This window comes from Ambystoma mexicanum, unplaced genomic scaffold (genome assembly GCF_040938575.1).
Source record: "Ambystoma mexicanum isolate Mex_15411 unplaced genomic scaffold, UKY_AmexF1_1 Mex_scaf5, whole genome shotgun sequence".
Taxonomy (NCBI): domain Eukaryota; kingdom Metazoa; phylum Chordata; class Amphibia; order Caudata; family Ambystomatidae; genus Ambystoma; species Ambystoma mexicanum.
In genome coordinates, this window is record NW_027182466.1 from 4,991,794 (window position 1) to 5,063,882 (window position 72,089).

A 72,089-nucleotide genomic window follows, 5' to 3' on the forward strand; every position below is an offset into this window, starting at 1 on the left:
GGTTTGGTATTAGAGGCCTTGAGATATCACATCTCATGCTATAGGAAGGGTCTCAGGATTGGAATGGGAAGGAGTTGGATATCACATCTCAAGCTATAGGAAGGGTCTCAGGTTTGGTATAAGCATTGAGATATCACATCTCATGCTATAGGAAGGGTCTCCTGATTGGAATGGGAAGAAGTTGGATATCACATCTCATGCTATAGGAAGGGTCTCAGGTTTGGTATAAGCATTGAGATATCACATCTCATGCTATAGGAAGGGTCTCAGGATTGGAATGGGAAGGACTTGGATATCACATATCATGCTATAGGCAGGGTCTCAGGTTTGGAAAGGGAAGGAGATGGATATCACATTTCATGTTAGAGGTAGGATCTCAGGTTTGGTATTAGAGGCATTGAGAAATCACATCTCATGCTATCAGAAGGGTCTCAGGATTGGAATGGGAAGGAGTTGGATATCACATCTCATGCTAAAGGGAGGGTCTCAGGTTTGGAAGGGGAAGGATTTGGAAATCACATCTCATATTATAGGAAGGATCTCAGGTTTGGTATTAGAAGCATTGAGATATCACATCTCATGCTATCGGAAGGATCTCAGGTTTGGTATAAGAGGCATTGAGATATCACATCTCATGCTATCATAAGGGTCTCAGGATTGGAATGGGAAGGAGTTGGATATCACATCTCATGTTAGAGGAAGGATCTCAGGTTTGGTATTGGAAGCATTGAGACATCACATCTCATGCTATAGGAATGGTCTCAGGATTGGAATGGGTAGGAGTTGGATATTACATTCTTGCTATAGGAAGGGTCTCATGTTTGGAATGGGAAGGAGTTGGATATCACATATGCTATAGGAAGTGTCTCAGGTTTGGAACGGGAAGGAGTTGGATATCACATCTCATGTTATAGGAAGGGTCTCAGGTTTGGTATAAGCATTGAGGTATCACATCTCTGCTATCAGGAGTGGCTCAGGATTGGAATGGGAAGGAGTTGGATATCCCATCTCATGTTAAAGGACGGGTCTCTGGTTTGGTATTAGAATCATTGAGATATCACATCGCATGCTGTAGGGAGGGTCTAAGGATTGGAATGGGATGGACTTGGATATCACATCTCATGCTATAGGTAGGCTCTCAGGTTTGGAAGGGGAAGGATTTGGAAATCACATCTCATATTATAGGAAGGATCTCAGGTTTGGTATTAGAAGCATTGAGATATCACATCTCATGCTATCGGAAGGATCTCAGGTTTGGTATAAGAGGCATTGAGATATCACATCTCATGCTATCATAAGGGTCTCAGGATTGGAATGGGAAGGAGTTGGATATCACATCTCATGTTATAGGAAGGATCTCAGGTTTGGTATTAGAAGCATTGAGACATCACATCTCATGCTATAGGAAGGGTCTCAGGATTGGAATGGGAAGGAGTTGGATATCACATCTCATGCTATAGGAAGGGTCTCAGATTTGGTATAAGCACTGAGATATCACATCTCATGCTATAGGAAGGGTCTCAGGATTGGAATGGGAAGGAGTTGTATATGACATCTCAGGCCATAGGAAGGGTCTCAGATTTGGTATAAGCATTGAGATATCACATCTCATGATATCGGAAGGGTCTCAGGATTGGAATGGGAAGGAGTTGGATATCACATTTCATGATAAAGGAAGGGTCTAAGGTTTGGAAGGGGAAGGATTTGGATATCACATCTCATGTTATAGGACGGGTCTCAGGTTTGGTATTAGAAGCATTGAGATATCAAGTCTCATGGTATAAGAAGGGTCTCAGGATTGGAATGGGAAGGAGTTTGATATCACATTTTATGCCATAGTATGGGTCTCAGGTTTGGTAGAAGCATTGGGATATCACATCTCATGCTATCGGAAGGGTATCAGTATTGGATTTGGAAGGAGTTGGATATCCCATCTCATGCTATAGGAAGGGTCTCAGGTTGGAATGGGAAGGAGTTGGATATCACATTTCATGTTATAGGAAGGGTCTCAGGATTGGAATGGGAAGGACTTGGATATCATATCTCATGCTATAGGAAGGCTCTCAGGTTTGGAAGGGGAAGGAGTTGGATATCGCATTTCATGTTAGAGGAAGGATCTCAGGTTTGGTATTAGAGGCCTTGAGATATCACATCTCATGCTATAGGAAGGGTCTCAGGATTGGAATGGGAAGGAGTTGGATATCACATCTCAAGCTATAGGAAGGGTCTCAGGTTTGGTATAAGCATTGAGATATCACATCTCATGCTATAGGAAGGGTCTCCTGATTGGAATGGGAAGAAGTTGGATATCACATCTCATGCTATAGGAAGGGTCTCAGGTTTGGTATAAGCATTGAGATATCACATCTCATGCTATAGGAAGGGTCTCAGGATTGGAATGGGAAGGACTTGGATATCACATATCATGCTATAGGCAGGGTCTCAGGTTTGGAAAGGGAAGGAGATGGATATCACATTTCATGTTAGAGGTAGGATCTCAGGTTTGGTATTAGAGGCATTGAGAAATCACATCTCATGCTATCAGAAGGGTCTCAGGATTGGAATGGGAAGGAGTTGGATATCACATCTCATGCTAAAGGGAGGGTCTCAGGTTTGGAAGGGGAAGGATTTGGAAATCACATCTCATATTATAGGAAGGATCTCAGGTTTGGTATTAGAAGCATTGAGATATCACATCTCATGCTATCGGAAGGATCTCAGGTTTGGTATAAGAGGCATTGAGATATCACATCTCATGCTATCATAAGGGTCTCAGGATTGGAATGGGAAGGAGTTGGATATCACATCTCATGTTAGAGGAAGGATCTCAGGTTTGGTATTGGAAGCATTGAGACATCACATCTCATGCTATAGGAATGGTCTCAGGATTGGAATGGGTAGGAGTTGGATATTACATTCTTGCTATAGGAAGGGTCTCATGTTTGGAATGGGAAGGAGTTGGATATCACATATGCTATAGGAAGTGTCTCAGGTTTGGAACGGGAAGGAGTTGGATATCACATCTCATGTTATAGGAAGGGTCTCAGGTTTGGTATAAGCATTGAGGTATCACATCTCTGCTATCAGGAGTGGCTCAGGATTGGAATGGGAAGGAGTTGGATATCCCATCTCATGTTAAAGGACGGGTCTCTGGTTTGGTATTAGAATCATTGAGATATCACATCGCATGCTGTAGGGAGGGTCTAAGGATTGGAATGGGATGGACTTGGATATCACATCTCATGCTATAGGTAGGCTCTCAGGTTTGGTATAAGCATTGAGATATCACATCTCATGCTATAGGAAGGGTCTCAGGATTGGAATGGGAAGGATTTGGATATCACATCTCATGCTATAGGAAGGTTCTCAGGTTTGGTATAAGCATGGAGATATCACTTCTCATGCTATAGGAAGGGTCTCAGGATTGGAATGGGAAGGTGTTGGATATCACATCTCATGCTATAGGAAGGGTCTCAGATTTGGTATAAGCATTGAGATATCACATCTCATGCTCTAGGAAGGGTCTCAGGATTTCAATGGGAAGGAGTTGTATATGACATCTCAGGCCTTAGGAAGGGTCTCAGGTTTGGTATAAGCATTGAGATATCACATCTCTGCTATCGGAAGGGTCTCAGGATTGGAATGGGAAGGAGTTGGATATCCCATCTCATGTTATAGGAAGGGTCTCAGGTTTGGTATTAGAAGCATTGAGATATCACATCTCATGCTATAGGAAGGGTCTCAGGATTGGAATGGGAAGGACTTGGATGTCACATCTCATGCTATAGGGAGGGTCTCAAGTTTGATATTAGAAGCATTGAGATAACAAATCTCATGATATCGGAAGGGTCTCAGGATTGGAATGGGAAGGAGTTGGATATCACATCTCATTATAAAGGAAGGGTCTAAGGTTTGGAAGGGGATGGATTTGGATATCACATCTCATGTTATAGGACGGGTCTCAGGTTTGGTATTAGAAGCATTGAGATATCAAGTGTCATGGTATAAGAAGGGTCTCAGAATTGGAATGGGAAGGAGTTGGATATCACATCTCAAGCTATAGGAAGCGTCTCAGGATTGGAATGGGAAGGAGTTTGATATCACATCTCATGCCATAGTATGGGTCTCAGGTTTGGTAGAAGCATTGGGATATCACATCTCATGCTATCGGAAGGGTATCAGTATTGGATTTGGAAGGAGTTGGATATCCCATCTCATGCTATAGGAAGGGTCTCAGGTTAGAATGGGAAGGAGTTGGATATCACATTTCATGTTATAGGAAGGGTCTCAGGATTGGAATGGGAAGGACTTGGATATCATATCTCATGCTATAGGAAGGCTCTCAGGTTTGGAAGGGGAAGGAGTTGGATATCACATTTCATGTTAGAGGAAGGATCTCAGGTTTGGTATTAGAGGCCTTGAGATATCACATCTCATGCTATAGGAAGGGTCTCAGGATTGGAATGGGAAGGAGTTGGATATCACATCTCAAGCTATAGGAAGGGTCTCAGGTTTGGTATAAGCATTGAGATATCACATCTCATGCTATAGGAAGGGTCTCAGGATTGGAATGGGAAGAAGTTGGATATCACATCTCATGCTATAGGAAGGGTCTCAGGTTTGGTATAAGCATTGAGATATCACATCTCATGCTATAGGAAGGGTCTCAGGGTTGGAATGGGAAGGAGTTGTATATGACATCTCATGCCATAGGAAGGGTCTCAGGTTTGGTATAAGCATTGAGATATCACATCACATGCTATAGGAAGGGTCTCAGGATTGGAATGGGAAGGACTTGGATATCACATCTCATGCTATAGGCAGGGTCTCAGGTTTGGAAAGGGAAGGAGATGGATATCACATTTCATGTTAGAGGTAGGATCTCAGGTTTGGTATTAGAGGCATTGAGATATCACATCTCATGCTATCAGAAGGGTCTCAGGATTGGAATGGGAAGGAGTTGGATATCAAATCTCATGCAAAATGGATGGTCTAAGGTTTGGAAGGGGAGGGATTTGGACATCATATCTCATGTTATTGGAAGGATCTCAGGTTTGGTATTAGAAGCATTGAGATATCACATCTCATGCTATCGGAAGGGTCTTAGGTTTGGTATAAGCATTGAGATATCACATCTCTGCTATCGGAAGGGTCTCAGGATTGGAATGGGAAGGATTTGGATATCACAATTCATGTTATAGGGAGGGTCTCAGTTTTCATATTAGAAGCATTGAGATATCACATATGCTATTGGAAGGGTCTCAGTATTGGAATGGGAAGGAGTTGGATATCACATCTCATGTTATAGGGAGGGTCTCAGTTTTGATATTAGAAGCATTGAGATATCACATATGCTATTGGAAGGGTCTCAGTATTGGAATTGGAAGGAGTTGGATATCACATATGCTAAAGGAAAGGTCTCAGGTTTGGAATGGGAAGGAGTTGGATATCACGTCTCATGTTATAGGAAGGGTCTCAGGTTTGGAATGGGAAGGAGTTGAATATCACATCTCATGCTAAAGGAAGGGTCATCAGGTTCGGTATAAGCATTGAGATATCACATCTCTGCTATCGGAAGGGTCTCAGGATAGGAATGGGAAGGACGTAGATTTCACATCTCATACTATAGGGAGGGTCTCAGTTTTGATATTAGAAGCATTGAGCTATCACATCTCATGCTATCGGAAGGGTCTCAGGATTGGAATGGGATGGAGTTGGATATCACATCTCAAGCTATCTCAGGATTGTAATGGGAAGGAGTTTGATATCACATATCAAGCTATAGGAAGGTTCTCAGGTTTGGAAGGGGAAGGATTTGGATCTCACATCTCAAGCTATCTCAGGATTGGAATGGGAAGGAGTTTGATATTTCATCTCAAGCTATAGGAAGGGTCTCAGGTTTGGAAAGGGAAGGATTTGGATTTCACATCTCATGTTATAGGATGGTTCTCATGTTTGGTTTTAGAAGCATTGAGATATCACATCTCATGCTATGGGAAGGGTCTCAGGTTTGGAATGGGAAGGAGCTGGTTATCACATCTCATGCTAAAGGAAAGGTCTCAGGTCTGGAAGGGGAAGGATTTGGATCTCACATCTCATGTTTTAGGACGGGTCTCAGGTTTGGTATTAGAAGCATTGAACTATCACATCTCATGGTATAGGAAGGGTCCCAGGATTGGAATGGGAAGGAGTTGGATATCACATTGAATGGGAAGGAGTTTGATATCACATCTCAAGCTATAGGAAGGGCCTCATGTTTGGAATGGGAATGATTTGGATTTCACATCTCATGTTATAGGATGGTTCTCATGTTTGGTTTTAGAAGCATTGAAATATCACATCTCATGCTATCTGAAGGGTCTCAGGTTTGGAATGGGAAGGAGTTTGATATCACATCTCATGTTAGAGGTAGGATCTCAGGTTTGGTATTAGAGGCATTGAGATATGACATCTCACGCCATCAGAAGGGTCTCAGGATTGGAATGGGAAGGAGTTGGATATCACATCTCATGCTAAAGGGAGGGTCTAAGGTTTGGAAGGGGAAGGATTTGGACATCACATCTCATGTTATTGGAAGGATCTGAGGTTTGGTATTAGAAGCATTGAGATATCACATCTCATGCTATCGGAAGGGTCTCAGGTTTGGTATAAGCATTGAGATATCACATCTCTGCTATCGGAAGGGTCTCAGGATTGGAATGGGAAGGATTTGGATATCACATCTCATGTTATAGGAAGGGTCTCAGGTTTGGTATTAGAATCATTGAGATATCACATCTCATGCTATATTAAGGGTCTCAGGAATGGAATGGGAAGGACTTGGATATCACATCTCATGATAAAGGAAGGGTCTAAAGTTTGGAAGGGGAAGGATTTGGATATCACATCTCATGTTATTGGACCGGTCTCAGGTTTGGTATTAGAAGCATTGAGATATCAAGTCTCATGGTATAGGACGGGAGTTTGATATCACATCTCATGCCATGGTATGGGTCTCAGGTTTTGTAGAAGCATTGGGATATCACATCTCATGCTATTGGAAGGGTATCAGGATTGGATTTGGAAGGAGTTGGATATCCCATCTCATGCTATAGGAAGGGTCTCAGGTTGGAGTAGAAGGAGTTGGATATCACATCTCATGTTATAGGAAGGGTCTCAGGATTGGAATGGGAAGGACTTGGATATCACATCTCATGTTATAGGAAGGATCTCAGGTTTTGTATTAGAAGCATTGAGATATCACATCTCATGCTATAGGAAGGGTCTCAGGATTGGAATGTGAAGCATTTGGATATCACATCTCATGCTAAAGGAAGGGTCTCAGGTTTGGTATAAGCATTGAGATATCACATCTCTGCTATCGGAAGGGTCTAAGGATTGGATTGGGAAGGAATTGGATATCCCTTCTCATGCTATAGGAAGGGTCTCAGGTTGGAATGGGTAGGAGTTGGATATCACATCTCATGTTATAGGAAGGGTCTCAAGATTGAAATGGGAAGGATTTGGATATCACATCTCTTGCTATAGGAAGGGTCTCAGGTTTTCTATTAGAAACATTGAGATATGACATCTCATGCTATAGGAAGGGTTTCAGTATTGGAATGGGAAGGATTTGGATATCACATCTCATGCTAAAGGAAGGGTCTCAGGTTTGGAAGGGGAAGGATTTGGATATCATATCTCATGTTATAGGACATATCTCATGTTATAGGACGGGTCCCAGGTTTGGTATTAGAAGCATTGAGATATCACATCTCATGGTATAGGAAGGGTCTCAGGATTGGAATGGGAAGGAGTTGGATCTCCCTTCTCATGCTACAGGAAGGGTCTCAGGTTGGAATGGGAAGGAGTTGGATATCACATCTCGTTATAGGAAGGGTCTCAGGATTGGAATGGGAAGGAATTGGATATCACATCTCTTGCTATAGGAAGGGTCTCAGGTTTGGAAGGGGAAGGATTTGGATATCATATCTCATGTTATAGGACCGGTCCCAGGTCTGGTATTAGAAGCATTGAGATATCACATCTCATGCTATAGGAGGAGTCTCAGGATTGGAATGGGAAGGAGTTGGATATCACGTCTCATGATATAGGAAGGGTCTCAGGATTGGAATGGGCAGGAGTTGAATATCACCTCTCATGCTAAAGGAAGGGTATCAGGTTTGATAGAAGCATTGAGATATCACATCTCATGCTATAGGAAGGAACTCAGGATTGGAATGGGAAGGAGTTGGATATCACATCTAATGCCATAGGAAGGGTCATCAGGTTTGGTATAAGCATTGAGATATCACATCTCTGCTATCGGAAGGGCCTCAGGATAGGAATGGTAAGGACTTAGAATTCACATCTCATACTATAGGGAGGGTCTCAGTTTTGATATTAGAAGCATTGAGCTATCACATCTCATGCTATCGGAAGGGTCTCAGGATTGGAATGGGATGGAGTTGGATATCACATCTCAAGCTATCTCAGGATTGGAATGGGAAGGAGTTTGATATTTCATCTCAAGCTATAGGAAGGGTCTCAGGTTTGGAAAGGGAAGGATTTGGATTTCACATCTCATGTTATAGGATGGTTCTCATGTTTGGTTTTAGAAGCATTGAGATATCACATCTCATGCTATCGGAAGGGTCTCAGGTTTGGAAAGGGAAGGTTTTGGATTTCACATGTTATAGGATGGTTCTCAGGTTTGGTTTTAGAAGCATTAAATTATAACATCTCATGCTATAGGAAGGGTCTCAGGTTTGGAATGGGAAGGAGTTGGATATCACATCTCTGCTATCTGAAGGGTCTCAGGATTGGAATGGGAAGGAGTTGGATATCCCATCTCGTTATAGGAAGGGTCTCAGGTTTGGTATTAGAAGCAATGAGATATCACATCTCATGCTATAGGAAGGGTCTAAGGTTTGGAAGGGGACGGATTTGGGTATCACATCTCATGTTATAGGACCGGTCTCAGGTTTGGTATTTGAAGCATTGAGATATCAAGTCTCATGGTATAGGACGGGTCTCAGAATTGGAATGAGAAGGAGTTGGATATCACATCTCAAGCTATAGGAAGGGTCTCATGATTGGAATGGGAAGGAGTTGGATATCACATCTCATGTTATAGGAAGGGTCTCAGGATTGGAATGGGAAGGACTTGGATATCACATCTCATTCTATAGGAAGGCTCTCAGGGTTGGAAGGGGAAGGAGTTGGATATCACATTTCATGCCATCAGAAGGGTCTCATTCCAATCCTGAGACCCTTCCTATAGCATGAGATGTGATATCTCAATGCTTCTAATACCAAACCTAAGGTCCTTCCTATAACATGAGATGTGATATCCAAATCCTTCCCATTCCAAACCTGAGACCCTCCCTTTAGCATGAGATGTGATATCCAACTCCTTCCCATTCCAATCCTGATACCCTTCTGATAGCATGAGATGTGATATCTCAATGCCTCTAATACCAAACCTGAGATCCTACCTCTAACATGAAATGTGATATCCAACTCCTTCCTTTTCCAAACCTGAGACCCTTCCTACAGCATGAGATGTGATATCCAAGTCCTTCCCATTCCAATCCTGAGACCCTTCCTATAACATGAGATGTGATATCCAACTCCTTCTATTCCAACCTGAGACCCTTCCTATAGCATGAGATGGGATATCCAACTCCTTCCAAATCCAATCCTGATACCCTTCCGATAGCATGAGATGTGATATCCCAATGCTTCTACAAAACCTGAGACCCATACCATGGCATGAGATGTGATATCAAACTCCCGTCCTATACCATGAGACTTGATATCTCAATGCTTCTAATACCAAACCTGAGACCGGTCCAATAACATGAGATGTGATATCCAAATCCTTCCCCTTCCAAACCTTAGACCCTTCCTTTAGCATGAGATGTGATATCCAAATGCTTCACATTCCAATCCTGAGACCCTTCCTATAGCATGAGATGTGATATCTCAATGCTTCTAATACAAAACCTGAGATCCTTCCTATAACATGAGATGTGATATCCAAGTCCTTCCCATTCCAATCCTGAGACCCTTCCTATAACATGAGATGTGATATCCAACTCCTTCTACTCCAACCTGAGACCCTTCCTATAACATGAATTGTGATATCCAAATCCTTCCCATTCCAATCCTGAGACCCTTCCGATAGCAGAGATGTGATATCTCAATGCTTATACCAAACCTAAGACCCTTCCGATAGCATGAGATGTGATATCTCAATGCTTCTAATACCAAACCTGAGACCGGTCCAATAACATGAGATGTGATATCCAAATCCTTCCCCTTCCAAACCTTAGACCATCCCTTTAGCATGAGATTTGATATCCAACTCCTTTCCATTCCAATCCTGAGACCCTTCTGATGGCATGAGATGTGATATCTCAATGCCTCTAAAACCAAACCTGAGATCCTACCTCTAACATGAAATGTGATATCCAACTCCTTCCCCTTCCAACCCTGAGAGCCTTCCTATAGAATGAGATGTGATATCCAAGTCCTTCCCATTCCAATCCTGAGACCCTTCCTATAACATGAGATGTGATATCAAACTCCTTCCCATTCCAATCATGAGACCCTTCCTATCGCTTGAGATGTGATATCCAACTCCTTCTCATTCCAATTCTGAGACCCGTCCTATACCATGAGACTTGATATCTCAATGCTTCAAATACCAAACCTGAGACCGGTCCTATAACATGAGATGTGATACCCAAATCCGTCCCCTTCCAAACCTTAGACCCTTCCTATAGCATGAGATGTGATATCTCATTGCTTCTAATACCAAACCTGAGACCCTTCCTATAACGAGATGGGATATCCAACTCCTTCCCATTCCAATCCTGAGACCCTTCAGATAGCAGAGATGTGATATCCAACTCCTTCCCATTCCAAACCTGAGACCCTTCCTATAGCATGAGATGTTATAATTTAATGCTTCTAAAACCAAACCTGAGAACCATCCTATAACATGTGAAATCCAAATCCTTCCCTTTCCAAACCTGAGACCCTTCCGATAGCATGAGATGTGATATCTCAATGCTTCTAAAACCAAACATGAGAACCATCCTATAACATGAGATGTGAAATCCAAATCCTTCCCTTTCCAAACCTGAGACCCTTCCTATAGCTTGAGATGAAATATCAAACTCCTTCCCATTCCAATCCTGAGATAGCTTGAGATGTGATATCCAACTCCATCCCATTCCAATCCTGAGACCCTTCCGATAGCATGAGATGTGATAGCTCAATGCTTCTAATATCAAAACTGAGACCCTCCCTATAGTATGAGATGTGAATTCTAAGTCCTTACCATTCCTATCCTGAGACCCTTCCGATAGCAGAGATGTGATATCTCAATGCTTATACCAAACCTGATGACCCTTCCTATGGCATTAGATGTGATATCCAACTCCTTCCCATTCCAATCCTGAGTTCCTTCCTATAGCATGAGATGTGATATCTCAATGCTTCTATCAAACCTGATACCCTTCCTTTAGCATGAGAGGTGATATTCAACTCCTGCCCATTCCAATCCTGAGACCCTTCCTATATCATGAGACGTGATATCCAACTCCTTCCCATTCCAATCCTGAGACTCCTCCTATAGCATGAGATGTGATATCTCAATGCTTCTAATACCAGACCTGGGACCGGTCCTATAACATGAGATATGATATCCAAATCCTTCCCCTTCCAAACCTGAGACCCTTCCTATAGCAAGAGATGTGATATCCAATTCCTTCCCATTCCAATCCTGAGACCCTTCCTATAACGAGATGTGATATCCAACTCCTTCCCATTCCAACCTGAGACCCTTCCTGTAGCATGAGAAGGGAGATCCAACTCCTTCCCATTCCAATCCTGAGACCCTTCCTATACCATGAGATGTGATATCTCAATGCTTCTAATACCAAACCTGGGACCCGTCCTATAACATGAGATATGTCCTATAACATGAGATATGATATCCAAATCCTTCCCCTTCCAAACCTGAGACCCTTCCTTTAGCATGAGATGTGATATCCAAATCCTTCCCATTCCAATACTGAAACCCTTCCTATAGCATGAGATGTCATATCTCAATGTTTCTAATAGAAAACCTGAGACCCTTCCTATAGCAAGAGATGTGATATCCAAATCCTTCCCATTTCAATCTTGAGACCCTTCCTATAACATGAGATGTGATATCCAACTCCTACCCATTCCAACCTGAGACCCTTCCTATAGCATGAGAAGGGATATCCAATTCCTTCCCAATCCAATCCTTAGACCCTTCCGATAGCAGAGATGTGATATCTCAATGCTTATACCAAACCTGAGACCCTTCCTTTAGCATGAGATGTGATATCCAAATGCTTCACATTCCAATCCTGAGACCCTTCCTATAGCATGAGATGTGATATCTCAATGCTTCTAATACAAAACCTGAGATCCTTCCTATAACATGAGATGTGATATCCAAGTCCTTCCCATTCCAATCCTGAGACCCTTCCTATAACATGAGATGTGATATCCAACTCCTTCTACTCCAACCTGAGACCATTCCTATAGCATGAGATGGGATATCCAACTCCTTCCAAATCCAATCCTGATACCCTTCCAATAGCATGAGATGTGATATCCCAATGCTTCTACAAAACCTGAGACCCATACCATGGCATGAGATGTGATATCAAACTCCCGTCCTATACCATGAGACTTGATATCTCAATGCTTCTAATACCAAACCTGAGACCGGTCCAATAACATGAGATGTGATATCCAAATCCTTCCCCTTCCAAACTTTAGACCCTTCCTTTATCATGAGATGTGATATCCAAGTCCTTCCCATTCCATTCCTGAGACCCTTAATATAGCATGAGATGTGATATCTCAATGATTCTAATACCAAACCTGAGACCCTTCCTATAACATGAGATGTGATATCCAAATCCTTCCCATTCCAATCCTGAGACCCTTCCGATAGCAGAGATGTGATATCTCAATGCTTATACCAAACCTGAGACCCTTCCGATAGCATGAGATGTGATATCTCAATGCTTCTAATACCAAACCTCAGATCCTTCCAATAACATGAGATGTGATGTCCAAATCCTTCCCCTTCCAAACCTTAGACCCTCCCTTTAGCATGAGATGTGATATCCAACTCCTTCCCATTCCAATCCTGAGACCCTTCTGATGGCATGAGATGTCATATCTCAATGCCTCTAATACCAAACCTGAGATCCTACCTCTAACATGAGATGTGATATCAAACTCCTTCCCATTCCAAACCTGAGACCCTTCAGATAGCATGAGATGTGATATTTCAATGCTTCTAAAACCAAACATGAGAACCATCCTATAACATGAGATGTGAAATCCAAATCATTCCCATTCCAAACATGAGGCCCTTCCTATAGCTTGAGATGTGATATCAAACTCCTTCCCATTCAATGTGATATCCAACTCCTTCCCATTCCAATCCTGGGACCCTTCCTATACCATGAGATGTGATAGTTCAATGCTTCTAATACCAAACCTGAGACCCGTCCTAAAACATGAGATGTGAGATCCAAATCCTTCCCCTTCCAGACCTGAGACCTTTCCTTTAGCATGAGATGTGATAACCAACTCCTTCCCATTCCAAACCTGAGACCCTTCCCATAGCATGAGATGTGATATCTCAATGCTTCTAAAACCAAACATGAGAACCATCCTATAACATGAGATGTGAAATCCAAATCCTTCCCTTTCCAAACCTGAGACCCTTCCTATAGCTTGAGATGAAATATCAAACTCCTTCCCATTCCAATCCTGAGATAGCTTGAGATGTGAGATCCAAATCCTTCCCCTTCCAAACCTGAGACCCTTCCTATAGCTTGATATGTGATATCAAACTCCTTCCCATTACAATCCTGAGATAGCTTGAGATGTGATATCCAACTCCATCCCATTCCAATCCTGAGACCCTTCCGATAGCATGAGATGTGATAGCTCAATGCTTCTAATATCAAAACTGAGACCCTCCCTATAGTATGAGATGTGAAATCTACGTCCTTCCCATTCCTATCCTGAGACCCTTCCGATAGCAGAGATGTGATATCTCAATGCTTATACCGAACCTGATGACCCTTCCTTTAGCATGAGATGTGATATTCAACTCCTTCCCATTCCAAACCTGAGACCCTTCCTATAACATGAGACGTGATATCCAACTCCTTCCCATTCCAAACCTGAGACCTTTCCTTTAGCATATGTGATATCCAACTCCTTCCAATTCCAATACTGAGACCCTTCCAATAGCATATGTGATATCTCAATGCTTCTAATATCAAAACTGAGACCCTCCCTATAACATGAGATGTGATATCCAACTCCTTCCCATTCCAATACTGAGACCCTTCCAATAGCATATGTGATATCTCAATGCTTCTAATATGAAAACTGAGACCCTCCCTATAACATGAATTGTGATATCCAAATCCTTCCCATTCCAATCCTGAGACCCTTCCGATAGCAGAGATGTGATATCTCAATGCTTATACCAAACCTAAGACCCTTCCGATAGCATGAGATGTGATATCTCAATGCTTCTAATACCAAACCTGAGATCCTTCCAATAACATGAGATATGATGTCCAAATCCCTCCCCTTCCAAACCTTAGACCATCCCTTTAGCATGAGATTTGATATCCAACTCCTTCCCATTCCAATCCTGAGACCCTTCCTATAACGAGATGTGATATCCAACTCCTTCCCATTCCAACCTGAGACCCTTCCTGTAGCATGAGAAGGGAGATCCAACTCCTTCCCATTCCAATCCTGAGACCCTTCCTATACCATGAGATGTGATATCTCAATGCTTCTAATACCAAACCTGGGACCCGTCCTATAACATGAGATATGTCCTATAACATGAGATATGATATCCAAATCCTTCCCCTTCCAAACCTGAGACCCTTCCTTTAGCATGAGATGTGATATCCAAATCCTTCCCATTCCAATACTGAAACCCTTCCTATAGCATGAGATGTCATATCTCAATGTTTCTAATAGAAAACCTGAGACCCTTCCTATAGCAAGAGATGTGATATCCAAATCCTTCCCATTTCAATCTTGAGACCCTTCCTATAACATGAGATGTGATATCCAACTCCTACCCATTCCAACCTGAGACCCTTCCTATAGCATGAGAAGGGATATCCAATTCCTTCCCAATCCAATCCTTAGACCCTTCCGATAGCAGAGATGTGATATCTCAATGCTTATACCAAACCTGAGACCCTTCCTTTAGCATGAGATGTGATATCCAAATGCTTCACATTCCAATCCTGAGACCCTTCCTATAGCATGAGATGTGATATCTCAATGCTTCTAATACAAAACCTGAGATCCTTCCTATAACATGAGATGTGATATCCAAGTCCTTCCCATTCCAATCCTGAGACCCTTCCTATAACATGAGATGTGATATCCAACTCCTTCTACTCCAACCTGAGACCATTCCTATAGCATGAGATGGGATATCCAACTCCTTCCAAATCCAATCCTGATACCCTTCCAATAGCATGAGATGTGATATCCCAATGCTTCTACAAAACCTGAGACCCATACCATGGCATGAGATGTGATATCAAACTCCCGTCCTATACCATGAGACTTGATATCTCAATGCTTCTAATACCAAACCTGAGACCGGTCCAATAACATGAGATGTGATATCCAAATCCTTCCCCTTCCAAACTTTAGACCCTTCCTTTATCATGAGATGTGATATCCAAGTCCTTCCCATTCCATTCCTGAGACCCTTAATATAGCATGAGATGTGATATCTCAATGATTCTAATACCAAACCTGAGACCCTTCCTATAACATGAGATGTGATATCCAAATCCTTCCCATTCCAATCCTGAGACCCTTCCGATAGCAGAGATGTGATATCTCAATGCTTATACCAAACCTGAGACCCTTCCGATAGCATGAGATGTGATATCTCAATGCTTCTAATACCAAACCTCAGATCCTTCCAATAACATGAGATGTGATGTCCAAATCCTTCCCCTTCCAAACCTTAGACCCTCCCTTTAGCATGAGATGTGATATCCAACTCCTTCCCATTCCAATCCTGAGACCCTTCTGATGGCATGAGATGTCATATCTCAATGCCTCTAATACCAAACCTGAGATCCTACCTCTAACATGAGATGTGATATCAAACTCCTTCCCATTCCAAACCTGAGACCCTTCAGATAGCATGAGATGTGATATTTCAATGCTTCTAAAACCAAACATGAGAACCATCCTATAACATGAGATGTGAAATCCAAATCATTCCCATTCCAAACATGAGGCCCTTCCTATAGCTTGAGATGTGATATCAAACTCCTTCCCATTCAATGTGATATCCAACTCCTTCCCATTCCAATCCTGGGACCCTTCCTATACCATGAGATGTGATAGTTCAATGCTTCTAATACCAAACCTGAGACCCGTCCTAAAACATGAGATGTGAGATCCAAATCCTTCCCCTTCCAGACCTGAGACCTTTCCTTTAGCATGAGATGTGATAACCAACTCCTTCCCATTCCAAACCTGAGACCCTTCCCATAGCATGAGATGTGATATCTCAATGCTTCTAAAACCAAACATGAGAACCATCCTATAACATGAGATGTGAAATCCAAATCCTTCCCTTTCCAAACCTGAGACCCTTCCTATAGCTTGAGATGAAATATCAAACTCCTTCCCATTCCAATCCTGAGATAGCTTGAGATGTGAGATCCAAATCCTTCCCCTTCCAAACCTGAGACCCTTCCTATAGCTTGATATGTGATATCAAACTCCTTCCCATTACAATCCTGAGATAGCTTGAGATGTGATATCCAACTCCATCCCATTCCAATCCTGAGACCCTTCCGATAGCATGAGATGTGATAGCTCAATGCTTCTAATATCAAAACTGAGACCCTCCCTATAGTATGAGATGTGAAATCTACGTCCTTCCCATTCCTATCCTGAGACCCTTCCGATAGCAGAGATGTGATATCTCAATGCTTATACCGAACCTGATGACCCTTCCTTTAGCATGAGATGTGATATTCAACTCCTTCCCATTCCAAACCTGAGACCCTTCCTATAACATGAGACGTGATATCCAACTCCTTCCCATTCCAAACCTGAGACCTTTCCTTTAGCATATGTGATATCCAACTCCTTCCAATTCCAATACTGAGACCCTTCCAATAGCATATGTGATATCTCAATGCTTCTAATATCAAAACTGAGACCCTCCCTATAACATGAGATGTGATATCCAACTCCTTCCCATTCCAATACTGAGACCCTTCCAATAGCATATGTGATATCTCAATGCTTCTAATATGAAAACTGAGACCCTCCCTATAACATGAATTGTGATATCCAAATCCTTCCCATTCCAATCCTGAGACCCTTCCGATAGCAGAGATGTGATATCTCAATGCTTATACCAAACCTAAGACCCTTCCGATAGCATGAGATGTGATATCTCAATGCTTCTAATACCAAACCTGAGATCCTTCCAATAACATGAGATATGATGTCCAAATCCCTCCCCTTCCAAACCTTAGACCATCCCTTTAGCATGAGATTTGATATCCAACTCCTTCCCATTCCAATCCTGAGACCCTTCTGATAGCATGAGATGTGATATCTCAATGCCTCTAATACCAAACCTGAGATCCTACCTCTAACATGAAATGTGATATCCATCTCCTTCCCTTTCCAAACCTGAGACCCTGCCTATAGCATGAGATGTGATATCCAAGTCCTTCCCATTCCAATCCTGAGACCCTTCCTATAGCATGTGATGTGATATCTCAATGCTTATACCAAACCTGAGACCCTTCCTATGGCATGAGATGTCATATACAACTCCTTCCCATTCCAACCCTGAGACCCTTCCTATAGCATGAGATGTGATATCTCAATGCTTATACCAAACCTGAGACCCTTCCTATAGCATGAGATGTGATATCCAACTTCTTCCCATTCCAATCCTGAGACCCTTCCTATAGCATGAGATGTGATATCTCAATGCTTATACCAAACCTGAGACCCTTCCTATAGCTTGAGATGTGATATCCAACTCCTTCCCATTCCAATCCTGAGACCCTTCCTATAGCATGAGATGTGATATCTCAAGGCCTCTAATACCAAACCTGAGATCCTTCCTCTAACATGAAATGTGATATCCAACTCCTTCCCCTTCCAAACCTGAGAGCCTTCCTATAGCATGAGATATGATATCCAAGTCCTTCCCATTCCAATCCTGAGACCCTTCCTATAACATGAAATGTGATATCCAACTCCTTCCCATTCTAACCTGAGACCCTTCCTATAGCATGAGATGGGATATCCAACTCCTTCCAAATCCAATACTGATACCCTTCCGATAGCATGAGATGTGATATCCCAATGCTTCTACCAAACCTGAGACCCATACTATGGCATGAGATGTGATATCAAACTCCTTCCCATTCCAATCCTGAGACGCTTCCTATAGCTTGAGATGTGATATCCAACTCCTTCCCATTCCAATTCTGAGACCCTTCTTATACCATGACACTTGATATCTCAATGCTTCTAATACCAAACCTGAGACCCGTCCTATAACATGAGATGTGATATCCAAATCCATCCCCTTCCAAACCTTAGACCCTTCCTTTATAATGAGATGTGATATCCAACTCCTTCCCATTCCAATCCTGAGACCCTTCCGATATCATGAGATTTGTTATCTCAATGCTTCTAATATCAAACTTGAGACCCTCCCTATAGCATGAGATGTGACATCCAAGTCCTTCCCATTCCAATCCTGAGACCCTTCCTATAGCATGAGATGTGATATCTCAATGCTTCTAATACCAAACCTGAGACCCTTCCTATAACATGAGATGGGATATCCAACTCCTTCCCATTCCAATCCTGAGACCCTTCCGATAGCAGAGATGTGATATCTCAATGCTTATACCAAACCTGAGACCCTTCCTAAGGCCTGAGATGTCATATACAACTCCTTCCCATTGAAATCCTGAGACCCTTCCTAGAGCATGAGATGTGATATCTCAATGCTTATACCAAATCTGAGACCCTTCCTATAGCATGAGATGTGATATCCAACACCTTCCCATTCCAATCCTGAGACCCTTCCTATAGCATGAGAAGTGATATCTCCATGCTTATACCAAACCTGAGACCCTTCCTATAGCATGAGATGTGATATCCAAATCCTTCCCATTCCAATCCTGAGACCCTTCCTATAGCATGAGATGTGATATCTCAATGCTTATACCAAACCTGAGAGCCTACCTATAGCATGAGATGTGATATCCAAGTCCATCCCATTCCAATCCTTAGACCCTCCCTACAGCATGCGATGTGATATCTCAATGATTCTAATACCAAACCAGAGACCCGTCCTTTAACATGAGATGGGATATCCAACTCCTTCCCATTCCAATCCTGAGCCACTCCTGATAGCAGAGATGTGATACCTCAATGCTTATACCAAACCTGAGACCCTTCCTATAACATGAGATGTGATATCCAACTCCTTCCCGTTAAAAACCTGAGACACTTCCTATAGCATATGTGATATCCAACTCCTTCCCATTCCAAACATGAGACCCTTCCTATAGCAAGAATGTAATATCCAACTCCTACCCATTCCAATCCTGAGACCATTCCTATAGCATGAGATGTGATGTCTCAATGCTTCCAATACCAAACCTGAGATCCTTCCTCTAACATGAGATGTGATATCCAACTCCTTCCCATTCCAATCCTGAGACCCTTATGATAGCATGAGATGTGATATCTCAATGCCTCTTATACCAAACCTGAGATCCTTCCGATAGCATGAGATGTGATATCTCAATGCTTCTAATACCAAACCTGAGATCCTTCCTATAATATGAGATGTGATTTCCAAATCCTTCCCCTTCCAAACCTGAGACCCTCCCTTTAGCATGAGATGTGAAATCCAACTCCTTCCCATTCCAATCCTGAGACCCTTCTGATAGCATGAGATGTGATTTCTCAATGCCTCTAATACCAAACATGAGATCCTACCTCTAACATGAAATGTGATATCCATCTCCTTCCCTTTCCAAACCTGAGACCCTGCCTATAGCATGATATGTGATATCCAAGTCCTTCCCATTCCAATCCTGAGACCCTTCCTATAGCATGAGATGTGATATCTCAATGCTTATACCAAACCTGAGACCCTTCCTATAGCATGAGATGTGATATCTCAATGCTTATACCAAACCTGAGACCCTTCCTATAGCTTGAGATGTGATATCCAACTCCTTCCCATTCCAATCCTGAGACCCTTCCTATAGCATGAGATGTGATATCTCAAGGCCTCTAATACCAAACCTGAGATCCTTCCTCTAACATGAAATGCGATATCCAACTCCTTCCCCTTCCAAACCTGAGAGCCTTCCTATAGCATGAGATATGATATCCAAGTCCTTCCCATTCCAATCCTGAGACCCTTCCTATAACATGAAATGTGATATCCAACTCCTTCCCATTCCAACCTGAGACCCTTCCTATAGCATGAGATGGGATATCCAACTCCTTCCAAATCCAATACTGATACCCTTCCGATAGCATGAGATGTGATATCCCAATGCTTCTACCAAACCTGAGACCCATACTATGGCATAAGATGTGATATCAAACTCCTTCCCATTCCAATCCTGAGACCCTTCTTATACCATGAGACTTGATATCTCAATGCTTCTAATACCAAACCTGAGACCCGTCCTATAACATGAGATGTGATATCCAAATCCTTCCCCTTCCAAACCTTAGACCCTTCCTTTATCATGAAATGTGATATCCAACTCCTTCCCATTCCAATCCTGAGACCCTTCCGATATCATGAGATGTGATATCTCAATGCTTATACCAAATCTGAGACCCTTCCTATGGCCTGAGATGTCATATACAACTCCTTCCCATTCCAATCCTGAGACCCTTCCTATAGCATGAGATGTGATATCTCAATGCTTATACCAAACCTGAGACCCTTCCTAAGGCCTGAGATGTCATATACAACTCCTTCCCATTGAAATCCTGAGACCCTTCCTAGAGCATGAGATGTGATATCTCAATGCTTATACCAAATCTGAGACCCTTCCTATAGCATGAGATGTGATATCCAACACCTTCCCATTCCAATCCTGAGACCCTTCCTATAGCATGAGAAGTGATATCTCCATGCTTATACCAAACCTGAGACCCTTCCTATAGCATGAGATGTGATATCCAAATCCTTCCCATTCCAATCCTGAGACCCTTCCTATAGCATGAGATGTGATATCTCAATGCTTATACCAAACCTGAGAGCCTACCTATAGCATGAGATGTGATATCCAAGTCCATCCCATTCCAATCCTTAGACCCTCCCTACAGCATGCGATGTGATATCTCAATGATTCTAATACCAAACCAGAGACCCGTCCTTTAACATGAGATGGGATATCCAACTCCTTCCCATTCCAATCCTGAGCCACTCCTGATAGCAGAGATGTGATACCTCAATGCTTATACCAAACCTGAGACCCTTCCTATAACATGAGATGTGATATCCAACTCCTTCCCGTTAAAAACCTGAGACACTTCCTATAGCATATGTGATATCCAACTCCTTCCCATTCCAAACATGAGACCCTTCCTATAGCAAGAATGTAATATCCAACTCCTACCCATTCCAATCCTGAGACCATTCCTATAGCATGAGATGTGATGTCTCAATGCTTCCAATACCAAACCTGAGATCCTTCCTCTAACATGAGATGTGATATCCAACTCCTTCCCATTCCAATCCTGAGACCCTTATGATAGCATGAGATGTGATATCTCAATGCCTCTTATACCAAACCTGAGATCCTTCCGATAGCATGAGATGTGATATCTCAATGCTTCTAATACCAAACCTGAGATCCTTCCTATAATATGAGATGTGATTTCCAAATCCTTCCCCTTCCAAACCTGAGACCCTCCCTTTAGCATGAGATGTGATATCCAACTCCTTCCCATTCCAATCCTGAGACCCTTCTGATAGCATGAGATGTGATTTCTCAATGCCTCTAATACCAAACATGAGATCCTACCTCTAACATGAAATGTGATATCCATCTCCTTCCCTTTCCAAACCTGAGACCCTGCCTATAGCATGATATGTGATATCCAAGTCCTTCCCATTCCAATCCTGAGACCCTTCCTATAGCATGAGATGTGATATCTCAATGCTTATACCAAACCTGAGACCCTTCCTATAGCATGAGATGTGATATCTCAATGCTTATACCAAACCTGAGACCCTTCCTATAGCTTGAGATGTGATATCCAACTCCTTCCCATTCCAATCCTGAGACCCTTCCTATAGCATGAGATGTGATATCTCAAGGCCTCTAATACCAAACCTGAGATCCTTCCTCTAACATGAAATGCGATATCCAACTCCTTCCCCTTCCAAACCTGAGAGCCTTCCTATAGCATGAGATATGATATCCAAGTCCTTCCCATTCCAATCCTGAGACCCTTCCTATAACATGAAATGTGATATCCAACTCCTTCCCATTCCAACCTGAGACCCTTCCTATAGCATGAGATGGGATATCCAACTCCTTCCAAATCCAATACTGATACCCTTCCGATAGCATGAGATGTGATATCCCAATGCTTCTACCAAACCTGAGACCCATACTATGGCATAAGATGTGATATCAAACTCCTTCCCATTCCAATCCTGAGACCCTTCTTATACCATGAGACTTGATATCTCAATGCTTCTAATACCAAACCTGAGACCCGTCCTATAACATGAGATGTGATATCCAAATCCTTCCCCTTCCAAACCTTAGACCCTTCCTTTATCATGAAATGTGATATCCAACTCCTTCCCATTCCAATCCTGAGACCCTTCCGATATCATGAGATGTGATATCTCAATGCTTATACCAAATCTGAGACCCTTCCTATGGCCTGAGATGTCATATACAACTCCTTCCCATTCCAATCCTGAGACCCTTCCTATAGCATGAGATGTGATATCTCAATGCTTATACCAAACCTGAGACCCTTCCTAAGGCCTGAGATGTCATATACAACTCCTTCCCATTGAAATCCTGAGACCCTTCCTAGAGCATGAGATGTGATATCTCAATGCTTATACCAAATCTGAGACCCTTCCTATAGCATGAGATGTGATATCCAACACCTTCCCATTCCAATCCTGAGACCCTTCCTATAGCATGAGAAGTGATATCTCCATGCTTATACCAAACCTGAGACCCTTCCTATAGCATGAGATGTGATATCCAAATCCTTCCCATTCCAATCCTGAGACCCTTCCTATAGCATGAGATGTGATATCTCAATGCTTATACCAAACCTGAGAGCCTACCTATAGCATGAGATGTGATATCCAAGTCCATCCCATTCCAATCCTTAGACCCTCCCTACAGCATGCGATGTGATATCTCAATGATTCTAATACCAAACCAGAGACCCGTCCTTTAACATGAGATGGGATATCCAACTCCTTCCCATTCCAATCCTGAGCCACTCCTGATAGCAGAGATGTGATACCTCAATGCTTATACCAAACCTGAGACCCTTCCTATAACATGAGATGTGATATCCAACTCCTTCCCGTTCCAAACCTGAGACACTTCCTATAGCATATGTGATATCCAACTCCTTCCCATTCCAAACATGAGACCCTTCCTATAGCAAGAATGTAATATCCAACTCCTACCCATTCCAATCCTGAGACCATTCCTATAGCATGAGATGTGATGTCTCAATGCTTCCAATACCAAACCTGAGATCCTTCCTCTAACATGAGATGTGATATCCAACTCCTTCCCATTCCAATCCTGAGACCCTTATGATAGCATGAGATGTGATATCTCAATGCCTCTTATACCAAACCTGAGATCCTTCCGATAGCATGAGATGTGATATCTCAATGCTTCTAATACCAAACCTGAGATCCTTCCTATAATATGAGATGTGATTTCCAAATCCTTCCCCTTCCAAACCTGAGACCCTCCCTTTAGCATGAGATGTGATATCCAACTCCTTCCCATTCCAATCCTGAGACCCTTCCGATAGCATGAGATGTGATTTCTCAATGCCTCTAATACCAAACCTGAGATCCTACCTCTAACATGAAATGTGATATCCATCTCCTTCCCTTTCCAAACCTGAGACCCTGCCTATAGCATGATATGTGATATCCAAGTCCTTCCCATTCCAATCCTGAGACCCTTCCTATAGCATGAGATGTGATATCTCAATGCTTATACCAAACCTGAGACCCTTCCTATAGCATGAGATGTGATATCCAACTTCTTCCCATTCCAATCAGGAGACCCTTCCTATAGCATGAGATGTGATATCTCAATGCTTATACCAAACCTGAGACCCTTCCTATAGCTTGAGATGTGATATCCAACTCCTTCCCATTCCAATCCTGAGACCCTTCCTATAGCATGAGATGTGATATCTCAAGGCCTCTAATACCAAACCTGAGATCCTTCCTCTAACATGAAATGCGATATCCAACTCCTTCCCCTTCCAAACCTGAGAGCCTTCCTATAGCATGAGATATGATATCCAAGTCCTTCCCATTCCAATCCTGAGACCCTTCCTATAACATGAAATGTGATATCCAACTCCTTCCCATTCCAACCTGAGACCCTTCCTATAGCATGAGATGGGATATCCAACTCCTTCCAAATCCAATACTGATACCCTTCCGATAGCATGAGATGTGATATCCCAATGCTTCTACCAAACCTGAGACCCATACTATGGCATAAGATGTGATATCAAACTCCTTCCCATTCCAATCCTGAGACCCTTCTTATACCATGAGACTTGATATCTCAATGCTTCTAATACCAAACCTGAGACCCGTCCTATAACATGAGATGTGATATCCAAATCCTTCCCCTTCCAAACCTTAGACCCTTCCTTTATCATGAAATGTGATATCCAACTCCTTCCCATTCCAATCCTGAGACCCTTCCGATATCATGAGATGTGATATCTCAATGCTTATACCAAATCTGAGACCCTTCCTATGGCCTGAGATGTCATATACAACTCCTTCCCATTCCAATCCTGAGACCCTTCCTATAGCATGAGATGTGATATCTCAATGCTTATACCAAATCTGAGACCCTTCCTATAGCATGAGATGTGATATCCAACTCCTTCCCATTCCAATCCTGAGACCCTTCCTATAGCATGAGATGTGATGTCTCAATGCTTCTAATACCAAACCTGAGATCCTTCCTATAACATGAGATGTGATATCCAACTCCTTCCCATTCCAATCCTGAGACCCTTATGATAGCATGAGATGTGATATCTCAATGCCTCTTATACCAAACCTGAGATCCTTCCGATAGCATGAGATGTGATATCTCAATGCTTCTAATACCAAACCTGAGATCCTTCCTATAATATGAGATGTGATTTCCAAATCCTTCCCCTTCCAAACCTGAGACCCTCCCTTTAGCATGAAATGTGATATCCAACTCCTTCCCATTCCAATCCTGAGACTCTTCTGATAGCATGAGGTGTGATATCTCAATGCCTCTAATACCAAACCTGAGATCCTACCTCTAACATGAAATGTGATATCCATCTCCTTCCCTTTCCAAACCTGAGACCCTGCCTATAGCATGAGATGTGATATCCAAGTCCTTCCCATTCCAATCGTGAGACCCTTCCTATAGCATGTGATGTGATATCTCAATGCTTATACCAAACCTGAGACCCTTCCTATGGCATGAGATGTCATATACAACTCCTTCCCATTCCAACCCTGAGACCCTTCCTATAGCATGAGATGTGATATCTCAATGCTTATACCAAACCTGAGACCCTTCCTATAGCATGAGATGTGATATCCAACTTCTTCCCATTCCAATCCTGAGACCCTTCCTATAGCATGAGATGTGATATCTCAGTGCTTATACCAAACCTGAGACCCTTCCTATAGCATAAGATGTGATATCCAAATCCTTCCCATTCCAATCCTGAGACCCTTCCTATAGCATGAGATGTGATATCTCAATGCTTATACCAAACCTGAGACCCTTCCTATAGCATGAGATGTGATATCCAACTCCTTCCCATTCCAATCCTGAGACCTTTCCTATAGCATGAGATGTGACTTCTCAATGCTTCTAATACCAAACCTGAGATCCTTCCTATAACATGAGATGTGATATCCAACTCCTTCCCATTCCAATCCTGAGACCCTTATGATAGCATGAGATGTGATATCTCAATGCCTCTTATACCAAACCTGAGATCCTTCCGATAGCATGAGATGTGATATCTCAATGCTTCTAATACCAAACCTGAGATCCTTCCTATAATATGAGATGTGATTTCCAAATCCTTCCCCTTCCAAACCTGAGACCCTCCCTTTAGCATGAAATGTGATATCCAACTCCTTCCCATTCCAATCCTGAGACCCTTCTGATAGCATGAGATGTGATATCTCATTGCCTCTAATACCAAACCTGAGATCCTACCTCTAACATGAAATGTGATATCCATCTCCTTCCCTTTCCAAACCTGAGACCCTGCCTATAGCATGAGAAGTGATATCCAAGTCCTTCCCATTCCAATCCTGAGACCCTTCCTATAGCATGTGATGTGATATCTCAATGCTTATACCAAACCTGAGACCCTTCCTATGGCATGAGATGTCATATACAACTCCTTCCCATTCCAACCCTAAGACCCTTCCTATAGCATGAGATGTGATATCTCAATGCTTATACCAAACCTGAGACCCTTCCTATAGCATGAGATGTGATATCCAACTTCTTCCCATTCCAATCCTGAGACCCTTCCTATAGCATGAGATGTGATATCTCAATGCTTATACCAAACCTGAGACCCTTCCTATAGCATAAGATGTGATATCCAAATCCTTCCCATTCCAATCCTGAGACCCTTCCTATAGCATGAGATGTGATATCCAACTCCTTCCCATTCCAATCCTGAGACCCTTCCTATAGCATGAGATGTGATGTCTCAATGCTTCTAATACCAAACCTGAGACCCTTATGATAGCATGAGATGTGATATCTCAATGCCTCTTATACCAAACCTGAGATCCTTCCGATAGCATGAGATGTGATATCTCAATGCTTCTAATACCAAACCTGAGATCCTTCCTATAATATGAGATGTGATTTCCAAATCCTTCCACTTCCAAACCTGAGACCCTCCCTTTAGCATGACATGTGATATCCAACTCCTTCCCATTCCAATCCTGAGACCCTTCTGATAGCATGAGATGTGATATCTCATTGCCTCTAATACCAAACCTGAGATCCTACCTCTAACATGAAATGTGATATCCATCTCCTTCCCTTTCCAAACCTGAGACCCTTCCTATAGCATGTGATGTGATATCCAAGTCCTTCCCATTCCAATCCTGAGACCCTTCCTATAGCATGTGATGTGAAATCTCAATGCTTATACCAAACCTGAGACCCTTCCTATGGCATGAGATGTCATATACAACTCCTTCCCATTCCAACCCTGAGACCCTTCCTATAGCATGAGATGTGATATCTCAATGCTTATACCAAACCTGAGACCCTTCCTATAGCTTGAGATGTGATATCCAACTTCTTCCCATTCCAATCCTGAGACCCTTCCTATAGCATGAGATGTGATATCCCAATGCTTCTACCAAACCTGAGACCCATACTATGGCATGAGATGTGATATCAAACTCCTTCCCATTCCAATCCTGAGACGCTTCCTATAGCTTGAGATGTGATATCCAACTCCTTCCCATTCCAATTCTGAGACCCTTCTTATACCATGAGACTTGATATCTCAATGCTTCTAATACCAAACCTGAGACCCGTCCTATGACATGAGATGTGATATCCAAATCCTTCCCCTTCCAAACCTTAGACCCTTCCTTTATAATGAGATGTGATATCCAACTCCTTCCCATTCCAATCCTGAGACCCTTCCGATATCATGAGATTTGTTATCTCAATGCTTCTAATATCAAACTTGAGACCCTCCCTATAGCATGAGATGTGACATCCAAGTCCTTCCCATTCCAATCCTGAGACCCTTCCTATAGCATGAGATGTGATATCTCAATGCTTCTAATACCAAACCTGAGACCCTTCCTATAACATGAGATGGGATATCCAACTCCTTCCCATTCCAATCCTGAGACCCTTCCGATAGCAGAGATGTGATATCTCAATGCTTATACCAAACCTGAGACCCTTCCTAAGGCTTGAGATGTCATATACAACTCCTTCCCATTCCAATCCTGAGACCCTTCCTATAGCATGAGATGTGATATCTCAATGCTTATACCAAATCTGAGACCCTTCCTATAGCATGAGATGTGATATCCAAATCCTTCCCATTCCAATCCTGAGACCCTTCCTATAGCATGAGATGTGATATCTCAATGCTTATACCAAACCTGAGAGCCTACCTATAGCATGAGATGTGATATCCAAGTCCATCCCATTCCAATCCTTAGACCCTTCCTACAGCATGCGATGTGATATCTCAATGATTCTAATACCAAACCAGAGACCCGTCCTTTAACATGAGATGGGATATCCAACTCCTTCCCATTCCAATCCTGAGCCACTCCTGATAGCAGAGATGTGATATCTCAATGCTTCTAATACCAAACCTGAGATCCTTCCTATGACATGAGATGTGATATCCAAATCCTTCCCATTCCAATCCTGAGACCCTTCCTATAGCAAGAGATGTGATATCCAAATCCTTCCCATTCCAATCCTGAGACCCTTCCTATAACATGAGATGTGATATTCAACTCCTTCCCATTCCAACCTGAGACACTTCCTATAGCATGGGAAGGGATATCCAACTCCTTCCCAATCCAATCCTGAGAACCTTCCGATAGCAGAGATGTGATATCTCAATGCTTATACCAAACCTGAGACCCTTCCTATGGCATGAGATGTGATATCCAACTCCTTGCCATTCAAATCCTGAGACCCTTCCTATAGCATGAGATGTGATATCTCAATGCTTCTACCAAACCTGAGACCCTTCCTTTAGCATGAGATGTGATATCCAAATCCTTCACATTCCAATCCTGAGACCCTTCCTATAGCATGAGATGTGATATCTCAATGCTTCTAATACCAAACCTGAGATCCTTCCTATAACATGAGATGTGATATCCAATTCCTTCCCATTCCAAACCTGAGACCCTTCCTATTGGATGAGATGTGATATCCAACTCCTTCCCATTCCAACCCTGAGACCCTTCCTATACCATGAGATGTGATATCTCAATGCTTCTAATACCAAACCTGGGAACCGTCCTATAACATGAGATGTGATATCTCAATGTTTCTAATAAAAAACCTGAGACCCTTCCTATAACATGAGATGTGATATCCAATTCCTTCCCATTCCAAACCTGAGACCCTTCCTATTGGATGAGATGTGATATCCAAATCCTTCCCCTTCCAAACCTGAGACCCTTCCTTTAGCATGAGATGTGATATCCAAATACTTCCCATTCCAATCCTAAAACCCTTCCTATAGCATGAGATGTGATATCTCAATGTTTCTAATAAAAAACCTGAGACCCTTCCTATAGCAAGAGATGTGATATCCAAATCCTTCCCATTCCAATCCTGAGACCCTTCCTGTATATAACATGAGATGTGATATCCAACTCCTTCCCATTCCAACCTGAGACCCTTCCTATAACATGAGATGTGATATCCAACTCCTTCCCATTCCAAACCTGAGACCCTTCCGATAGCATGAGATGTGATATCTCAATGCTTCAAAAACCAAACATGAGAACCATCCTATAACATGAGATGTGAAATCCAAATCCTTCCCTTCCCAAACCTGAGACTCTTCCTATAGCATGAGATGTGATATCTCAATGCTTCTACCAAACCTGAAACCCTTCCTATAGCATGAGATGTGATATCCAACTCCTTCCCATTCCAATCCTGAGACACATCCTATAGCATGAGATGTGATATCACAATGCTTCTAATACCAAACCTGAGACCCGTCCTATAACATGAGATGTGATATCCAAATCCTTCCCCTTCCAAACCTGAGACCCTTCCTTTAGCATGAGATGTGATATATAGCTCCTCCCATTCCAATCCTGAGATCCTTCCGATAGCAGAGATGTGACATTTCAATGCTTATACCAAACCTGAGACCCTTCCCATAGCATGAGATGTGATATCCAACTCCTTCCCATTCCAATCCTGAGACCCTTCCTATAGCATGAGATGTGATATCTCAATGCTTCTAATACCAAACCTGAGATCCTTCCTATAACATGAGATGTGATATCCAACTCCTTCCCATTCCAATCCCGAGACCCTTCCTATAGCATGAGATGTGATATCTCAATGCTTCTAATACCAAACCTAAGGTCCTTCCTATAACATGAGATGTGATATCCAAATCCTTCCCATTCCAAACCTGAGACCCTCCCTTTAGCATGAGATGTGATATCCAACTCCTTCCCATTCCAATCCTGATACCCTTCTGATAGCATGAGATCTGATATCTCAATGCCTCTAATACCAAACCTGAGATCCTACCTCTAACATGAAATGTGATATCCAACTCCTTCCTTTTCAAAACCTGAGACCCTTCCTACAGCATGAGATGTGATATCCAAGTCCTTCCCATTCCAATCCTGAGACCCTTCCTATAACATGAGATGTGATATCCAACTCCTTCTATTCCAACCTGAGACCCTTCCTATAGCATGAGATGGGATATCCAACTCCTTCCAAATCCAATCCTGATACCCTTCCGATAGCATGAGATGTGATATACCAATGCTTCTACAAAACCTGAGACCCATACCATGGCATGAGATGTGATATCAAACTCCCGTCCTATACCATGAGACTTGATATCTCAATGCTTCTAATACCAAACCTGAGACCGGTCCAATAACATGAGATGTGATATCCAAATCCTTCCCCTTCCAAACCTTAGACCCTTCCTTTATCATGAGATGTGATATCCAAGTCCTTCCCATTCCATTCCTGAGACCCTTCCTATAGCATGAGATGTGATATCTCAATGCTTCTAATACCAAACCTGAAACCCTTCCTATAACATGAGATGTGATATCCAAGTCCTTCCCATTCCAATCCTGAGACCCTTCCTATAGCATGAGATGTGATATCTCAATGCTTCTAATACCAAACCTGAGACCCTTCCTATAACATGAATTATGATATCCAAATCCTTCCCATTCCAATCCTGAGACCCTTCCGATAGCAGAGATGTGATATCTCAATGCTTATACCAAACCTAAGACCCTTCCGATAGCATGAGATGTGATATCTCAATGCTTCTAATACCAAACCTGAGATCCTTCCAATAACATGAGATGTGATATCCAACTCCTTCCCATTCCAATCCCGAGACCCTTCCTATAGCATGAGATGTGATATCTCAATGCTTCTAATACCAAACCTAAGGTCCTTCCTATAACATGAGATGTGATATCCAAATCCTTCCCATTCCAAACCTGAGACCCTCCCTTTAGCATGAGATGTGATATCCAACTCCTTCCCCTTCCAAACCTGAGACCCTTCCTTTAGCATGAGATGTGATATCCAGCTCCTCCCATTCCAATCCTGAGACCCTTCCGATAGCAGAGATGTGATATTTCAATGCTTATACCAAACCTGAGACCCTTCCCATAGCATGAGATGTGATATCCAGCTCCTCCCATTCCAATCCTGAGACCCATCCGATAGCAGTGATGTGATATTTCAATGCTTATACCAAACCTGAGACCCTTCCCATAGCATGAGATGTGATATCCAACTCCTTCCCATTCCAATCCTGAGACCCTTCCTATAGCATGAGATGTGATATCTCAATGCTTCTAATACCAAACCTGAGATCCTTCCTATAACATGAGATGTGATATCCAACTCCTTCCCATTCCAATCCCGAGACACTTCCTATAGCATGAGATGTGATATCTCAATGCTTCTAATACCAAACCTAAGGTCCTTCCTATAACATGAGATGTGATATCCAAATCCTTCCCATTTCAAACCTGAGACCCTCCCTTTAGCATGAGATGTGATATCCAACTCCTTCCCATTCCAATCCTGATACCCTTCTGATAGCATGAGATGTGATATCTCAATGCCTCTAATACCAAACCTGAGATCCTACCTCTAACATGAAATGTGATATCCAACTCCTTCCTTTTCCAAACCTGAGACCCTTCCTACAGCATGAGATGTGATATCCAAGTCCTTCCCATTCCAATCCTGAGACCCTTCCTATAACATGAGATGTGATATCCAACTCCTTCTATTCCAACCTGAGACCCTTCCTATAGCATGAGATGGGATATCCAACTCCTTCCAAATCCAATCCTGATACCCTTCCGATAGCATGAGATGTGATATCCCAATGCTTCTACAAAACCTGAGACCCATACCATGGCATGAGATGTGATATCAAACTCCCGTCCTATACCATGAGACTTGATATCTCAATGCTTCTAATACCAAACCTGAGACCGGTCCAATAACATGAGATGTGATATCCAAATCCTTCCCCTTCCAAACCTTAGACCCTTCCTTTATCATGAGATGTGATATCCAAGTCCTTCCCATTCCATTCCTGAGACCCTTCCTATAGCATGAGATGTGATATCTCAATGCTTCTAATACCAAACCTGAGACCCTTCCTATAACATGAGATGTGATATCCAAGTCCTTCCCATTCCAATCCTGAGACCCTTCCTATAGCGTGAGATGTGATATCTCAATGCTTCTAATACCAAACCTGAGACCCTTCCTATAACATGAATTGTGATATCCAAATCCTTCCCATTCCAATCCTGAGACCCTTCCGATAGCAGAGATGTGATATCTCAATGCTTATACCAAACCTAAGACCCTTCCGATAGCATGAGATGTGATATCTCAATGCTTCTAATACCAAACCTGAGACCGGTCCAATAACATGAGATGTGATATCCAAATCCTTCCCCTTCCAAACCTTAGACCATCCCTTTAGCATGAGATTTGATATCCAACTCCTTTCCATTCCAATCCTGAGACCCTTCTGATGGCATGAGATGTGATATCTCAATGCCTCTAAAACCAAACCTGAGATCCTACCTCTAACATGAAATGTGATATCCAACTCCTTCCCCTTCCAACCATGAGAGCCTTCCTATAGAATGAGATGTGATATCCAAGTCCTTCCCATTCCAATCCTGAGACCCTTCCTATAACATGAGATGTGATATCCAACTCCTTCCCATTCCAATCATGAGACCCTTCCTATAGCTTGAGATGTGATATCCAACTCCTTCTGATTCCAATTCTGAGACCCGTCCTATACCATGAGACTTGATATCTCAATGCTTCAAATACCAAACCTGAGACCGGTCCTATAACATGAGATGTGATACCCAAATCCGTCCCCTTCCAAACCTTAGACCCTTCCTATAGCATGAGATGTGATATCTCATTGCTTCTAATACCAAACCTGAGACCCTTCCTATAACGAGATGGGATATCCAACTCCTTCCCATTCCAATCCTGAGACCCTTCAGATAGCAGAGATGTGATATCCAACTCCTTCCCATTCCAAACCTGAGACCCTTCCTATAGCATGAGATGTTATAATTTAATGCTTCTAAAACCAAACCTGAGAACCATCCTATAACATGTGAAATCCAAATCCTTCCCTTTCCAAACCTGAGACCCTTCCGATAGCATGAGATGTGATATCTCAATGCTTCTAATACAAAACCTGAGAACCATCCTATAACATGAGATGTGATATCCAAGTCCTTCCCATTCCAATCCTGAGACCCTTCCTATAACATGAGATGTGATATACCAAACCTGAGACCCTTCCTATGGCATGAGATGTGATATCCAACTCCTTGCCATTCAAATCCTGAGACCCTTCCTATAGCATGAGATGTGATATCTCAATGCTTCTACCAAACCTGAGACCCTTCCTTTAGCATGAGATGTGTTATCCAAATCCTTCACATTCCAATCCTGAGACCCTTCCTATAGCATGAGATGTGATATCTCAATGCTTCTAATACCAAACCTGAGATCCTTCCTATAACATGAGATGTGATATCCAATTCCTTCCCATTCCAAACCTGAGACCCTTCCTATTGGATGAGATGTGATATCCAACTCCTTCCCATTCCAACCCTGAGACCCTTCCTATACCATGAGATGTGATATCTCAATGCTTCTAATACCAAACCTGGGAACCGTCCTATAACATGAGATGTGATATCTCAATGTTTCTAATAAAAAACCTGAGACCCTTCCTATAACATGAGATGTGATATCCAATTCCTTCCCATTCCAAACCTGAGACCCTTCCTATTGGATGAGATGTGATATCCAAATCCTTCCCCTTCCAAACCTGAGACCCTTCCTTTAGCATGAGATGTGATATCCAAATACTTCCCATTCCAATCCTAAAACCCTTCCTATAGCATGAGATGTGATATCTCAATGTTTCTAATAAAAAACCTGAGACCCTTCCTATAGCAAGAGATGTGATATCCAAATCCTTCCCATTCCAATCCTGAGACCCTTCCTGTATATAACATGAGATGTGATATCCAACTCCTTCCCATTCCAACCTGAGACCCTTCCTATAACATGAGATGTGATATCCAACTCCTTCCCATTCCAAACCTGAGACCCTTCCGATAGCATGAGATGTGATATCTCAATGCTTCAAAAACCAAACATGAGAACCATCCTATAACATGAGATGTGAAATCCAAATCCTTCCCTTCCCAAACCTGAGACTCTTCCTATAGCATGAGATGTGATATCTCAATGCTTCTACCAAACCTGAAACCCTTCCTATAGCATGAGATGTGATATCCAACTCCTTCCCATTCCAATCCTGAGACACATCCTATAGCATGAGATGTGATATCACAATGCTTCTAATACCAAACCTGAGACCCGTCCTATAACATGAGATGTGATATCCAAATCCTTCCCCTTCCAAACCTGAGACCCTTCCTTTAGCATGAGATGTGATATATAGCTCCTCCCATTCCAATCCTGAGATCCTTCCGATAGCAGAGATGTGACATTTCAATGCTTATACCAAACCTGAGACCCTTCCCATAGCATGAGATGTGATATCCAACTCCTTCCCATTCCAATCCTGAGACCCTTCCTATAGCATGAGATGTGATATCTCAATGCTTCTAATACCAAACCTGAGATCCTTCCTATAACATGAGATGTGATATCCAACTCCTTCCCATTCCAATCCCGAGACCCTTCCTATAGCATGAGATGTGATATCTCAATGCTTCTAATACCAAACCTAAGGTCCTTCCTATAACATGAGATGTGATATCCAAATCCTTCCCATTCCAAACCTGAGACCCTCCCTTTAGCATGAGATGTGATATCCAACTCCTTCCCATTCCAATCCTGAGACCCTTATGATAGCATGAGATGTGATATCTCAATGCCTCTTATACCAAACCTGAGATCCTTCCGATAGCATGAGATGTGATATCTCAATGCTTCTAATACCAAACCTGAGATCCTTCCTATAATATGAGATGTGATTTCCAAATCCTTCCCCTTCCAAACCTGAGACCCTCCCTTTAGCATGAGATGTGATATCCAACTCCTTCCCATTCCAATCCTGAGACCCTTCCGATAGCATGAGATGTGATTTCTCAATGCCTCTAATACCAAACCTGAGATCCTACCTCTAACATGAAATGTGATATCCATCTCCTTCCCTTTCCAAACCTGAGACCCTGCCTATAGCATGATATGTGATATCCAAGTCCTTCCCATTCCAATCCTGAGACCCTTCCTATAGCATGAGATGTGATATCTCAATGCTTATACCAAACCTGAGACCCTTCCTATAGCATGAGATGTGATATCCAACTTCTTCCCATTCCAATCAGGAGACCCTTCCTATAGCATGAGATGTGATATCTCAATGCTTATACCAAACCTGAGACCCTTCCTATAGCTTGAGATGTGATATCCAACTCCTTCCCATTCCAATCCTGAGACCCTTCCTATAGCATGAGATGTGATATCTCAAGGCCTCTAATACCAAACCTGAGATCCTTCCTCTAACATGAAATGCGATATCCAACTCCTTCCCCTTCCAAACCTGAGAGCCTTCCTATAGCATGAGATATGATATCCAAGTCCTTCCCATTCCAATCCTGAGACCCTTCCTATAACATGAAATGTGATATCCAACTCCTTCCCATTCCAACCTGAGACCCTTCCTATAGCATGAGATGGGATATCCAACTCCTTCCAAATCCAATACTGATACCCTTCCGATAGCATGAGATGTGATATCCCAATGCTTCTACCAAACCTGAGACCCATACTATGGCATAAGATGTGATATCAAACTCCTTCCCATTCCAATCCTGAGACCCTTCTTATACCATGAGACTTGATATCTCAATGCTTCTAATACCAAACCTGAGACCCGTCCTATAACATGAGATGTGATATCCAAATCCTTCCCCTTCCAAACCTTAGACCCTTCCTTTATCATGAAATGTGATATCCAACTCCTTCCCATTCCAATCCTGAGACCCTTCCTATGGCCTGAGATGTCATATACAACTCCTTCCCATTCCAATCCTGAGACCCTTCCTATAGCATGAGATGTGATATCTCAATGCTTATACCAAATCTGAGACCCTTCCTATAGCATGAGATGTGATATCCAACTCCTTCCCATTCCAATCCTGAGACCCTTCCTATAGCATGAGATGTGATGTCTCAATGCTTCTAATACCAAACCTGAGATCCTTCCTATAACATGAGATGTGATATCCAACTCCTTCCCATTCCAATCCTGAGACCCTTATGATAGCATGAGATGTGATATCTCAATGCCTCTTATACCAAACCTGAGATCCTTCCGATAGCATGAGATGTGATATCTCAATGCTTCTAATACCAAACCTGAGATCCTTCCTATAATATGAGATGTGATTTCCAAATCCTTCCCCTTCCAAACCTGAGACCCTCCCTTTAGCATGAAATGTGATATCCAACTCCTTCCCATTCCAATCCTGAGACTCTTCTGATAGCATGAGGTGTGATATCTCAATGCCTCTAATACCAAACCTGAGATCCTACCTCTAACATGAAATGTGATATCCATCTCCTTCCCTTTCCAAACCTGAGACCCTGCCTATAGCATGAGATGTGATATCCAAGTCCTTCCCATTCCAATCGTGAGACCCTTCCTATAGCATGTGATGTGATATCTCAATGCTTATACCAAACCTGAGACCCTTCCTATGGCATGAGATGTCATATACAACTCCTTCCCATTCCAACCCTGAGACCCTTCCTATAGCATGAGATGTGATATCTCAATGCTTATACCAAACCTGAGACCCTTCCTATAGCATGAGATGTGATATCCAACTTCTTCCCATTCCAATCCTGAGACCCTTCCTATAGCATGAGATGTGATATCTCAGTGCTTATACCAAACCTGAGACCCTTCCTATAGCATAAGATGTGATATCCAAATCCTTCCCATTCCAATCCTGAGACCCTTCCTATAGCATGAGATGTGATATCTCAATGCTTATACCAAACCTGAGACCCTTCCTATAGCATGAGATGTGATATCCAACTCCTTCCCATTCCAATCCTGAGACCTTTCCTATAGCATGAGATGTGACTTCTCAATGCTTCTAATACCAAACCTGAGATCCTTCCTATAACATGAGATGTGATATCCAACTCCTTCCCATTCCAATCCTGAGACCCTTATGATAGCATGAGATGTGATATCTCAATGCCTCTTATACCAAACCTGAGATCCTTCCGATAGCATGAGATGTGATATCTCAATGCTTCTAATACCAAACCTGAGATCCTTCCTATAATATGAGATGTGATTTCCAAATCCTTCCCCTTCCAAACCTGAGACCCTCCCTTTAGCATGAAATGTGATATCCAACTCCTTCCCATTCCAATCCTGAGACCCTTCTGATAGCATGAGATGTGATATCTCATTGCCTCTAATACCAAACCTGAGATCCTACCTCTAACATGAAATGTGATATCCATCTCCTTCCCTTTCCAAACCTGAGACCCTGCCTATAGCATGAGAAGTGATATCCAAGTCCTTCCCATTCCAATCCTGAGACCCTTCCTATAGCATGTGATGTGATATCTCAATGCTTATACCAAACCTGAGACCCTTCCTATGGCATGAGATGTCATATACAACTCCTTCCCATTCCAACCCTAAGACCCTTCCTATAGCATGAGATGTGATATCTCAATGCTTATACCAAACCTGAGACCCTTCCTATAGCATGAGATGTGATATCCAACTTCTTCCCATTCCAATCCTGAGACCCTTCCTATAGCATGAGATGTGATATCTCAATGCTTATACCAAACCTGAGACCCTTCCTATAGCATAAGATGTGATATCCAAATCCTTCCCATTCCAATCCTGAGACCCTTCCTATAGCATGAGATGTGATATCCAACTCCTTCCCATTCCAATCCTGAGACCCTTCCTATAGCATGAGATGTGATGTCTCAATGCTTCTAATACCAAACCTGAGACCCTTATGATAGCATGAGATGTGATATCTCAATGCCTCTTATACCAAACCTGAGATCCTTCCGATAGCATGAGATGTGATATCTCAATGCTTCTAATACCAAACCTGAGATCCTTCCTATAATATGAGATGTGATTTCCAAATCCTTCCACTTCCAAACCTGAGACCCTCCCTTTAGCATGACATGTGATATCCAACTCCTTCCCATTCCAATCCTGAGACCCTTCTGATAGCATGAGATGTGATATCTCATTGCCTCTAATACCAAACCTGAGATCCTACCTCTAACATGAAATGTGATATCCATCTCCTTCCCTTTCCAAACCTGAGACCCTTCCTATAGCATGTGATGTGATATCCAAGTCCTTCCCATTCCAATCCTGAGACCCTTCCTATAGCATGTGATGTGAAATCTCAATGCTTATACCAAACCTGAGACCCTTCCTATGGCATGAGATGTCATATACAACTCCTTCCCATTCCAACCCTGAGACCCTTCCTATAGCATGAGATGTGATATCTCAATGCTTATACCAAACCTGAGACCCTTCCTATAGCTTGAGATGTGATATCCAACTTCTTCCCATTCCAATCCTGAGACCCTTCCTATAGCATGAGATGTGATATCCCAATGCTTCTACCAAACCTGAGACCCATACTATGGCATGAGATGTGATATCAAACTCCTTCCCATTCCAATCCTGAGACGCTTCCTATAGCTTGAGATGTGATATCCAACTCCTTCCCATTCCAATTCTGAGACCCTTCTTATACCATGAGACTTGATATCTCAATGCTTCTAATACCAAACCTGAGACCCGTCCTATGACATGAGATGTGATATCCAAATCCTTCCCCTTCCAAACCTTAGACCCTTCCTTTATAATGAGATGTGATATCCAACTCCTTCCCATTCCAATCCTGAGACCCTTCCGATATCATGAGATTTGTTATCTCAATGCTTCTAATATCAAACTTGAGACCCTCCCTATAGCATGAGATGTGACATCCAAGTCCTTCCCATTCCAATCCTGAGACCCTTCCTATAGCATGAGATGTGATATCTCAATGCTTCTAATACCAAACCTGAGACCCTTCCTATAACATGAGATGGGATATCCAACTCCTTCCCATTCCAATCCTGAGACCCTTCCGATAGCAGAGATGTGATATCTCAATGCTTATACCAAACCTGAGACCCTTCCTAAGGCTTGAGATGTCATATACAACTCCTTCCCATTCCAATCCTGAGACCCTTCCTATAGCATGAGATGTGATATCTCAATGCTTATACCAAATCTGAGACCCTTCCTATAGCATGAGATGTGATATCCAAATCCTTCCCATTCCAATCCTGAGACCCTTCCTATAGCATGAGATGTGATATCTCAATGCTTATACCAAACCTGAGAGCCTACCTATAGCATGAGATGTGATATCCAAGTCCATCCCATTCCAATCCTTAGACCCTTCCTACAGCATGCGATGTGATATCTCAATGATTCTAATACCAAACCAGAGACCCGTCCTTTAACATGAGATGGGATATCCAACTCCTTCCCATTCCAATCCTGAGCCACTCCTGATAGCAGAGATGTGATATCTCAATGCTTCTAATACCAAACCTGAGATCCTTCCTATGACATGAGATGTGATATCCAAATCCTTCCCATTCCAATCCTGAGACCCTTCCTATAGCAAGAGATGTGATATCCAAATCCTTCCCATTCCAATCCTGAGACCCTTCCTATAACATGAGATGTGATATTCAACTCCTTCCCATTCCAACCTGAGACACTTCCTATAGCATGGGAAGGGATATCCAACTCCTTCCCAATCCAATCCTGAGAACCTTCCGATAGCAGAGATGTGATATCTCAATGCTTATACCAAACCTGAGACCCTTCCTATGGCATGAGATGTGATATCCAACTCCTTGCCATTCAAATCCTGAGACCCTTCCTATAGCATGAGATGTGATATCTCAATGCTTCTACCAAACCTGAGACCCTTCCTTTAGCATGAGATGTGATATCCAAATCCTTCACATTCCAATCCTGAGACCCTTCCTATAGCATGAGATGTGATATCTCAATGCTTCTAATACCAAACCTGAGATCCTTCCTATAACATGAGATGTGATATCCAATTCCTTCCCATTCCAAACCTGAGACCCTTCCTATTGGATGAGATGTGATATCCAACTCCTTCCCATTCCAACCCTGAGACCCTTCCTATACCATGAGATGTGATATCTCAATGCTTCTAATACCAAACCTGGGAACCGTCCTATAACATGAGATGTGATATCTCAATGTTTCTAATAAAAAACCTGAGACCCTTCCTATAACATGAGATGTGATATCCAATTCCTTCCCATTCCAAACCTGAGACCCTTCCTATTGGATGAGATGTGATATCCAAATCCTTCCCCTTCCAAACCTGAGACCCTTCCTTTAGCATGAGATGTGATATCCAAATACTTCCCATTCCAATCCTAAAACCCTTCCTATAGCATGAGATGTGATATCTCAATGTTTCTAATAAAAAACCTGAGACCCTTCCTATAGCAAGAGATGTGATATCCAAATCCTTCCCATTCCAATCCTGAGACCCTTCCTGTATATAACATGAGATGTGATATCCAACTCCTTCCCATTCCAACCTGAGACCCTTCCTATAACATGAGATGTGATATCCAACTCCTTCCCATTCCAAACCTGAGACCCTTCCGATAGCATGAGATGTGATATCTCAATGCTTCAAAAACCAAACATGAGAACCATCCTATAACATGAGATGTGAAATCCAAATCCTTCCCTTCCCAAACCTGAGACTCTTCCTATAGCATGAGATGTGATATCTCAATGCTTCTACCAAACCTGAAACCCTTCCTATAGCATGAGATGTGATATCCAACTCCTTCCCATTCCAATCCTGAGACACATCCTATAGCATGAGATGTGATATCACAATGCTTCTAATACCAAACCTGAGACCCGTCCTATAACATGAGATGTGATATCCAAATCCTTCCCCTTCCAAACCTGAGACCCTTCCTTTAGCATGAGATGTGATATATAGCTCCTCCCATTCCAATCCTGAGATCCTTCCGATAGCAGAGATGTGACATTTCAATGCTTATACCAAACCTGAGACCCTTCCCATAGCATGAGATGTGATATCCAACTCCTTCCCATTCCAATCCTGAGACCCTTCCTATAGCATGAGATGTGATATCTCAATGCTTCTAATACCAAACCTGAGATCCTTCCTATAACATGAGATGTGATATCCAACTCCTTCCCATTCCAATCCCGAGACCCTTCCTATAGCATGAGATGTGATATCTCAATGCTTCTAATACCAAACCTAAGGTCCTTCCTATAACATGAGATGTGATATCCAAATCCTTCCCATTCCAAACCTGAGACCCTCCCTTTAGCATGAGATGTGATATCCAACTCCTTCCCATTCCAATCCTGATACCCTTCTGATAGCATGAGATCTGATATCTCAATGCCTCTAATACCAAACCTGAGATCCTACCTCTAACATGAAATGTGATATCCAACTCCTTCCTTTTCAAAACCTGAGACCCTTCCTACAGCATGAGATGTGATATCCAAGTCCTTCCCATTCCAATCCTGAGACCCTTCCTATAACATGAGATGTGATATCCAACTCCTTCTATTCCAACCTGAGACCCTTCCTATAGCATGAGATGGGATATCCAACTCCTTCCAAATCCAATCCTGATACCCTTCCGATAGCATGAGATGTGATATACCAATGCTTCTACAAAACCTGAGACCCATACCATGGCATGAGATGTGATATCAAACTCCCGTCCTATACCATGAGACTTGATATCTCAATGCTTCTAATACCAAACCTGAGACCGGTCCAATAACATGAGATGTGATATCCAAATCCTTCCCCTTCCAAACCTTAGACCCTTCCTTTATCATGAGATGTGATATCCAAGTCCTTCCCATTCCATTCCTGAGACCCTTCCTATAGCATGAGATGTGATATCTCAATGCTTCTAATACCAAACCTGAAACCCTTCCTATAACATGAGATGTGATATCCAAGTCCTTCCCATTCCAATCCTGAGACCCTTCCTATAGCATGAGATGTGATATCTCAATGCTTCTAATACCAAACCTGAGACCCTTCCTATAACATGAATTATGATATCCAAATCCTTCCCATTCCAATCCTGAGACCCTTCCGATAGCAGAGATGTGATATCTCAATGCTTATACCAAACCTAAGACCCTTCCGATAGCATGAGATGTGATATCTCAATGCTTCTAATACCAAACCTGAGATCCTTCCAATAACATGAGATGTGATATCCAACTCCTTCCCATTCCAATCCCGAGACCCTTCCTATAGCATGAGATGTGATATCTCAATGCTTCTAATACCAAACCTAAGGTCCTTCCTATAACATGAGATGTGATATCCAAATCCTTCCCATTCCAAACCTGAGACCCTCCCTTTAGCATGAGATGTGATATCCAACTCCTTCCCCTTCCAAACCTGAGACCCTTCCTTTAGCATGAGATGTGATATCCAGCTCCTCCCATTCCAATCCTGAGACCCTTCCGATAGCAGAGATGTGATATTTCAATGCTTATACCAAACCTGAGACCCTTCCCATAGCATGAGATGTGATATCCAGCTCCTCCCATTCCAATCCTGAGACCCATCCGATAGCAGAGATGTGATATTTCAATGCTTATACCAAACCTGAGACCCTTCCCATAGCATGAGATGTGATATCCAACTCCTTCCCATTCCAATCCTGAGACCCTTCCTATAGCATGAGATGTGATATCTCAATGCTTCTAATACCAAACCTGAGATCCTTCCTATAACATGAGATGTGATATCCAACTCCTTCCCATTCCAATCCCGAGACACTTCCTATAGCATGAGATGTGATATCTCAATGCTTCTAATACCAAACCTAAGGTCCTTCCTATAACATGAGATGTGATATCCAAATCCTTCCCATTTCAAACCTGAGACCCTCCCTTTAGCATGAGATGTGATATCCAACTCCTTCCCATTCCAATCCTGATACCCTTCTGATAGCATGAGATGTGATATCTCAATGCCTCTAATACCAAACCTGAGATCCTACCTCTAACATGAAATGTGATATCCAACTCCTTCCTTTTCCAAACCTGAGACCCTTCCTACAGCATGAGATGTGATATCCAAGTCCTTCCCATTCCAATCCTGAGACCCTTCCTATAACATGAGATGTGATATCCAACTCCTTCTATTCCAACCTGAGACCCTTCCTATAGCATGAGATGGGATATCCAACTCCTTCCAAATCCAATCCTGATACCCTTCCGATAGCATGAGATGTGATATCCCAATGCTTCTACAAAACCTGAGACCCATACCATGGCATGAGATGTGATATCAAACTCCCGTCCTATACCATGAGACTTGATATCTCAATGCTTCTAATACCAAACCTGAGACCGGTCCAATAACATGAGATGTGATATCCAAATCCTTCCCCTTCCAAACCTTAGACCCTTCCTTTATCATGAGATGTGATATCCAAGTCCTTCCCATTCCATTCCTGAGACCCTTCCTATAGCATGAGATGTGATATCTCAATGCTTCTAATACCAAACCTGAGACCCTTCCTATAACATGAGATGTGATATCCAAGTCCTTCCCATTCCAATCCTGAGACCCTTCCTATAGCATGAGATGTGATATCTCAATGCTTCTAATACCAAACCTGAGACCCTTCCTATAACATGAATTGTGATATCCAAATCCTTCCCATTCCAATCCTGAGACCCTTCCGATAGCAGAGATGTGATATCTCAATGCTTATACCAAACCTAAGACCCTTCCGATAGCATGAGATGTGATATCTCAATGCTTCTAATACCAAACCTGAGACCGGTCCAATAACATGAGATGTGATATCCAAATCCTTCCCCTTCCAAACCTTAGACCATCCCTTTAGCATGAGATTTGATATCCAACTCCTTTCCATTCCAATCCTGAGACCCTTCTGATGGCATGAGATGTGATATCTCAATGCCTCTAAAACCAAACCTGAGATCCTACCTCTAACATGAAATGTGATATCCAACTCCTTCCCCTTCCAACCATGAGAGCCTTCCTATAGAATGAGATGTGATATCCAAGTCCTTCCCATTCCAATCCTGAGACCCTTCCTATAACATGAGATGTGATATCCAACTCCTTCCCATTCCAATCATGAGACCCTTCCTATAGCTTGAGATGTGATATCCAACTCCTTCTGATTCCAATTCTGAGACCCGTCCTATACCATGAGACTTGATATCTCAATGCTTCAAATACCAAACCTGAGACCGGTCCTATAACATGAGATGTGATACCCAAATCCGTCCCCTTCCAAACCTTAGACCCTTCCTATAGCATGAGATGTGATATCTCATTGCTTCTAATACCAAACCTGAGACCCTTCCTATAACGAGATGGGATATCCAACTCCTTCCCATTCCAATCCTGAGACCCTTCAGATAGCAGAGATGTGATATCCAACTCCTTCCCATTCCAAACCTGAGACCCTTCCTATAGCATGAGATGTTATAATTTAATGCTTCTAAAACCAAACCTGAGAACCATCCTATAACATGTGAAATCCAAATCCTTCCCTTTCCAAACCTGAGACCCTTCCGATAGCATGAGATGTGATATCTCAATGCTTCTAATACAAAACCTGAGAACCATCCTATAACATGAGATGTGATATCCAAGTCCTTCCCATTCCAATCCTGAGACCCTTCCTATAACATGAGATGTGATATACCAAACCTGAGACCCTTCCTATGGCATGAGATGTGATATCCAACTCCTTGCCATTCAAATCCTGAGACCCTTCCTATAGCATGAGATGTGATATCTCAATGCTTCTACCAAACCTGAGACCCTTCCTTTAGCATGAGATGTGATATCCAAATCCTTCACATTCCAATCCTGAGACCCTTCCTATAGCATGAGATGTGATATCTCAATGCTTCTAATACCAAACCTGAGATCCTTCCTATAACATGAGATGTGATATCCAATTCCTTCCCATTCCAAACCTGAGACCCTTCCTATTGGATGAGATGTGATATCCAACTCCTTCCCATTCCAACCCTGAGACCCTTCCTATACCATGAGATGTGATATCTCAATGCTTCTAATACCAAACCTGGGAACCGTCCTATAACATGAGATGTGATATCTCAATGTTTCTAATAAAAAACCTGAGACCCTTCCTATAACATGAGATGTGATATCCAATTCCTTCCCATTCCAAACCTGAGACCCTTCCTATTGGATGAGATGTGATATCCAAATCCTTCCCCTTCCAAACCTGAGACCCTTCCTTTAGCATGAGATGTGATATCCAAATACTTCCCATTCCAATCCTAAAACCCTTCCTATAGCATGAGATGTGATATCTCAATGTTTCTAATAAAAAACCTGAGACCCTTCCTATAGCAAGAGATGTGATATCCAAATCCTTCCCATTCCAATCCTGAGACCCTTCCTGTATATAACATGAGATGTGATATCCAACTCCTTCCCATTCCAACCTGAGACCCTTCCTATAACATGAGATGTGATATCCAACTCCTTCCCATTCCAAACCTGAGACCCTTCCGATAGCATGAGATGTGATATCTCAATGCTTCAAAAACCAAACATGAGAACCATCCTATAACATGAGATGTGAAATCCAAATCCTTCCCTTCCCAAACCTGAGACTCTTCCTATAGCATGAGATGTGATATCTCAATGCTTCTACCAAACCTGAAACCCTTCCTATAGCATGAGATGTGATATCCAACTCCTTCCCATTCCAATCCTGAGACACATCCTATAGCATGAGATGTGATATCACAATGCTTCTAATACCAAACCTGAGACCCGTCCTATAACATGAGATGTGATATCCAAATCCTTCCCCTTCCAAACCTGAGACCCTTCCTTTAGCATGAGATGTGATATATAGCTCCTCCCATTCCAATCCTGAGATCCTTCCGATAGCAGAGATGTGACATTTCAATGCTTATACCAAACCTGAGACCCTTCCCATAGCATGAGATGTGATATCCAACTCCTTCCCATTCCAATCCTGAGACCCTTCCTATAGCATGAGATGTGATATCTCAATGCTTCTAATACCAAACCTGAGATCCTTCCTATAACATGAGATGTGATATCCAACTCCTTCCCATTCCAATCCCGAGACCCTTCCTATAGCATGAGATGTGATATCTCAATGCTTCTAATACCAAACCTAAGGTCCTTCCTATAACATGAGATGTGATATCCAAATCCTTCCCATTCCAAACCTGAGACCCTCCCTTTAGCATGAGATGTGATATCCAACTCCTTCCCATTCCAATCCTGATACCCTTCTGATAGCATGAGATCTGATATCTCAATGCCTCTAATACCAAACCTGAGATCCTACCTCTAACATGAAATGTGATATCCAACTCCTTCCTTTTCAAAACCTGAGACCCTTCCTACAGCATGAGATGTGATATCCAAGTCCTTCCCATTCCAATCCTGAGACCCTTCCTATAACATGAGATGTGATATCCAACTCCTTCTATTCCAACCTGAGACCCTTCCTATAGCATGAGATGGGATATCCAACTCCTTCCAAATCCAATCCTGATACCCTTCCGATAGCATGAGATGTGATATACCAATGCTTCTACAAAACCTGAGACCCATACCATGGCATGAGATGTGATATCAAACTCCCGTCCTATACCATGAGACTTGATATCTCAATGCTTCTAATACCAAACCTGAGACCGGTCCAATAACATGAGATGTGATATCCAAATCCTTCCCCTTCCAAACCTTAGACCCTTCCTTTATCATGAGATGTGATATCCAAGTCCTTCCCATTCCATTCCTGAGACCCTTCCTATAGCATGAGATGTGATATCTCAATGCTTCTAATACCAAACCTGAGACCCTTCCTATAACATGAGATGTGATATCCAAGTCCTTCCCATTCCAATCCTGAGACCCTTCCTATAGCATGAGATGTGATATCTCAATGCTTCTAATACCAAACCTGAGACCCTTCCTATAACATGAATTATGATATCCAAATCCTTCCCATTCCAATCCTGAGACCCTTCCGATAGCAGAGATGTGATATCTCAATGCTTATACCAAACCTAAGACCCTTCCGATAGCATGAGATGTGATATCTCAATGCTTCTAATACCAAACCTGAGATCCTTCCAATAACATGAGATGTGATATCCAACTCCTTCCCATTCCAATCCCGAGACCCTTCCTATAGCATGAGATGTGATATCTCAATGCTTCTAATACCAAACCTAAGGTCCTTCCTATAACATGAGATGTGATATCCAAATCCTTCCCATTCCAAACCTGAGACCCTCCCTTTAGCATGAGATGTGATATCCAACTCCTTCCCCTTCCAAACCTGAGACCCTTCCTTTAGCATGAGATGTGATATCCAGCTCCTCCCATTCCAATCCTGAGACCCTTCCGATAGCAGAGATGTGATATTTCAATGCTTATACCAAACCTGAGACCCTTCCCATAGCATGAGATGTGATATCCAGCTCCTCCCATTCCAATCCTGAGACCCTTCTGATAGCAGAGATGTGATATTTCAATGCTTATACCAAACCTGAGACCCTTCCCATAGCATGAGATGTGATATCCAACTCCTTCCCATTCCAATCCTGAGACCCTTCCTATAGCATGAGATGTGATATCTCAATGCTTCTAATACCAAACCTGAGATCCTTCCTATAACATGAGATGTGATATCCAACTCCTTCCCATTCCAATCCCGAGACACTTCCTATAGCATGAGATGTGATATCTCAATGCTTCTAATACCAAACCTAAGGTCCTTCCTATAACATGAGATGTGATATCCAAATCCTTCCCATTTCAAACCTGAGACCCTCCCTTTAGCATGAGATGTGATATCCAACTCCTTCCCATTCCAATCCTGATACCCTTCTGATAGCATGAGATGTGATATCTCAATGCCTCTAATACCAAACCTGAGATCCTACCTCTAACATGAAATGTGATATCCAACTCCTTCCTTTTCCAAACCTGAGACCCTTCCTACAGCATGAGATGTGATATCGAAGTCCTTCCCATTCCAATCCTGAGACCCTTCCTATAACATGAGATGTGATATCCAACTCCTTCTATTCCAACCTGAGACCCTTCCTATAGCATGAGATGGGATATCCAACTCCTTCCAAATCCAATCCTGATACCCTTCCGATAGCATGAGATGTGATATCCCAATGCTTCTACAAAACCTGAGACCCATACCATGGCATGAGATGTGATATCAAACTCCCGTCCTATACCATGAGACTTGATATCTCAATGCTTCTAATACCAAACCTGAGACCGGTCCAATAACATGAGATGTGATATCCAAATCCTTCCCCTTCCAAACCTTAGACCCTTCCTTTATCATGAGATGTGATATCCAAGTCCTTCCCATTCCATTCCTGAGACCCTTCCTATAGCATGAGATGTGATATCTCAATGCTTCTAATACCAAACCTGAGACCCTTCCTATAACATGAGATGTGATATCCAAGTCCTTCCCATTCCAATCCTGAGACCCTTCCTATAGCATGAGATGTGATATCTCAATGCTTCTAATACCAAACCTGAGACCCTTCCTATAACATGAATTGTGATATCCAAATCCTTCCCATTCCAATCCTGAGACCCTTCCGATAGCAGAGATGTGATATCTCAATGCTTATACCAAACCTAAGACCCTTCCGATAGCATGAGATGTGATATCTCAATGCTTCTAATACCAAACCTGAGACCGGTCCAATAACATGAGATGTGATATCCAAATCCTTCCCCTTCCAAACCTTAGACCATCCCTTTAGCATGAGATTTGATATCCAACTCCTTTCCATTCCAATCCTGAGACCCTTCTGATGGCATGAGATGTGATATCTCAATGCCTCTAAAACCAAACCTGAGATCCTACCTCTAACATGAAATGTGATATCCAACTCCTTCCCCTTCCAACCATGAGAGCCTTCCTATAGAATGAGATGTGATATCCAAGTCCTTCCCATTCCAATCCTGAGACCCTTCCTATAACATGAGATGTGATATCCAACTCCTTCCCATTCCAATCATGAGACCCTTCCTATAGCTTGAGATGTGATATCCAACTCCTTCTGATTCCAATTCTGAGACCCGTCCTATACCATGAGACTTGATATCTCAATGCTTCAAATACCAAACCTGAGACCGGTCCTATAACATGAGATGTGATACCCAAATCCGTCCCCTTCCAAACCTTAGACCCTTCCTATAGCATGAGATGTGATATCTCATTGCTTCTAATAGCAAACCTGAGACCCTTCCTATAACGAGATGGGATATCCAACTCCTTCCCATTCCAATCCTGAGACCCTTCAGATAGCAGAGATGTGATATCCAACTCCTTCCCATTCCAAACCTGAGACCCTTCCTATAGCATGAGATGTTATAATTTAATGCTTCTAAAACCAAACCTGAGAACCATCCTATAACATGTGAAATCCAAATCCTTCCCTTTCCAAACCTGAGACCCTTCCGATAGCATGAGATGTGATATCTCAATGCTTCTAAAACCAAACATGAGAACCATCCTATAACATGAGATGTGAAATCCAAATCCTTCCCTTTCCAAACCTGAGACCCTTCCTATAGCTTGAGATGAAATATCAAACTCCTTCCCATTCCAATCCTGAGATAGCTTGAGATGTGATATCCAACTCCATCCCATTCCAATCCTGAGACCCTTCCGATAGCATGAGATGTGATAGCTCAATGCTTCTAATATCAAAACTGAGACCCTCCCTATAGTATGAGATGTGAATTCTAAGTCCTTACCATTCCTATCCTGAGACCCTTCCGATAGCAGAGATGTGATATCTCAATGCTTATACCAAACCTGATGACCCTTCCTATGGCATTAGATGTGATATCCAACTCCTTCCCATTCCAATCCTGAGTTCCTTCCTATAGCATGAGATGTGATATCTCAATGCTTCTATCAAACCTGATACCCTTCCTTTAGCATGAGAGGTGATATTCAACTCCTGCCCATTCCAATCCTGAGACCCTTCCTATATCATGAGACGTGATATCCAACTCCTTCCCATTCCAATCCTGAGACTCCTCCTATAGCATGAGATGTGATATCTCAATGCTTCTAATACCAGACCTGGGACCGGTCCTATAACATGAGATATGATATCCAAATCCTTCCCCTTCCAAACCTGAGACCCTTCCTATAGCAAGAGATGTGATATCGAATTCCTTCCCATTCCAATCCTGAGACCCTTCCTATAACGAGATGTGATATCCAACTCCTTCCCATTCCAACCTGAGACCCTTCCTGTAGCATGAGAAGGGAGATCCAACTCCTTCCCATTCCATTCCTGAGACCCTTCCTATACCATGAGATGTGATATCTCAATGCTTCTAATACCAAACCTGGGACCCGTCCTATAACATGAGATATGTCCTATAACATGAGATATGATATCCAAATCCTTCCCCTTCCAAACCTGAGACCCTTCCTTTAGCATGAGATGTGATATCCAAATCCTTCCCATTCCAATACTGAAACCCTTCCTATAGCATGAGATGTCATATCTCAATGTTTCTAATAGAAAACCTGAGACCCTTCCTATAGCAAGAGATGTGATATCCAAATCCTTCCCATTTCAATCTTGAGACCCTTCCTATAACATGAGATGTGATATCCAACTCCTACCCATTCCAACCTGAGACCCTTCCTATAGCATGAGAAGGGATATCCAATTCCTTCCCAATCCAATCCTTAGACCCTTCCGATAGCAGAGATGTGATATCTCAATGCTTATACCAAAACTGAGACCCTTCCTTTAGCATGAGATGTGATATCCAAATGCTTCACATTCCAATCCTGAGACCCTTCCTATAGCATGAGATGTGATATCTCAATGCTTCTAATACAAAACCTGAGATCCTTCCTATAACATGAGATGTGATATCCAAGTCCTTCCCATTCCAATCCTGAGACCCTTCCTATAACATGAGATGTGATATCCAACTCCTTCTACTCCAACCTGAGACCCTTCCTATAGCATGAGATGGGATATCCAACTCCTTCCAAATCCAATCCTGATACCCTTCCAATAGCATGAGATGTGATATCCCAATGCTTCTACAAAACCTGAGACCCATGGCATGAGATGTGATATCAAACTCCCGTCCTATACCATGAGACTTGATATCTCAATGCTTCTAATACCAAACCTGAGACCGGTCCAATAACATGAGATGTGATATCCAAATCCTTCCCCTTCCAAACCTTAGACCCTTCCTTTATCATGAGATGTGATATCCAAGTCCTTCCCATTCCATTCCTGAGACCCTTAATATAGCATGAGATGTGATATCTCAATGATTCTAATACCAAACCTGAGACCCTTCCTATAACATGAGATGTGATATCCAAATCCTTCCCATTCCAATCCTGAGACCCTTCCGATAGCAGAGATGTGATATCTTAATGCTTATACCAAACCTGAGACCCTTCCGATAGCATGAGATGTGATATCTCAATGCTTCTAATACCAAACCTCAGATCCTTCCAATAACATGAGATGTGATGTCCAAATCCTTCCCCTTCCAAACCTTAGACCCTCCCTTTAGCATGAGATGTGATATCCAACTCCTTCCCATTCCAATCCTGAGACCCTTCTGATGGCATGAGATGTCATATCTCAATGCCTCTAATACCAAACCTGAGATCCTACCTCTAACATGAGATGTGATATCAAACTCCTTCCCATTCCAAACCTGAGACCCTTCAGATAGCATGAGATGTGATATTTCAATGCTTCTAAAACCAAACATGAGAACCATCCTATAACATGAGATGTGAAATCCAAATCATTCCCATTCCAAACATGAGGCCCTTCCTATAGCTTGAGATGTGATATCAAACTCCTTCCCATTCAATGTGATATCCAACTCCTTCCCATTCCAATCCTGGGACCCTTCCTATACCATGAGATGTGATAGTTCAATGCTTCTAATACCAAACCTGAGACCCGTCCTAAAACATGAGATGTGAGATCCAAATCCTTCCCCTTCCAGACCTGAGACCTTTCCTTTAGCATGAGATGGGATAACCAACTCCTTCCCATTCCAAACCTGAGACCCTTCCCATAGCATGAGATGTGATATCTCAATGCTTCTAAAACCAAACATGAGAACCATCCTATAACATGAGATGTGAAATCCAAATCCTTCCCTTTCCAAACCTGAGACCCTTCCTATAGCTTGAGATGAAATATCAAACTCCTTCCCATTCCAATCCTGAGATAGCTTGAGATGTGAGATCCAAATCCTTCCCCTTCCAAACCTGAGACCCTTCGTTTAGCTTGATATGTGATATCAAACTCCTTCCCATTACAATCCTGAGATAGCTTGAGATGTGATATCCAACTCCATCCCATTCCAATCCTGAGACCCTTCCGATAGCATGAGATGTGATAGCTCAATGCTTCTAATATCAAAACTGAGACCCTCCCTATAGTATGAGATGTGAAATCTACGTCCTTCCCATTCCTATCCTGAGACCCTTCCGATAGCAGAGATGTGATATCTCAATGCTTATACCGAACCTGATGACCCTTCCTTTAGCATGAGATGTGATATTCAACTCCTTCCCATTCCAAACCTGAGACCCTTCCTATAACATGAGACGTGATATCCAACTCCTTCCCATTCCAAACCTGAGACCTTTCCTTTAGCATATGTGATATCCAACTCCTTCCAATTCCAATACTGAGACCCTTCCAATAGCATATGTGATATCTCAATGCTTCTAATATCAAAACTGAGACCCTCCCTATAACATGAGATGTGATATCCAACTCCTTCCCATTCCAATACTGAGACCCTTCCAATAGCATATGTGATATCTCAATGCTTCTAATATGAAAACTGAGACCCTCCCTATAACATGAATTGTGATATCCAAATCCTTCCCATTCCAATCCTGAGACCCTTCCGATAGCAGAGATGTGATATCTCAATGCTTATACCAAACCTAAGACCCTTCCGATAGCATGAGATGTGATATCTCAATGCTTCTAATACCAAACCTGAGATCCTTCCAATAACATGAGATATGATGTCCAAATCCCTCCCCTTCCAAACCTTAGACCATCCCTTTAGCATGGGATTTGATATCCAACTCCTTCCCATTCCAATCCTGAGACCCTTCTGATAGCATGAGATGTGATATCTCAATGCCTCTAATACCAAACCTGAGATCCTACCTCTAACATGAAATGTGATATCCATCTCCTTCCCTTTCCAAACCTGAGACCCTGCCTATAGCATGAGATGTGATATCCAAGTCCTTCCCATTCCAATCCTGAGACCCTTCCTATAGCATGTGATGTGATATCTCAATGCTTATACCAAACCTGAGACCCTTCCTATGGCATGAGATGTCATATACAACTCCTTCCCATTCCAACCCTGAGACCCTTCCTATAGCATGAGATGTGATATCTCAATGCTTATACCAAACCTGAGACCCTTCCTATAGCATGAGATGTGATATCCAACTTCTTCCCATTCCAATCCTGAGACCCTTCCTATAGCATGAGATGTGATATCTCAAGGCCTCTAATACCAAACCTGAGATCCTTCCTCTAACATGAAATGTGATATCCAACTCCTTCCCCTTCCAAACCTGAGAGCCTTCCTATAGCATGAGATATGATATCCAAGTCCTTCCCATTCCAATCCTGAGACCCCATGAAATGTGATATCCAACTCCTTCCCATTCTAACCTGAGACCCTTCCTATAGCATGAGATGGGATATCCAACTCCTTCCAAATCCAATACTGATACCCTTCCGATAGCATGAGATGTGATATCCCAATGCTTCTACCAAACCTGAGACCCATACTATGGCATGAGATGTGATATCAAACTCCTTCCCATTCCAATCCTGAGACGCTTCCTATAGCTTGAGATGTGATATCCAACTCCTTCCCATTCCAATTCTGAGACCCTTCTTATACCATGACACTTGATATCTCAATGCTTCTAATACCAAACCTGAGACCCGTCCTATAACATGAGATGTGATATCCAAATCCATCCCCTTCCAAACCTTAGACCCTTCCTTTATAATGAGATGTGATATCCAACTCCTTCCCATTCCAATCCTGAGACCCTTCCGATATCATGAGATTTGTTATCTCAATGCTTCTAATATCAAACTTGAGACCCTCCCTATAGCATGAGATGTGACATCCAAGTCCTTCCCATTCCAGTCCTGAGACCCTTCCGATAGCAGAGATGTGATATCTCAATGCTTATACCAAACCTGAGACCCTTCCTAAGGCCTGAGATGTCATATACAACTCCTTCCCATTGAAATCCTGAGGCCCTTCCTAGAGCATGAGATGTGATATCTCAATGCTTATACCAAATCTGAGACCCTTCCTATAGCATGAGATGTGATATCCAACACCTTCCCATTCCAATCCTGAGACCCTTCCTATAGCATGAGAAGTGATATCTCCATGCTTATACCAAACCTGAGACCCTTCCTATAGCATGAGATGTGATATCCAAATCCTTCCCATTCCAATCCTGAGACCCTTCCTATATCATGAGATGTGATATCTCAATGCTTATACCAAACCTGAGAGCCTACCTATAGCATGAGATGTGATATCCAAGTCCATCCCATTCCAATCCTTAGACCCTTCCTACAGCATGCGATGTGATATCTCAATGATTCTAATACCAAACCAGAGACCCGTCCTTTAACATGAGATGGGATATCCAACTCCTTCCCATTCCAATCCTGAGCCACTCCTTATAGCAGAGATGTGATACCTCAATGCTTATACCAAACCTGAGACCCTTCCTATAACATGAGATGTGATATCCAACTCCTTCCCGTTCCAAACCTGAGACACTTCCTATAGCATATGTGATATCCAACTCCTTTCCATTCCAAACATGAGACCCTTCCTATAGCAAGAATGTAATATCCAACTCCTACCCATTCCAATCCTGAGACCATTCCTATAGCATGAGATGTGATGTCTCAATGCTTCCAATACCAAACCTGAGATCCTTCCTCTAACATGAGATGTGATATCCAACTCCTTCCCATTCCAATCCTGAGACCCTTATGATAGCATGAGATGTGATATCTCAATGCCTCTTATACCAAACCTGAGATCCTTCCGATAGCATGAGATGTGATATCTCAATGCTTCTAATACCAAACCTGAGATCCTTCCTATAATATGAGATGTGATTTCCAAATCCTTCCCCTTCCAAACCTGAGACCCTCCCTTTAGCATGAGATGTGATATCCAACTCCTTCCCATTCCAATCCTGAGACCCTTCTGATAGCATGAGATGTGATTTCTCAATGCCTCTAATACCAAACCTGAGATCCTACCTCTAACATGAAATGTGATATCCATCTCCTTCCCTTTCCAAACCTGAGACCCTGCCTATAGCATGATATGTGATATCCAAGTCCTTCCCATTCCAATCCTGAGACCCTTCCTATAGCATGAGATGTGATATCTCAATGCTTATACCAAACCTGAGACCCTTCCTATAGCATGAGATGTGATATCCAACTTCTTCCCATTCCAATCAGGAGAACCTTCCTATAGCATGAGATGTGATATCTCAATGCTTATACCAAACCTGAGACCCTTCCTATAGCTTGAGATGTGATATCCAACTCCTTCCCATTCCAATCCTGAGACCCTTCCTATAGCATGAGATGTGATATATAGCTCCTCCCATTCCAATCCTGAGATCCTTCCGATAGCAGAGATGTGACATTTCAATGCTTATACCAAACCTGAGACCCTTCCCATAGCATGAGATGTGATATCCAACTCCTTCCCATTCCAATCCTGAGACCCTTCCTATAGCATGAGATGTGATATCTCAATGCTTCTAATACCAAACCTGAGATCCTTCCTATAACATGAGATGTGATATCCAACTCCTTCCCATTCCAATCCCGAGACCCTTCCTATAGCATGAGATGTGATATCTCAATGCTTCTAATACCAAACCTAAGGTCCTTCCTATAACATGAGATGTGATATCCAAATCCTTCCCATTCCAAACCTGAGACCCTCCCTTTAGCATGAGATGTGATATCCAACTCCTTCCCATTCCAATCCTGATACCCTTCTGATAGCATGAGATCTGATATCTCAAGGCCTCTAATACCAAACCTGAGATCCTTCCTCTAACATGAAATGTGATATCCAACTCCTTCCCCTTCCAAACCTGAGAGCCTTCCTATAGCATGAGATATGATATCCAAGTCCTTCCCATTCCAATCCTGAGACCCTTCCTTTAACATGAAATGTGATATCCAACTCCTTCCCATTCCAACCTGAGACCCTTCCTATCCCCATGAGATGGGATATCCAACTCCTTCCAAATCCAATACTGATACCCTTCCGATAGCATGAGATGTGATATCCCAATGCTTCTACCAAACCTGAGACCCATACTATGGCATAAGATGTGATATCAAACTCCTTCCCATTCCAATCCTGAGACCCTTCTTATACCATGAGACTTGATATCTCAATGCTTCTAATACCAAACCTGAGACCCGTCCTATAACATGAGATGTGATATCCAAATCCTTCCCCTTCCAAACCTTAGACCCTTCCTTTATCATGAAATGTGATATCCAACTCCTTCCCATTCCAATCCTGAGACCCTTCCGATATCATGAGATGTGATATCTCAATGCTTATACCAAATCTGAGACCCTTCCTATGGCCTGAGATGTCATATACAACTCCTTCCCATTCCAATCCTGAGACCCTTCCTATAGCATGAGATGTGATATCTCAATGCTTATACCAAATCTGAGACCCTTCCTAAAGCATGAGATGTGATATCCAACTCCTTCCCATTCCAATCCTGAGACCCTTCCTATAGCATGAGATGTGATGTCTCAATGCTTCTAATACCAAACCTGAGATCCTTCCTATAACATGAGATGTGATATCCAACTCCTTCCCATTCCAATCCTGAGACCCTTATGATAGCATGAGATGTGATATCTCAATGCCTCTTATACCAAACCTGAGATCCTTCCGATAGCATGAGATGTGATATCTCAATGCTTCTAATACCAAACCTGAGATCCTTCCTATAATATGAGATGTGATTTCCAAATCCTTCCCCTTCCAAACCTGAGACCCTCCCTTTAGCATGAAATGTGATATCCAACTCCTTCCCATTCCAATCCTGAGACTCTTCTGATAGCATGAGATGTGATATCTCAATGCCTCTAATACCAAACCTGAGATCCTACCTCTAACATGAAATGTGATATCCATCTCCTTCCCTTTCCAAACCTGAGACCCTGCCTATAGCATGAGATGTGATATCCAAGTCCTTCCCATTCCAATCGTGAGACCCTTCCTATAGCATGTGATGTGATATCTCAATGCTTATACCAAACCTGAGACCCTTCCTATGGCATGAGATGTCATATACAACTCCTTCCCATTCCAACCCTGAGACCCTTCCTATAGCATGAGATGTGATATCTCAATGCTTATACCAAACCTGAGACCCTTCCTATAGCATGAGATGTGATATCCAACTTCTTCCCATTCCAATCCTGAGACCCTTCCTATAGCATGAGATGTGATATCTCAGTGCTTATACCAAACCTGAGATCCTACCTCTAACATGAAATGTGATATCCATCTCCTTCCCTTTCCAAACCTGAGACCCTGCCTATAGCATGAGATGTGATATCCAAGTCCTTCCCATTCCAATCCTGAGACCCTTCCTATAGCATGTGATGTGATATCCAAGTCCTTCCCATTCCAATCCTGAGACCCTTCCTATAGCATGTGATGTGATATCTCAATGCTTATACCAAACCTGAGACCCTTCCTATGGCATGAGATGTCATATACAACTCCTTCCCATTCCAACCCTGAGACCCTTCCTATAGCATGAGATGTGATATCTCAATGCTTATACCAAACCTGAGACCCTTCCTAAAGCTTGAGATGTGATATCCAACTTCTTCCCATTCCAATCCTGAGACCCTTCCTATAGCATGAGATGTGATATCCCAATGCTTCTACCAAACCTGAGACCCATACTATGGCATGAGATGTGATATCAAACTCCTTCCCATTCCAATCCTGAGACGCTTCCTATAGCTTGAGATGTGATATCCAACTCCTTCCCATTCCAATTCTGAGACCCTTCTTATACCATGAGACTTGATATCTCAATGCTTCTAATACCAAACCTGAGACCCGTCCTATAACATGAGATGTGATATCCAAATCCTTCCCCTTCCAAACCTTAGACCCTTCCTTTATAATGAGATGTGATATCCAACTCCTTCCCATTCCAATCCTGAGACCCTTCCGATATCATGAGATTTGTTATCTCAATGCTTCTAATATCAAACTTGAGACCCTCCCTATAGCATGAGATGTGACATCCAAGTCCTTCCCATTCCAATCCTGAGACCCTTCCTATAGCATGAGATGTGATATCTCAATGCTTCTAATACCAAACCTGAGACCCTTCCTATAACATGAGATGGGATATCCAACTCCTTCCCATTCCAATCCTGAGACCCTTCCGATAGCAGAGATGTGATATCTCAATGCTTATACCAAACATGAGACCCTTCCTAAGGCTTGAGATGTCATATACAACTCCTTCCCATTCCAATCCTGAGACCCTTCCTATATCATGAGATGTGATATCTCAATGCTTATACCAAATCTGAGACCCTTCCTATAGCATGAGATGTGATATCCAAATCCTTCCCATTCCAATCCTGAGACCCTTCCTATAGCATGAGATGTGATATCTCAATGCTTATACCAAACCTGAGAGCCTACCTATAGCATGAGATGTGATATCCAAGTCCATCCCATTCCAATCCTTAGACCCTTCCTACAGCATGCAATGTGATATCTCAATGATTCTAATACCAAACCAGAGACCCGTCCTTTAACATGAGATGGGATATCCAACTCCTTCCCATTCCAATCCTGAGCCACTCCTGATAGCAGAGATGTGATATCTCAATGCTTATACCAAACCTGAGACCCTTCCTATAACATGAGATGTGATATCCAACTCCTTCCCGTTCCAAACCTGAGACACTTCCTATAGCATATGTGATATCCAACTCCTTCCCATTCCAAACATGAGACCCTTACTATAGCAAGAATGTAATATCCAACTCCTACCCATTCCAATCCTGAGACCATTCCTATAGCATGAGATGTGATATATCAATGCTTCTAATACCAAACCTGAGATCCTTCCTATGACATGAGATGTGATATCCAAATCCTTCCCATTCCAATCCTGAGACCCTTCCTATAGCAAGAGATGTGATATCCAAATCCTTCCCATTCCAATCCTGAGACACTTCCTATAACATGAGATGTGATATTCAACTCCTTCCCATTCCAACCTGAGACACTTCCTATAGCATGGGAAGGGATATCCAACTCCTTCCCAATCCAATCCTGAGAACCTTCCGATAGCAGAGATGTGATATCTCAATGCTTATACCAAACCTGAGACGCTTCCTATGGCATGAGATGTGATATCCAACTCCTTGCCATTCAAATCCTGAGACCCTTCCTATAGCATGAGATGTGATATCTCAATGCTTCTAATACCAAACCTGAGATCCTTCCTATAACATGAGATGTGATATCCAATTCCTTCCCATTCCAAACCTGAGACCCTTCCTATTGGATGAGATGTAATATCCAACTCCTTCCCATTCCAACCCTGAGACCCTTCCTATACCATGAGATGTGATATCTCAATGCTTCTAATACCAAACCTGGGAACCGTCCTATAACATGAGATGTGATATCTCAATGTTTCTAATAAAAAACCTGAGACCCTTCCTATAACATGAGATGTGATATCCAATTCCTTCCCATTCCAAACCTGAGACCCTTCCTATTGGATGAGATGTGATATCCAAATCCTTCCCCTTCCAAACCTGAGACCCTTCCTTTAGCATGAGATGTGATATCCAAATACTTCCCATTCCAATCCTAAAACCCTTCCTATAGCATGAGATGTGATATCTCAATGTTTCTAATAAAAAACCTGAGACCCTTCCTATAGCAAGAGATGTGATATCCAAATCCTTCCCATTCCAATCCTGAGACCCTTCCTGTATATAACATGAGATGTGATATCCAACTCCTTCCCATTCCAACCTGAGACCCTTCCTATAGCATGAGATGTGATATCCAACTCCTTACCATTCAAATCCTGAGACCCTCCCTATAACAAGAGATGTCATATCCAACTCCTTCCCATTCCAAACCTGAGACCCTTCCTATAACATGAGATCTGATATCCAACTCCTTCCCATTCCAAACCTGAGACCCTTCCGATAGCATGAGATGTGATATCTCAATGCTTCAAAAACCAAACATGAGAACCATCCTATAACATGAGATGTGAAATCCAAATCCTTCCCTTCCCAAACCTGAGACTCTTCCTATAGCATGAGATGTGATATCTCAATGCTTCTACCAAACCTGAAACCCTTCCTATAGCATGAGATGTGTTATCCAACTCCTTCCCATTCCAATCCTGAGACACATCCTATAGCATGAGATGTGATATCACAATGCTTCTAATACCAAACCTGAGACCCGTCCTATAACATGAGATGTGATATCCAAATCCTTCCCCTTCCAAACCTGAGACCCTTCCTTTAGCATGAGATGTGATATATAGCTCCTCCCATTCCAATCCTGAGACCCTTCCTATAGCATGAGATGTGATATCTCAATGCTTCTAATACCAAACCTGAGATCCTTCCTATAACATGAGATGTGATATCCAACTCCTTCCCATTCCAATCCCGAGACCCTTCCTATAGCATGAGATGTGATATCTCAATGCTTCTAATACCAAACCTAAGGTCCTTCCTATAACATGAGATGTGATATCCAAATCCTTCCCATTCCAAACCTGAGACCCTCCCTTTAGCATGAGATGTGATATCCAACTCCTTCCCATTCCAATCCTGATACCCTTCTGATAGCATGAGATCTGATATCTCAATGCCTCTAATACCAAACCTGAGATCCTACCTCTAACATGAAATGTGATATCCAACTCCTTCCTTTTCCAAACCTGAGACCCTTCCTACAGCATGAGATGTGATATCCAAGTCCTTCCCATTCCAATCCTGAGACCCTTCCTATAACATGAGATGTGATATCCAACTCCTTCTATTCCAACCTGAGACCCTTCCTATAGCATGAGATGGGATATCCAACTCCTTCCAAATCCAATCCTGATACCCTTCCGATAGCATGAGATGTGATATACCAATGCTTCTACAAAACCTGAGACCCATACCATGGCATGAGATGTGATATCAAACTCCCGTCCTATACCATGAGACTTGATATCTCAATGCTTCTAATACCAAACCTGAGACCGGTCCAATAACATGAGATGTGATATCCAAATCCTTCCCCTTCCAAACCTTAGACCCTTCCTTTATCATGAGATGTGATATCCAAGTCCTTCCCATTCCATTCCTGAGACCCTTCCTATAGCATGAGATGTGATATCTCAATGCTTCTAATACCAAACCTGAGACCCTTCCTATAACATGAGATGTGATATCCAAGTCCTTCCCATTCCAATCCTGAGACCCTTCCTATAGCATGAGATGTGATATCTCAATGCTTCTAATACCAAACCTGAGACCCTTCCTATAACATGAATTATGATATCCAAATCCTTCCCATTCCAATCCTGAGACCCTTCCGATAGCAGAGATGTGATATCTCAATGCTTATACCAAACCTAAGACCCTTCCGATAGCATGAGATGTGATATCTCAATGCTTCTAATACCACACCTGAGATCCTTCCAATAACATGAGATGTGATATCCAACTCCTTCCCATTCCAATCCCGAGACCCTTCCTATAGCATGAGATGTGATATCTCAATGCTTCTAATACCAAACCTAAGGTCCTTCCTATAACATGAGATGTGATATCCAAATCCTTCCCATTCCAAACCTGAGACCCTCCCTTTAGCATGAGATGTGATATCCAACTCCTTCCCCTTCCAAACCTGAGACCCTTCCTTTGGCATGAGATGTGATATCCAGCTCCTCCCATTCCAATCCTGAGACCCTTCCGATAGCAGAGATGTGATATTTCAATGCTTATACCAAACCTGAGACGCTTCCCATAGCATGAGATGTGATATCCAGCTCCTCCCATTCCAATCCTGAGACCCTTCCGATAGCAGAGATGTGATATTTCAATGCTTATACCAAACCTGAGACCCTTCCCATAGCTTGAGATGTGATATCCAACTCCTTCCCATTCCAATCCTGAGACCTTTCCTATAGCATGAGATGTGATATCTCAATGCTTCTAATACCAAACCTGAGATCCTTCCTATAACATGAGATGTGATATCCAACTCCTTCCCATTCCAATCCCGAGACCCTTCCTATAGCATGAGATGTGATATCTCAATGCTTCTAATACCAAACCTAAGGTCCTTCCTATAACATGGGATGTGATATCCAACTCCTTCCCATTCCAATCCTGATACCCTTCTGATAGCATGAATGTGATATCTCAATGCCTCTAATACCAAACCTGAGATCCTACCTCTAACATGAAATGTGATATCCAACTCCTTCCTTTTCCAAACCTGAGACCCTTCCTACAGCATGAGATGTGATATCCAAGTCCTTCCCATTCCAATCCTGAGACCCTTCCTATAACATGAGATGTGATATCCAACTCCTTCTATTCCAACCTGAGACCCTTCCTAAAGCATGAGATGGGATATCCAACTCCTTCCAAATCCAATCCTGATACCCTTCCGATAGCATGAGATGTGATATCCAAATGCTTCTACAAAACCTGAGACCCATACCATGGCATGAGATGTGATATCAAACTCCCGTCCTATACCATGAGACTTGATATCTCAATGCTTCTAATACCAAACCTGAGACCGGTCCAATAACATGAGATGTGATATCCAAATCCTTCCCCTTCCAAACCTTAGACCCTTCCTTTATCATGAGATGTGATATCCAAGTCCTTCCCATTCCATTCCTGAGACCCTTCCTATAGCATGAGATGTGATATCTCAATGCTTCTAATACCAAACCTGAGACCCTTCCTATAACATGAGATGTGATATCCAAGTCCTTCCCATTCCAATCCTGAGACCCTTCCTATAGCATGAGATGTGATATCTCAATGCTTCTAATACCAAACCTGAGACCCTTCCTATAACATGAATTGTGATATCCAAATCCTTCCCATTCCAATCCTGAGACCCTTCCGATAGCAGATGTTATATCTCAATGCTTATACCAAACCTAAGACCCTTCCGATAGCATGAGATGTGATATCTCAATGCTTCTAATACCAAACCTGAGATCCTTCCAATAACATGAGATATGATGTCCAAATCCCTCCCCTTCCAAACCTTAGACCATCCCTTTAGCATGATATTTGATATCCAACTCCTTCCCATTCCAATCCTGAGACCCTTCTGATGGCATGAGATGTGATATCTCAATGCCTCTAAAACCAAACCTGAGATCCTACCTCTAACATGAAATGTGATATCCAACTCCTTCCCCTTCCAACCCTGAGAGCCTTCCTATAGAATGAGATGTGATATCCAAGTCCTTCCCATTCCAATCCTGAGACCCTTCCTATAACATGAGATGTGATATCCAACTCCTTCCCATTCCAATCATGAGACCCTTCTTATAGCTTGAGATGTGATATCCAACTCCTTCTCATTCCAATTCTGAGACCCGTCCTATACCATGAGACTTGATATCTCAATGCTTCAAATACCAAACCTGAGACCGGTCCTATAACATGAGATGTGATACCCAAATCCGTCCCCTTCCAAACCTTAGACCCTTCCTATAGCATGAGATGTGATATCTCAATGCTTCTAAAACCAAACATGAGAACCATCCTATAACATGAGATGTGAAATCCAAATCCTTCCCTTTCCAAACCTGAGACCCTTCCTATAGCTTGAGATGAAATATCAAACTCCTTCCCATTCCAATCCTGAGATAGCTTGAGATGTGATATCCAACTCCATCCCATTCCAATCCTGAGACCCTTCCGATGAGATGTGATAGCTCAATGCTTCTAATATCAAAACTGAGACCCTCCCTATAGTATGAGATGTGAATTCTAAGTCCTTCCCATTCCTATCCTGAGACCCTTCCGATAGCAGAGATGTGATATCTCAATGCTTATACCGAACCTGATGACCCTTCCTTTAGCATGAGATGTGATATTCAACTCCTTCCCATTCCAAACCTGAGACCCTTCCTATAACATGAGACGTGATATCCAACTCCTTCCCATTCCAAACCTGAGACCTTTCCTTTAGCATATGTGATATCCAACTCCTTCCAATTCCAATACTGAGACCCTTCCAATAGCATATGTGATATCTCAATGCTTCTAATATCAAAACTGAGACCCTCCCTCTAACATGAGATGTGATATCCAACTCCTTCCCATTCCAATACTGAGACCCTTCCAATAGCATATGTGATATCTCAATGCTTCTAATATCAAAACTGAGACCCTCCCTATAACATGAGATGTGATATCCAACTCCTTCCCATTCCAATCGAGACCCTTCCTATAACATGAGATGTGATATCTCTATGCTTCTAATACCAAACCTGAGGCCCTTCCCGTAGTATATGTGAAATCCAACTCCTTCCCATTCCAAACTTGTGACCCTTCCTGTAGCATGAAATGTGATTTTTCACCCCTTCCAATACCATACCCTAGCCTAGACCATTCCCACAGCCTGAGATTTAAAATCTCATTTCTTCCAATACCAAACCCGAGACCCTTCCGATAGGATGTGATTTGATATCTCAGTGCTTCTAATACCAAACCTGAGATCCTCCCTATAACAAGAGATATCATATCCAACTCCTTCCCATTCCAATCCTGAGACTCTTCCTATAGCATGACATGTGATATCGAACTTCCCATTAACATCCTGAGACTCAGACCTCCCTGTCTAACCTCACCACTCCTAGCTCCCGGATTGATAATGCACTCCTGCTGTGTCTTCTCTCCCTTCTTCTGCTTCCTTTCCTCTCTCCTTCCTCATGTGCCCTAGGTCAGGCTCCTTCTACACCTCCGCAAGGATTACTGATTTGTACCCCTCCCCACTCTCAACTCTCACTCAGTTAACACTCATCTGACATCTGCCATTTCCTGGAAGAACCCGACCTTGATGTCCTTGGTCTAACCGAGACATGGATGACGGCCAGCGCTGTCTCGAGCTCTGACACTTTCCTCCCTGATGACAAGTTCCTCTGCATGCCCAGATCCAAACGTTCATGAGGGGGAGTATCCTTGATTCCTGTAGTAAATTGCTTTCCTTTGCAGGCCGACTCCTCTCACGAATGCCTTGTCTGCATGCATTCTCTCTTTCCTGGCCATTCTCTCACCGTGGCTATTTGCCTACCCCCTTCCTCTCTCAGTGGATGGACTTCTCCATCCTAGCCTCCTACCACTCAACTCCGCCTACTTGGAGAATTCAAAATGAACCTGTATGCTTCCTGACCTGGACTTTTACGAGATCTGCAACTCTTCATGTCTCTGGCCCTACACACTGCAGGGAATACTCAGGATTTTCTGATCTCAGACATCCCCCTATGTAACCCTCTCAACAATCCTCTCCCGTGGTGATCAAGTTCTTATCTCCAAAGAAGGCTAACTACCAGCTGTTCCTCCTCAGTGGAGTTCTCCCTTTCTGTCCCTGCTCTCTGCACCGTTTCGCGTTGCAAACACTCGCTTCCCTGCTCTCTGGTTTAGACGCTTTTCCTTCTTCCTTTCTGTGCCTGTTCTCTGCATCGTTTCGCGTTGCAGAAAACAACTCGCTTCCCAGCTCTCTGGTTTAGACGTGTGTTCCCTGCCTTCTCTCCTCTTCCCGCTGCCTTCAAATCAACAAATGAGCTTCAAAAGATACACGGTGCTCAGAATGCTTTATAACACCCATTATTCAAGATATAGCTGTAACCCGCTAGACGTATTGAAAAGTGCTAAAAACTAGCAAAATAGCTAGAAAATGTTCTTTCCTCGCGTTTTGGTAAATACGAATTCTGGTGGATTCCCATTTTGTACTCCGTGCATTTGTTCAGTCGAATCCTGATGTTTTTAACCACTCGTCACCCATACAAGGGGGGGATCAAAATCTACTGTTCACAGGCTGAATGTATACTGCTGAAATCGTCAATGCATTATCGGGTAAACCGACTGTTCTGGAAAGTGTATTTGCCATCTGTTATTCCAGTCAGCATGTTTTCATCGTCCCTTCTTGTTTCAAGGCTGCACTCCCGTGGTGATCACATTCTCCTCTCCAGAGCAGGCTAACTACCAGCTGCTCCTCCTCAGAGGCGTTCCACCTTTCTGTCCCTGCTCCCTGCACCGTTTCGCGTTGCATGTACTCGCTTCCCAGCTCTCTGGTTTAGATGTGTGTTCCCTGCCTTCTCTCCTCTTCCTACAGCCTTCCAATGAGCTCCACAAGATAGTGTTCAGAATGCTTTATAACCCCATTATTCAACATATAGCTGTAACCCGCTAGACGTATTGAAACGTGCTAAAAACTAGCAAAAATAGCTAGAAAATGTACTTCCCTCGCGTTTTTGTAAATGCGAATTCTGGTGGGTTCCCATGTTGTATGTACTGTGTCCGTGCGTTTGTGTCGAATCCTGAAGTTTTTAACCACTGTTCTCCCATACTAGGGAGGGGGGGTCAACATCTACTGCTGTTCACAGGCTGAATGTATACGGCTGAAATCTTCAAGGCATTATCAGCTTTCCTGACTGTTTTGGAACGTGTATTTGCCATCTGTTAATGCAGTCGCCCTTTGTTCATCGTTCCTTCTAGTTTACAGGCTGCACTCCCCTAGTGATCACATTCTTCTCTCCTATGCAGGCTAACTACCAGCTGCTCCTCCTCATAGGTGTTCATCCTTTCTGTCCCTGCTCCCTGCACCGTTTCGCGTTGCATGTACTCGCTTCCCAGCTCTCTGGTTGAGATGCGTGTTCCCTCGCGTTTTGGTAAATGCAGGGTACACGCGTCTAAACCAGAGAGCAGGCAAGCGAGCATTTCAGCAGTATAAATTCAGCCTGTGAACAACACATTTTGACCCTCCCTTGTATGGGAGAAGAGTGGTTCAAAAGACCAGGATTCGACTGAACAAACGCACGAACAGAGTACAAAATGGGAATCCACCAGAATTCGCATTTACCAAAACGCGAGGAAAGTACATTTTCTAGCTGTTTCTGCTCGTTTTTAGCACGTTTCAATACGTCTAGCGGGCTACAGCTATATGTTGAATAATGGGTGTTATAAAGCATTCTGAACACTGTATCTTGTGGAGCTCATTGGAAGGCTGTAGGAAGAGGAGAGAAGGCAGGGAACACGCATCTAAACCAGAGAGCTGGGAAGCGAGTACATGCAACGCGAAACGGTGCAGGGAGCAGGGACAGAAAGGATGAACGCCTATGAGGAGGAGCAGCTGGTAGTCAGCCTGCTCTGGAGAGGAGAATGGGGAGTGCAGCCTGTAAAGTAGAAGGGACGATGAACACAGGGCGACTGCATTAACAGATGGCAAATACACGTTCCAAAACAGTCAGGAAAGCTGATAATGCCTTGAAGATTTCAACCGTATACATTCAGCCTGTGAACAGCAGTAGACGTTGACCCCCCCCTTGTATGGGAGAACAGTGGTTAAAAACTTCAGGATTCGACAACAAACGCACTGACAGTACATACATGGGAACCCATCAGAATTAGCATTTACAAAAACGCGAGGAAAGTACATTTTCTAGCTGTTTTTGCTAGTTTACAGCACGTTTCAATACGTCTAGCGGGTTACGGCTATATGTTGAATAATGGGTGTTATAGAGCATTCTGAGCACTGTGTATCTTTTGGAGCTCATTTTTTGATTTGAAGGCAGCGGGAAGAGGAGAGAAGGCAGGGAACACGTGTCTAAACCAGAGAGCTGGGAAGCGAGTACTTGAACGCGAAAAGGGCAGAAAGGAAGAAGGCCTCTGAGAAGGAAAAGCGTCTAAACCAGAGAACAGGGAAGCGAGTGTTTGCAACGCGCAGGGAGCAGGGACAGAAAGGGAGAACTCCTCTGAGGAGGAACAGCTGGCAGTTAGCCTTCTTTGGAGATGAGAACTTGATCACCACGGGAGAGGATTGTTGAGAGGGTTACAGAGGGGGAGGTCTGAGATCAGAAAATCCTGAGTATTCCCTGCAGTGTGTAGGGCCAGCGACATGAAGAGTTGCAGATCTCGTAAAAGTCCAGGTCAGGAAGCATACAGGTTCATGTTGAATTCTCCAAGTAGGCGGAGTTGAGTGGTAGGAGGCTAGGATGGAGAAGTCCATCCACTGAGAGAGGAAGGGGGTAGGCAAATAGCCACGGTGAGAGAATGGCCAGGAGAGAATGCATGCAGACAAGGCATTCGTGAGAGGAGTCGGCCTGCAAAGGAAAGCAATTTACTACAGGAATCAAGGATAAGCATTGAGATATCACATCTCATGCTATAGGAAGGGTCTCAGGATTGGAATGGGAAGGACTTAGATATCACATATGCTATAGGGAGGGTCTCAGTTTTGATATTAGAAGCATTGAGATATCACATCTCATGCTATCGGAAGTGTCTCAGGATTGGAATGGGAAGGAGCTGGATATCACATCTCATGCTAAAGGAAGGGTCTCAGGTTTGGAACGGGAAGGAGTTGGATATCACATCTCATGCTATAGGAAGGGTCTCAGGATTGGAATGGGAAGGACTTAGATATCACATATGCTATAGGGAGGGTCTCAGTTTTGATATTAGAAGCATTGAGATATCACATCTCATGCTATCGGAAGTGTCTCAGGATTGGAATGGGAAGGAGCTGGATATCACATCTCATGCTAAAGGAAGGGTCTCAGGTTTGGAACGGGAAGGAGTTGGATATCACATCTCATGTTATAGGAAGGGTCTCAGGTTTCCTATAAACATTGAGATATCACATCTCTGCTATCGGAAGTGTCTCAGGATTGGAATGGGAAGGAGCTGGATATCACATCTCATGCTAAAGGAAGGGTCTCAGGTTTGGAACGGGAAGGAGTTGGATATCACATCTCATGTTATAGGAAGGGTCTCAGGTTTCCTATAAACATTGAGATATCACATCTCTGCTATCGGAAGGGTCTAAGGATTGGAATGGGAAGGACTTGGATATCACATCTCATGCTATAGATAGGCTCTCAGGTTTGGAAAGTGAAGGAGTTGGATATCACATTTCATGTTAGAGGAAGGATCTCAGGTTTGGTATTAGAGGCATTCAGATATCACATCTCAGGCTATAGGAAGGGTCTCAGGATTGGAATGGGAAGGAGTTGGATATCACATCTCATGCTATAGGAAGGGTCTTGAGATATCACATCTCATGCTATAGGAAGGGTCTCAGGATTGGAATGGGAAGGAGTTGGATATCCCATCTCATGTTATAGGAAGAGTCTCAGGTTTGGTATTAGAAGCATTGAGATATCACATCTCATGCTATAGGAAGTGTCTCAGGATTGGAATGGGAAGGACTTGGGTATCACATCTCATGCTATAGGGAGGGTCTCAAGTTTGATATTAGAAGCATTGAGATATCACATCTCATGCTATAGGAAGGGTCTCAGGATTGGAATGGGAAGGAGTTGGATATCACATCTCATGCTATAGGAAGGGTCTCAGGTTTGGTATAAGCAGTGAGATATCACATCTCATGCTATAGGAAGTGTCTCAGGATTGGAATGGGAAGGAGTTGGATATCACATCTCATGTTATAGGAAGGATCTCAGGTTTGGTATAAGCATTGAGATATCACATCTCTGCTATCGGAAGGGTCTAAGGTTTGGAAGGGGAAGGATTTGGATATCACATCTCATGTTATAGGACGGGTCTCAGGTTTGGTATTAGAAGCATTGAGATATCAAGTCTCATGGTATAGGAAGGGTCTCAGAATTGGAATGGGAAGGAGTTGGATATCACATCTCAAGCTATAGGAAGGGTCTCAGGATTAGAATGGGAAGGAGTTTGATATCACATCTCATGCCATAGTATGGGTCTCAGGTTTGGTAGAAGCATTGGGATATCAGATCTCATGCTATCGGAAGGGTATCGGGATTGGATTTGGAAGGAGTTGGATATCCCATCTCATGCTATAGGAAGGGTCTCAGGTTGGAATGGGAAGGAGTTGGATATCACATCTCATGTTATAGGAAGGGTCTCAGGTTTCCTATAAACATTGAGATATCACATCTCTGCTATCGGAAGTGTCTCAGGATTGGAATGGGAAGGAGTTGGATATCCCATCTCATGTTATAGGACGGGTCTCAGGTTTTTTATTAAAATCATTGAGATATTATATTGCATGCTGTAGGAAGGGTCTAAGGATTGGAATGGGAAGGACTTGGATATCACATCTCATGCTATAGATAGGCTCTCAGGTTTGGAAAGTGAAGGAGTTGGATATCACATTTCATGTTAGAGGAAGGATCTCAGGTTTGGTATTAGAGGCATTCAGATATCACATCTCAGGCTATAGGAAGGGTCTCAGGATTGGAATGGGAAGGAGTTGGATATCACATCTCATGCTATAGGAAGGGTCTTGAGATATCACATCTCATGCTATAGGAAGGGTCTCAGGATTGGAATGGGAAGGAGTTGTATATGACATCTCATGCCGTAGGGAGGGTCTCAGGTTTGGTATAAACATTGAGATATCACATCTCTGCTATCGAAAGGGTCTCAGGATTGGAATGGAAAGGAGTTGGATATCCCATCTCATGTTATAGGAAGAGTCTCAGGTTTGGTATTAGAAGCATTGAGATATCACATCTCATGCTATAGGAAGTGTCTCAGGATTGGAATGGGAAGGACTTGGGTATCACATCTCATGCTATAGGGAGGGTCTCAAGTTTGATATTAGAAGCATTGAGATATCACATCTCATGCTATAGGAAGGGTCTCAGGATTGGAATGGGAAGGAGTTGGATATCACATCTCATGCTATAGGAAGGGTCTCA